A 72,089-nucleotide genomic window follows, 5' to 3' on the forward strand; every position below is an offset into this window, starting at 1 on the left:
AACAAAAGTACATAATGAAGGAGAAAGAAAAACTTTCCATGATAAAAACGGCTGTAAAAATTATAGCCAACAGACCAAATACAAGAAGAAAAAAGGAAAAAAAAAACAAAGAAAATATAGGAAGCAGTATTAGAACTGAAGAGAGGAATGAGCTTAGCTGAGGGACTGTGCCAAGAAATACAAAGCCATGATTACTAAGACATAAAATACAGAGAACACAAACAACAAAAATCAAAGATCGACAACATACTGGCCAAAAGTAAAATAGACATTTCAATAGTACCTTTAAATGTCAATGGCCTCAACCCTCCAATCAATTGGGCTGACTGAAAGGATCAAGAAATAAAGTCCATCTATCTGTTGACTACAAGAAACACATCTCGGACACCCAAGCACCCCCCCTGGCCTCGAGGATGCTACTATGGTGAACAAATATATAATGGAGAAACAGGAAAATAGAATATTTGGAGGAAAAATGAGAGAGAAAGAGGCAGTCCACTGTGGGGCGAGATGACACCGAAAAGCATGACAGCGGTGAGAGAGAGGCCCTCGGTCACTGCATTGTTACCAAGGACCATTTGGACATTTGTAGTCTGTTTTGCTGCCTGAGACCATGTTGCTGGGGGCCAAACTGATCTGAGTAGCCTGTGCTGGAACGTGAGGCCATAGTGATGTCCAGGTCCAGACAGCCACCATGGGCCATATCTTGGTCAGTGGTCCTACTGTGCAGAGTCTGTGTTGATGTCTGAGGCCCATGTTATCACCAATAGCCATGAGCATGTCTGTAATCTGGGCTGCTACCTGAAGCCCTATTGATGTCAGAGGGCTGTGCTGAGCTGACCCTGCCCCTCACCAGCCACAGAACTTGGGAGAACTGGTACCATCCCCTACTGATCTGCTGTGCCAACAGTGATGTGGGTGTAGGAAAGCTCGTCCTGCTCCTCGTGGCATGGGTGCAGGAGAGCTGGCCCGGCACCTCACCAAGGCAGCATAGAAGAGCTGGCCCCTGTGGCATGGGCATGGGCATGGGCATGGGGGAGGGGCAAGGGTGGCAAGGGAGCTTAGACCTAGGCTTACCAACTCAGTCACCACCCAGGCCCAGATTCAGAACCTTGAGCTGGCCCAGCCCATCTATGAGCTTCTAGAATATGTGTGAAGGGGCTGGTCCTGTAGAAATATAGATAGTCATAGACTCTTCATGACTCTGGACAACATCAGGATATATGAGAGGAGTCTCAGTGAGGGTGCAGTATTAATGGGGTAGCAGAAGCCAGATGCCTCAAGCCAGACTAATGGCTCATGACAACGAACATTTGCAAGTAAAGTTATTTGGGCAAAAGCATACTGAGTGACACACCGCAACTTCCAATACTGTTATCATGAATGTGATGGAGAGGCAGAAAAGATGGAGGAGCAGAGGTACAAGTGTAGTGGCAGCTCTGACTGGCATGAGAGAAGGCTGCGACTGAGAGACGAGCAGGTCATGTTGTTGCCCAGAAGGGTCAGTGAGATGTTTTGGTTTTTTGGTTTTGGGGTTTGGGTTTTGGGGGATTATTTCTTTTTAATTTTTATTTTCTTTTGAGGGGAGATTACAAGAGTTGAGAGATAATTTAGAAGGACTAGGAAATGAGTGGGATTGGGGTGCATGGTGTAAAATTCCCAAAACTCAATAAAAAAATAAGTTTTTTTAAAAAAATAAAAGGAAGACACATATCTTAGCTTTGTTTGTTTTTTTTTTTTTTCAGACAGGGTTTGACTGTGTAGCCCTGGCTGTCCTGGAACTCACTCTGTAGACCAAGCTGGCCTCTGCATCTGGAGTGCCAGCATTAAAGGTATGCAGCACCGCCACCCAGCTGAAATGTATCTTAGCTTTAAAGATAGGCAGGTCCTCAGAGTAAAAGGATAGACAAAAATCCTCCAATCAAATGAGACCAGAAACCTAGTATATGTTACTATCCTAATATCTAACAAAACAGTCTTCAAACTAAAACCAATCAGAAGAGATGAAGAGAGACCCTTCATGCTAATCAAGGAACAGTTAACCAAGAAGATATGACTATACTAAACATATACACAAAAAAACTCTGGGTCACACAATTTTGTTTAAAAAAAATCTACTCCTGGATTTAAAGACACATACTAACATCAATCCAATAATAGTGGGTAATTTCAAAACACCATTTTCTACAAAAGACAGGCCATCCGGACAAGAAATATACAGAGAAACATCGGAAGTAGTTGACATCATACATCAAATGAACTTAACAGAAATGAACTACAGAGAATTCCACCTAATCAGCAAAGAACACACTCTCTACTCAGCAGCCCATGGAACTTCTCTAAAACAGACCACAGCCTGGGATGCGAAACAATCTCTACAATTTCAAAAAGATTGAACTCCCTCTTTGTATTCTGCCTGATCACAATGCAATAAAACAAAATAAACAGCAAACAGACCTCTAGCAAATACGCAAGCTCGTGGAGATTAAAGAGCTCATTACTGAACAGTGAGTGGGTCAAAGAGGAAATTAAGAAGGAATTTTTTTTATTCCTGGGAATAAACGAAAATGGTAACACAACACAACAAAAATTCTGGGACACACTGAAAGTCTGCTTTCTTTTCTTTTCTCTTTTCATTCCTTTTTACTTCCTTTTCTTTTCTGTGTATCTTTGACATCGTGTATCTTGATCCCATTTCTTTTTCCTGCTCCTTCACATTCACCGTCCTCCACTCCTGCACCCCCAAAAAATAAAACAAAATTTAAGAAAAATAAAAGGAAGAAGGGGGATGAAAAATCTCATCATAGAAGCTGCAGTGTGACACAGTGAGTCACGCAGCAACCCCGTTGTCCATATAGCTTTACTTGCAGTGTTCATTGCAAAGTTGTTGATCTAGTTCGAGGTCTCTGGTTTCTGCTACACTATCAATGTTCGACTAGGATTCTTCTTGGATATCCTTTTGTTGCCCTGTGTTGTAGAGATTCTGCAGATCCTGCAGCTTTGGGTCTGTGGATCAGGTCTCTTCATGTGCTCCGGCAGATAATAGACAGGGTGGATGTTGGGACCAGACAAATCATAACCCTGGTTCCGGGCACAAGCAGCTGCTGTAGGGTTGGTCTGCCAGCTGGTTCTCCCACTGTCCTCACCACCAGGGTAAGCTCCCCAGCACTGCTCTGGCTAATTTGCCTCTTGCAGTGGATTTTACAGCCTCAGACCTGTCCCCATCACCCACCTGTCCTGCAACTGCATGGGTGGAGAGTTGTAGCCTCCCCACCAGCCCCTCTCCTTCCCCTGCCACCTATCAATGCCTGAGGCAGATGTGAGAACCAACCAAGAGGTCACAAGAGTAGCAGAGCTGTCCCTGTCTCTCACCAGCTGCAGCACTCAGAAGAGTGGCCCTTGTACCTCACATGGGCAACACAATAGATCTGGCCCTAGTGGTAGAGGTATGTGAGAGCCAACCCTGAAAGCCTGCTATTTTATAACACCCTAGACCACCCAGCCCAGAAGGAGACCCACTCACCATGAACCGGACCCTCCCACATCAATTATGAATCAAGAAAACGCACCACAGTGTGACCAATCTCTGGGTCCATTATGTCTCCAACCTTCTTTTGCCTCCAAAGCCTGATATTAAGTTTAAATTCTTCCTCTTTCAGCAGAGCTTCCAAAACACACAGAAACAATTAATCAATCACAATTAATTAATTAATCACAAACAATTAATCAGTCTCTAGGAAATACATGTAAAACTAGTCTTTCGATTTTCACTGATTTTCCTTCCCATGGACACCCTCATGGTAGTGGTGTTTTATAACCTGAAACTCTCTGATTCATACCATTGCTGCGTCCTTCAGCATTCAGTCCCTTTCCATTCCAGTGCTACAAGATGCCACCAAAAATCTTCCAAAAATCTGTGTTTACAAAGCGCAGTTCTGATTGGGCCACTCCGTGCTACTTACAAGACTATTAGATGGAGATAAACTGTCACAACAGAAGATGGTTTTGAAACTCACTATTTCTTACTTAATAAAAGCCAAGTACCTTGTCACGGCATCCAGATAATTCTATGGTCATAGAGCTGTTCGTTGAAAGACACTTAGACACATCTTGCCCTAGCCTCCTCAAATGCAATCCCAAAGTGTCTCTTCCTGTCTCGTCTTCCTCACTACCTCCAGCACATCCTTTGCTTGAGCAGACTGAGCCAATCATATCTCTGTCACTTCTGCCTCGGTGGCTATTCTCAAATGCTTTCCTCTGTCCGGATGTTCTTCCCTCAAAGTCTATCAAAATGTGTTCATTTTTCTAAGTTCCAGGTCAGATGTCTTCTTCTTCACAAATACTTCCCTGATCCTTGCAAATTAAAACTCATCTCTCCTGAAATTTTCATAACTCTGCTGTAGTCCTTTCTCCAGGCGTGGGAACATACTGCCCCATGCTATAAACAGTTGGGCATCACCTGCTGTTGTCCCTACTGCAGACTCCTGAAGGAGGGGAAACTTGGCTAATTTATTTGCAAGCCTTCTGTGTTATTTTGTTCTGTACCTTAAGAAAAAAACAAGAGACTATTTCCAAGCTATTATTTTCTCCGTGTTCTAAAAGACGTCACTGATAGAAGTGAAATTCAAAAATTTCAAATGAAACCTCACTTTTTGACTGCCAGCCATGAGCATTGCTTTAGAAAAGAATAGATTTCATCTTAGATCTCTATCAAGTAAGAAGCCAGGTCAGATTATAGCAAATTTTATTCCATAAATATTTGTAAAGTATCAACCACATGCTGGGGACATTCTGCCAGGTTCTTTGGAAGCACACAAACATCTACTCATTAAGACGGACATAGTCTAGTGAGATGAAACTAAATTTTACAGAGCTGTAGCAGCGCAAGTACCATATGAGGGGAAATCTGCTGTGGGGATTTAAATAAGCATCAAACCAAGGGGAAATCTCTAAGGAAAGGCAGAAGCATATGGGCCGCAAAGCCACTCAGGCTGGTTGGGATCCTCCTGACTCCACACACATGGCACAGGCTTGAGCAAAACCCCGAACTGCTCCAGAACTCGGATTCCTCACCCACAAAAGGAGACCAGCCATGTGTACATTCGGCTAGTTTTCCTAAAACATAAGCGCTCAGAAAATAATAGAATGCCTTCCCTCTTCTGTCTTTTCCTGGTCTGCAAAGACACCAAAAAAATTAGCCACAGTTCCGGACTCACTTTAGTTCTAAGTAGAATGAGTTGGATCTTTTACCACACTTGATAATGAGAACCCTGGAAGACCAAATTCCTGGGGTGCTCACATAGCCACGAATGAATGCCTCTGAGAGGACTGCTAAAGTTCCCTGCAGGTGGTGGCTTTGGTTGGGGGGAGGTTAAAATCGAGTGCAATTGTCCTAGCATGTCAGAGTGGCGTCTGTTCTCCACATGATGGTAAATAATTAAAGCCCCACCTCACAGTTATAAATAGGGTTCAGCCTCCAGTGATCTCAAATTTACCATCTTTCTCAAGTGGATATTTTACTGTTAGAATGCAGTCTCTTCTTTCTGTTTACGCCGGCACTGAGCAGTAAGGGTTTTTGTTTTTCTCGACAAGTTCAATAAAAGTACTAAAGCTGGTGTTTTATAAGGCTTTGATGCGGCATCATCAAGAATATCCATTTTGTAATAAGAAATATATCTTCCTGCTTCCTGGTTCCAAGATCCTCGGGACCCACAAATATCTCTCAGCAAAGGAGTCAAGCATCTCTCAGGCTGTAACACGCACTCCAACTACAAACTTAGCTGCCTTTACCAGTCTGTCACTTCTATCAGCAGTACAGGATGTATCTTTTTTTAATTATCTTACCACATTTTACTGTTTTCTATGCTTTAAAATCATTTACAGTTAGGCATGGTGGCAAAAATCTGTAATTGCAGCCATTCAGGAGGCTGAGAAACAGACAGGGTGTTGAGACCAAACTGGCCTACATTGCAAGGCCCTTCTTCAAAAAAACAACCAGCCAAAACCCCAAAAATCAAGGCACTTAGATCTGTTATTATGGGGGTGCATCAGTGGCGTGCTACTAGTCTTGTTTTGTTTTGTTTTTGAGACAAGATCTCACTATGTATCTTAATCTCCTCTAAGCTACCTAACTGTCCTCCATTGAAGGTACCAACTCAAACTGATTCAACAAAAATGTATGACTCTTTGGTATGCCAGAAACTCCTCTAGGTTCTAGGTATTTAGTACAAAATCCTGAAGGAAATGAACTGTATTTTAAGTACTTACATTGGAGCGCTTGAGAAATGGGAGTAGGGAAGTTATGATGCAGGCATGGGTTTTCTAAGGGAAAATGAGACTTCATAACAAGGAGAGCAATAGCTTCAAGGAGGCAGTCAAGGCAGAAGTCCTAAAAAGGAGCAGGCACATCTCAGCCCGTGCTGTTTAGACCGGAAGCCAGGGCTCTCAAGATCATGGCCACCCTTCATTACCTGGGCCGCTCTCTCCTGTGCCCTGCTCTGAACAGAACAACCCAGTCCCGGCCCTGAAGGCTCACAATTCAGCCTAGGGAGACAGCTTGTTCCGACACACTCCTAAATAAGCTTCAAATGCACAAGAGGGAAACCAGATGGAATCTAAGGAAACAGCATCTGAAGTGCAGTAAATCTATGATGACTAACTGACCTAACTTATGACCTAAAAAAATCATTTTTCTTACAAAGACAACTAATAAACTCATAGCCAGCTCTGTGCCAAATACACAGCTTGATGAATCAGGTCCTTAAACTGATGCACGGTCCACACTGGATGCGGTCTTAAATAACTTTGCAAAGGAGCTCTGGTCTCTGAGAGGATTCAACATACGCGAGTTCGTCCGAGTTTGCACAGCATCATAAAGATACTTCATTAATTCAGCCAATAAATACATGTAGAGCACAGTGAAGAAGGTAAAGACGGGACAAGTAAAAGAGTTGGAAGGCATTTACTATCAAAAACAAAATTTACAGTTAGAACCTAATATTTATTGTTTGCTTCTGATTGCATGTATTTATCCTAATTACATAACAAGATGCAATCATTCTGAAAACAAAGAGAGACTGGATATTTTATTTTAAGCAAGCTCTCTTGGAGCACAAGATTTAAAAAAAAATCAGTGTGTGAGCCAAATGCCAGAAGCCGAGAATTCAATCTAAGCTACCAATATAAAAAAAGGCCAAACATAAAAGCTTCTGTCTGTGGGTAAAAAGAAGTGGTAATCACTGACTACCTGCAAAGGCTGAAGTGTGTGAAAAAAGTCTGACTGGCTAATGAACCCCAGGATCTGTCTGCTTATTATTTTTTTAAGTTTGAAATTTATTGTTTACTTGAATCTGGTAAACAAAACAAATAAATATGTTTTAATGCAGGATATAAATGTCTTCTCAAGTATTTATCACTTTGTCATGGTGAAAGCCATCAAGTTCCTTTCTTCTGGCTTTTTGGAATGTGCAATACATTACCCACACCCCATCACACTGTGATGCATCAGAACTCTGTCCCCATTTAAATATGACTTCTGTGTATTTATCAACCTGATGTTGTAACTTCCTGGATTTCGATGACTATAAAGTTTTCAAACACAATATTTTACTAATGAGTGTCAAAGGAGACTCTAATCCCTTGACATATAACTAAATATTTGATTTCTCCATTACACATGCCAAAAAACACCACCATTTGATGTGGGATTTCCTCTCTGTATGCTGTGAACATGTTTTATTACCATTGGTTAGTAAAGAAGCTGCTTTGGACCTGTGGTAAGGCAGAATAGAGCTAGTCAGGAAAACTAAAATGAATGCTGAAGAAAGAAGGTGGAGTCAGAGAGATGCCATGTAGCCACCGAAGGAGGCACTAGCATCTTACCATAAACCATGAGCCTCATGGTAAAATATAGAATAATAGAAATGGGTTAAGATGTAAGAGCTAGCTAGGAATACGCTAGCCAAGCAGTGTTGCAATTAATATAGTTTCTGTGTGATTGTTTCAGGTTTAGGTGACCAAGAAACAAACAAGCAGTCTCTGTCAACAAACATTTTTATTGCTTTTTAATTTTTTTTGCAATTTCATAGAGGTGTGTAATCTATTCATCCCATTACCCTTTCTTAGCCCACTCCAGCTCCTACTGCACACCCCCTGTCTTCCTCCCACCCGGCTGACCTCCTACTTGCATTCTCATTTGTTTGTACACCCTGTTTAGTTGACCCTTCCGTATCCCTACTTTCCCACTTTCTCCTTGTACCTGTTTAGACCTTTCCAGTTCTACTATCCCACATACTCTACTTTCATAGCCCATGAAAAAAATGCTAATGTTTTTAATTAATTTATTTATTTTTTATTGATTTTTATTGAGCTCTATATTTTTCTCTGCTCCCCTCCCTGCCTCTCTCCTCCCCTTCAACCCCCTCCCATGGTCCCCATGCTCCCAATTTACTCAGAAGATCTTGTCTTTTTCTACTACCTATGTAGATTAGATCTATGTATGTCTCTCTTAGGGTCTTCATTGTTGTCTAGGTTCTCTGGGATTGTGATTTGTGGGCTGGTTTTCTTTGCTTTATGTTTAAAAAAACATTTATGAGTGAGTAAATGTGATAATTATCTTTCTGGGTCTGGATTACCTCACTCAAAATAATGTTTTCTAAATCCATCCATTTGCCTGCAAACTTCAAGATGTTATTATTTTTTCTGCTGTGTAGTACTCCATTGTGTGAACGTACCATATTTTCTGTATCTATTCATCGGTCGAGATGCATTTAGGTTATTTCCAGGTTTGGGCTATGACAAACAATGCTGCTATGAACATAGTTGAGCACATGTCCTTGTGGCATGATTGACCATCCTTTGGATATATACCCAAAAGTGCTATTACTGGGTTTTGAGGAAGGTTGTTTCCTAATTTTCTGAGAAATCACCACACTGGCATCCAAAGGGGTTGTACCAACTTGCATTCCCACCAGCAATTCAGAAGTGTTCCGTTTTCCCCACAACCTCTCCAGCATAAGTTGTCATCAGTGTTTTTGATCTTGGCCATTCTTACAGGTATATGGAATCTCAGAGTTGTTTTGATTTGCATTTCTCTGGTGACTAAGGATGTTGAACATTTCCTTAAGTTTCTTTCAGCCATTTTAGATTCCTCTGCTGAGAGTTCTCTGTTTAGATCTGTACTCCATTTTTATTGGATTATTTGTTCTTTTGATGACCAATTTCTTGAGTTCTTTGTATATTTTGGAGATCAGACCTCTGATGTGGGGTTAGTGTAGATCTTTTCCCATTCTGTAGGCTGCCGTTTTGTCTTGTTGACTGTGTCCTTTGCTTTACAAAAGCTTTTTAAGTTTCAGGAGGTCCCATTTATTAATTGTTTTTCTCAGTATCTGTGCTACTGGGGTTATTTTAGGAAATGATCTCCTGTGCCAATGCATTCAAGTGTACTTCCCACTTTCTCTTCTATGAGGTTCAGTGTGGCTGGCTTTATGTTGAGGTCTTTGATCCATTTGGACTTGAGTTTTGTGCATGGTGATAGATGTGGATCTATTCTCATTCTTCTACATACTAATATTCAGTTATGGCAGTACCATTTGCTAAATATGCTTTCTTTTTTCTATTTGATATGTTTTGCTTCTTTGTCAAAGATCAGGTGTTCATAGGTGTGTGGATTATATCTGGGTCTTCTATTCAGTTCCATTGGTCCTTCTGTCTGTTTTTATGACAATACCAGGCTGTTTTCAGTACTGTAGCTCTGTAGTAGAGTTTGAAGTCAGGGATTGTGATGCCTCTGGAAGTTCTTTTATTGTACAGGATTGTTTTGGCTATTCTGGGTTTTTTGCTTTTCCATATGAAGTTGACTACTGTTCTTTCAACATCTGTGGAGAATTTAGCTGGGATTTTGATGGGCATTGCATTGAATCTATAGATTGCTTTTGGTAAGATTGCCATTTTTTACTATGTTAATTCTATCTACCCAAGAGTATGGGAGATCTTTCCACTTTCTGGTGTCTTCTTCAAGAAAAAATCCTAAAATTTTTAATCCCCAACAGATGTCTTTTGTTTATACAGTGCGAACCCCTTAGCTGTAAATGCAGGCATGACCAAAACTAATGATCCTCAATCCTCAATGTGCTGACAGTAATCTGCTTCATTATCACCTTCAGGAGACGACAGATTTCTTTAAGCTTAGAGAATAGACATGGTGAGCACTCAGCCTGGCTGATTCATGGGTACCCTTCAATATACATCCAATTTTCTGTTTCACTTAAGGCAAGATGCATGGTGTGACTCTTGCTGTGTCTCACAAACACTTCCTCAACTGCTTGAGCAAAGTGATGTCAACCAACTAACCCCACTGAAGGCTGAGAGGCCAGCCTGCATGTCCACAACCTCACTACCATCTGTAACTAATCTTGGTCATCAACTTGACTACTTCTATAAGTAACTAAAACACAAGCTTCTGGGCACACCCGTGGAAAATTTTCTTGGCAGAATCATTTAAAGTTGGACGACTTACCCTAAATCTGCCTTAGCTGAAATCAGAAGACCAATGCTAACTCTGAGCCACACCTTCTGGGAGCAGCCCACATAAAAGAACACAGAAGAAGGAAGCTGTTGGTTTTTTGTCTGCTCATTCTTACTCTCACTGCCAAGTTCATCTACCTGCTGCTTAGGCATTCCTTTACTGGTATTAGAACCTGCTTCTTTGGGACTCCAACAAAAACCAACAACCAACAGAGACATCCAACCTCCTGAACACAACAACTGCTGGATTCTTGGTCTTTTTGCCAAGGGATAGCCATTGTTGGACTAGCCAGACCACAGTCTGTAAACTACTCTAATAAATCTCTTTTCAACACATATATTCTATTGGTTATGTTTTCTAGAGAACCCTGACTAATGTACCATGTGTCCAGCCTCCCAGGCCCAGTGCCTGTACAACTGTCTCCATGTCAGAGAGACCTTCTGCATGGAGATATCCTTTCTGGTCTTTCCTTTAAGCACCTGGCAAACTCTGATTATCCTGAGTTGCTAGACCAGAGGCCATCCTGCTGCTGTCTTAAAATGTGGGGATAGTGGCAAATTCTAAAGATGACTTCTGCCTTCCTTCTCCTCCCCTCACATTCCAGAATATTCTCCTGGTACCACCTCCTAGCAACATATTCTTGAAAAGAAAAAAAAAGTCTTTTCCCGTCACTATTCATACCAGCCTTGATCTTCTGGCTGATCAACTGAAGTCTTGTATTTCTCTTTTTTTTGAACATTTATTTATGTATTATGTATACAATATTCTGTCTGTGTGTATGCCTGCAGGCCAGAAGAGGGCACCAGACTCCGTTATAGATGGTGTGAGCCACCATGTGGTTGCTGGGAATTGAACTCAGGACCTTTGGAAGAGCAGGCAATGCTCTTAACCTCTGAGCCATCTCTCCAGCCCCTTGTATTTTTCTTGTAATTTAGTTTAAGTTGATTTTCAAGCTTGCTATGATGGTGAAAAGGTACAAAGTAAACCAGAATTCTCTTCAAACACAGCCCTTAGTGCTCTTTGTGTAGTTAATAATACCAATCGCCTCATTCCCACCGATAAAAGGACACTTTGTCACAGTGAGAAACATTTAATTTTATAATGTCCAGTGAGATAGATGGAATCTTCCCTGAAGGGTTACAGGACAAGAGACCCACTGCTTGAGGACTCATTATAAAGATGCGTAACGATAAGGGGTCATTCCCACTGTTTATTACATAGCTATATTGAATTGTGTGAGCAAGAACTGAATCAAAGAGGTAACTCTAGGTTTGAATCCTCAATCCCTAACTTTAATGTTGTCCTGTTATTGCTTAATCATATCAGTTGAGGCTCCTTTTACCAGATATCTCTAGCTTGTATCAAGTTGACCAACAAAATAAATAAATAAAACAGGACAGGGACCAACAAGAGAGAGGAGAAGTAACAGACTGTGAAAGTGGAGGTGAGAATGAGCAAACTACATGATACAATGAAACACATGCACAAAAACATTGTCATAAAACATCATCATAACTGTATGTTGCTCTGGTTGTCCTGGAATTCACTGTGTAGACCAGACTGCCCTCAAACTTAACTATATTTTTTAAAGAAACATTTTCCTTTCGACCCAACTAATTTCTTATATCAGATTTTTCTTAACACTGATAGTAAAAGTAGATAATTTTGCAGTGATATGCCATACAAATACAACAATTTTAACACTAGAAACACACTTGCAATGAAAAATAAAATTCTAAAACACACAGAGCCGAGGAGAATACTAGTTACAAGTGTGAGTAAGCTGGGAGGCAGTGATAACAACCAACAGTAAATCAACTGCATTTTTCTAGGAAGCAGTGGTCCAGACAGAGAGCCAAAGGATGGAGAAAGTGATACACCACAGGACCAATAAGCAGCCAGCCTACCTTGGCCTGAGAGCTAGGTCCAGATTCTAAATCTGAAACCTTTGACTTCCATATCATAAGTTCACCTGTTTGAGCTGAAGCAGTAGGCCAGCTACACTGATGTGTGCTCAGTTCATTTCTATCTTGCTGTTTCACAGGGCGTGCCCCTCAGCACACCCTCACCACAAAGCAATGGAGAACAAAATAACCTTCATCTTACTCTCTAGTCTCTGGTTATCTACATATAAGGTCGGAAAGTGAGTGGAATGGGCTGGAAGGATGGCTCAGAGGTTAAGAGCACTTACAGTTCTTGCAGAGGACCAGGGTTTAGTTCCTGGCCCTTACATCACTTGGCTCACAACCATCTGTAACACCAGTTCCAGGGAACCCAATGCCTTATGGCCCCCAAGGGCATCTGTATATACTTGGTGCATAGTCTCACATAGGCACACATACATATAAGTAAATAAAAAAGTGAATTTGAAAATCTTTTCTAGAAAGGAAAGAAAGAAAGGTGAATGGGCTGCCATAACTGATGTTTCAACTTTACTAGCTAGGTTAATTAGAAGGCAGAGTTAGCCAGGGAGTTCCTTCATTGGAAAATTAACAAACTTTTGAAATTCAAATCGGATATTAATTTTAAAAATATTTTAAGATACCAGAAAATACATTGCTAATTACTAAGTAAAATTTTTACTATCACGTCTGAATGTGGAGACCATAACCTGTCCTTTAAAACTGCACAATCAATAGAATGAATACCTTGCAGTGAATAAATCATTGGGAAACAAATACTAGTATAATTATGATTGTGTATATATGATCAGATAACAATAAATATATGCTTGTGTTGTGGTTTTATCCTTGTTACTTTTATTTATTTATTTATTATGCATACAGTATTCTGTCTGCTTGTATGCCTGCAGGCCAGAAGAGGGTGCCAGACCTCATTACAGATGGTTGTGACCCACCATGTGGTTGCCGGGAATTGAACTCAGGACCTTTGGAAGAGCAGGCAATGCTCTTAACCACTGAGCCATCTCTCCAGCCCCTTACTTTTCTTATTGTAACAAAAATACCTGAAAAGGCTAAGTTAAAGAAGGCTTGCTTTTGGCTCACAGTTTGAAGCAATGTAGTTCAGCATGGCAGGGATGGTGTGACAACAGGAGCATGATGTGACTGATCACATTTGTGTCCAGTCAAGGACCAGAGAGAGATCAATAATGGTACTCGGATGTCTTTCTCGTTTTTCTCTTTTGTATTTAGTCTAGGACCTCAGTCCAAAGGGATCTTGCTGCTTACATTCATAGTAGGTCTTCTCACCTCCATTAAACCTCTGTTGGGAATGCCTTCACAGACACATCCTGAGGTGTGCCTCCTAGGTGACTCCAAACTCAGTCAAGCTTACCGTGGAGATGTACTATCACAGACCTACCTTGCTCCTGTGCGGGTCCTTACTTTAAATGCGCCAACTCTACTCTTCACATACACTCTAAAATACAGGTAGCATTATTCTTTCTTCATAAGAAAATTCATTCAAGAGACATTAGATTTTTCCCCCAGGGAAACACAGATTAAAAATAATAAAGCCTGGTTACACCTATATTAAAGGCTTGATAGCTGAAAAGAAATAACCTGGGATCAGCCATAGAAATGGCATGTCTCTGAGCACCAAACTTTTCACCAGTGACTAATAATAGCCTGTTTCTAAGCTTCTCTTTAGGATACTTGCTGAGTTATGTAGCACGTGGCCAAACACAGAGAACCTATATTTCAAATCATCAATGCTGAAGATCATTTATGTCAGCAATTCCAAATACGGTCTTCAGAGTGCATTTGAACATGGTGCTCGTGTTTAGTGCTGACACACATGGAACTCAGAGGAGTGCACTGAGTGTCATCTGCTTTCTCTCCCTAGCCCATGTGTCATTAATAAAGACCAAAGTGACAAGTTCTAAAAGAGAAACTATTCTATCACTTGTTTGAATATTCTCAAGATATACACATTGTCAAATTTAGAGTTAATGTCATTGAATTTCTTGACATATTGTAAATATATTATACCAGGTTTTATCAACTTTACAAATTGGATTTGCCATGTAGTAATTATCATTACTTTTCTATTATTCTACAAATCTCAACCTCCTAATAAATGCTTAAGACACAGCTACATTTCAGTTCTAGAAAATAATCAAAGACACATATTATATAAAAACATGGAATATATAGACTGAGAAGGTCTTTTTAAGTGAAATGGGCAATATTCCATCTGGTTATTCTCACTGAATCACCAAATTGTATCAATGAAAAGCACATTATCCAAACTTCTTATTTTGCAGATTTAAAAAAAAATGAGGCTCAATATATCCACAATACAATAATAAAATTATACTCTGAATGAAGGACAGCATGATTTGACTTTATAAAAAGGAAGTTCTTATTGCTCTGATTGCTCTGTTAACTGGTTATTGCTACATTGCTACCACTTAGAATGAAGGTTTCTTTTCTCATGACAAAGAAACCCCATTGGGACCAAGAAATCACCCAAATTTTTCTCATACAGAAACATATATGTGTGGTATGCTTCAGCTGTGTGCTGTGCAGTGTAAAGCTTATGATAGAAATGCAGAAGCTAATTATAGAATCAATAAAATCTGGCAAGTGATTTACAGAGACATGAGAAGCTGGGATTTGGGCATCCTAGAGAATATCTCAAAAAAAGAAATACTGCAATCAAAAATTCAAATCTATGGAGGAGAGAAAATGAGATGGGAAAATTAGTATTCTGAAAACTTATGACAAATACATTCCCCAGATATTTTCCACATGAAATTTGATGGACATGTTCACATGGTAAAAATAAATAAATAAATAAATAAATAAATAAATAAATAAATATAAATAAATACATACATACATACATACATACATCTCCAAAATCATCACCACAAACAAGATTTGGCTCTACATATATCAGCGTTTAAGAAGAAAATAAATGACTAGTCACGTCAAAGAACATCAAGACTTTGAGGTTATTGATTTTTTTAACAGAATCCATTAAAAATCAGGTGATTGTCATTATAAAATTACTTAATGCAAAATCGATCTGAAAACAAACATAGTGCCTTCTTCACAAGTATATATGTACGGTTTGTAGTTACATCTTCTAGTAAATATAAGATCCAAAACCAAATATTAATATAAATGTACTCGTTCAACCTGGTAGAGTTCCCAAATAAGATTAAAAATAGCATTAACTAGGAGCTATCCGCCCCCAAGAAACGAGGTTAAGGGCAATGGAAAGGCAACAGTGCCACCTGCTGTCTGTTCCTGGAGTTTATTTACACCTTATCTTGTCCTTTAATTCTTTCATCTTATTTTCATTGAACTGTCCATGGTATGAGAAATGCTTTGCTGATCAGATGCACTGTACTCCATTGCTTTAAGAGAGTAACCTGAATCAAATTATTTTTAATATATGATATGGGTCACAGACCTTTATATACAGCTTTAAATGATCCAGTGAAAGACTTCACCAAAATTGAGACTACACCTGAATAGAGATGGAGAAGTGGATGGGGGAGGGGCAGAAGGGAGGCATAGGGGGAGGAGGGGAGGGAGGGAAAACTGCAGTTGGTATGCAAAATAAATATTTTTTTAAAAAAATGCTACTTTTGTGCTATTTTCCATCATATTAACTGTCTTACTGCTTCACTTTTTTTTTTTTTTTGATACCAGTATAGCTTGTCTTTGTTTGTTTGTTTGCGAAACTGATGATTGAATCTAGGGCTCTTTGCATGTTCAATAAAAACTCTACTACTTAGTTACATGCCCAGGCCCAACCAGTAATATTTTATGCACCTGCATGTGCACACACGCACATGTACACATGCACACAAAATGACTTTTTAGCTTAAGAAACTGTGCAAAGTACAATGAAGCTGTCTGTCTCCGTGGAAAAAAGAACAGAAATGTACAACACCGGACCCAAAATTCCACGTTCCGGAACCACCAGTAGCAAGCTTACGAAAAAGGAGAACAGGCCGTAGCTACCATATCACTTCCCAGTGTGTTCCATAATTCCACCTCATGACGTCTGAAACACGACCAACCAGAAATCACAACCTTGGCTAATGAAGTACCCACATCAATCTGACTTTTGTCAGAATTCACAATGCTAACTTCCGTCCTAGAAGAATAGGGCACTGGGCCATTAATACTCAATAGCTCCTCAGAAAGAAAGGATCTGATCGGGTAAATATTCTTTGTGTTGACTGACTAATGAGATTTTAGTCAAAGAAGAAAAAATAAAAACAAAGGTCTTGACACTAGGACCCTACCCCAAAGAGGGCAGGCAGAGTTGGAGAGTAATGGGGAGGGTTGAATAATGAGGGTAGAGAGACACTAAGTATCAGTGAAAGGCCAGAGAAAAGAAAGGCAACACAGCAAAGAGAGATGGAAATCACCACAGACAGAAACTTCTTTGCAAACTTGCTCGGTTCCTAAAGTGCCCGGCCCATACCGTGACTGTTATTACAAAGATAGTGAGCACCCCAGGGACATGTGTGCAACGATGAAATCTGTCGAACCAAGGTGGCTAACTCTTACCCAGTGAAGCAAGTCTAGAAAAATTACAGGAAAGGATCAGTTCCTGGGTACATCTGTCACCTTTGGGAAGAGCATGTTTCGTTGGGCTGAAGACGGTAGGCATGTGCTCAGTCTCTGAGGAGTGACAAATGACCCCTTCAGATATTGATAGCCCTAGCCACAGAACTGAACCTACGGAAGCTGGTCTAAAAGCTCTATAGGAGAGAAAACAACATATATATATAAATATAAAGGTTACGGGTTTGATAAAAGGAAATCCATTTTTTCAATGACAGTATAAAAAATCCTCGATTGGCAAGAAGCAATTTTCATTCTAGGGGAAAGTGAAATTCAAGAGCTCATATGGGAGAAAGAGATCATTTGCCCTGTTTATTCTTGCCTGGGCAGACACATTCTAAATTGATCATCAGTGAAGAATGGGATAACATTCAGGAGCAAATGTGCCTATGCTCTTGAACCTGCCATTTGAAGAAATTTATAAAGAAACTTTATTTAAAAACAAACCTCTCCAGCTTCCCAGTGAGGTTAAAATGGTCCAGCAATCCTAGGCTGTGATGAAAGCAACGAACCAATGAGGATATGTTTCAAGGAAATTGTTATTTGATTGCTTAACCTAAAGGCAGCATTGTCAAGCAGATGAAAACTGGCCCTGGAGAGAGCACGGGGTACGCAGTGATGAGTAAGCCATAAGTTCATAGCCAGAGTCTTCAGCCTAGTACATATAGGGCATGAACATGTGCAAAGGAATAAAAAGTCTTTCCTGTGATCTTGTTGTCATTTGTAGGTGGCTTAAGATTCAAGGAAATGTTTGTTCTTTTTATTATTTCATCATGTTTCTATTCAATGCTACTTTTCTAAACCAGTATAATTCCCAACTACATTCTAAATACCGATCCTTATATTTACAGATGACGGTATCTCTCATCCCTTATCAAAGATGTTTTCTTTGCAGCAGAGACCCTGGTCAAAATTCAGAGCACTGTGCGGTATCCATCCTCAACTGCTGCTTCTACGACATAACCCTGACACATCACAGAAGAGGGGGCAGAAATAATGTAAGAGGCAAAGGACTAGGACGTCTGCAACCCGACAGTGTCTTCTATATATGACAGAGACCTGCACTCACGAAATCTCAACAATATGGCTACCTACACATGCCCTGAACAATGTTAACATCAGCTGACATGCCAATGTAGATGGGGAAATCTCACAAGGTCCACCGCTGCAAGCCTATTAACTACTACTAAGAGAGAGACAGTCACTCTTCTTCAGAGACAAGTGCCCTGATAACTTATCTAATCCCAAGTAGTCAGTCATAAAGTCAAATACATACAAGCAACACTAAATGGACTCTATGGTTTGTATTTCTATGTATGTACTAGGAGAAGTGATCATAAATATGAGAGGGAGTTGGGAGGACCCAAGAGTTGGAGACAGGGGTAGACATATGTAACTATAGTACTCATGTATGAAATCATCAATAAAAAATAAATGTCTATGAAAGAGCTAAGGACTTTTTGGATTCCTTTCATTGATTCATTCTGTCTCTAGTTTTTCAATGCCCATGTAAAGACTGTTTCAAAGGAAATGGATGTCCAGAGTGGGTACCTAAACAACACAGCATGGTAGGGAAATCTAGTTTATTATGGCTGAGTATGGCACGCCAATATTGAGAGCAAGCAGGAGTCAAGAGCTTATCTATAAGGGTCAGTGTGACATGATTCAAGAAAAACCAACACTAACTTTATATTATTCTCTTTTGAGAATATGAAACTGCAATTTTATTTATTCTTAAGAGAAGGACTGGAAGATAAAAGGTAATTTTCAAAGCAAATTATGACAAATGATTTCAGAAAATATAACGGTAAACACATGAGTAAAGATCATATACTGTTAAATAGTAAGAGTTTATTGTTTGAAGTTCTCTCTTTGCATACTTAATGTTTCTGAGTGTCTGCAGTTCGCAGCTTTAAGAATAACTGTGAAGCACTCCATTCAGGGACACCATTGTCTTCACTCAGCATTCTTTCCCTGCACACAGCTGTAAGATTTCCATTCATTTCAGCCCTTGCTCAGGAGTGTGGCAGGCTTAGTCCTTCCTTGCAAGAGCACATGTGCCCAGGCTTAATGGGTCTGGACAGGCATCTGGTAACGGCTCTGAAGGCCACCTGGACTACAGAAAAAGCATTTTGGATTCCACAGGAAAACCTTGTGTGTTCCTTTCTCCTGGTTGCATCTGTTGACAGGCAGGTACCTCCAGAAATAATTTAAGTGGCCATTGTAAGGCAAGTCCACCCCCACAGCCCTGACAGAAAAATGACGCAAAGGAAGATACTAGCATTCTAGACCTAACGCTTGCAAGTTGACTAGTTAGTGCAAGGCTGTGCTGTCAGTCACCGGCTTTCTGTACACACCCCCAAGGCATGCTAATCGTTTCTTTTTTACTTAAAATACTGAGTAAAGATGAACACATCTAATCTGCAAGTTCATGTTTTGGAAAAGAGATTATTTGTGATTTATGATCCATCTACCACTTCAAATTCTTTAGTCAAAACTTTTGCCTACAAATTATAGAACTGAGTTGTGCATATTTGAGCAGAAAATGATTTTCAGAAGGCTGTTATCTAGGCTCTATGATCCCTGGTGGCCAAAGAATAAGCTTGGAGCTAAATAGGCAGGAGCAATGAGCTGAAATCACACATAGAAGAAAGTCTGGCAACTGTGAGTATTTGACAAACCTACTTGGAATACAGTTGATGGAGTCTTTTGTTTATTTACCGGATCTAATGAAATTTCAATCACTGGCTTCGACACTACTTTATTTCACTTTTCGGGATGTTTGGGAGCCTATTCTCTTTGGATGGATACCTTGATCAGCCTAGATATAGTAGAGAGGCCTTGGACCTTCCCCAAAGTAATGTGCCTTACCCTGTCTGAGGAGTGAATGGGGGTGGGGTGGGAGGGCATGTGGAGGAAATGGGAGGAAGGAAGGGAGTGGGAACTTGGATTGGTATGTATAATGAAAAACAATAGTTTTCTTCTTTCTTAAAAAAATAATAAATTCTTTAAAGAGAGAGTAAAAGTAAAAAAAGTATTAGATTCCTTTATATCATTATATCTCTACTTAATCTATTTCATGAAAATTACAAATTACATAGAAAATTGAATGAATACAAAAAGCTTTCTCTCCTCTCCCCACTGTTGCTTCCAGAGTCCTCTGTTTTATGTAGCTGATACATAAAAATTGTACATATTTATGGGATATAGGTACAAGTGAATCTGAATTCCAGAAATCCCCCAGAGTCCTTTTAAGTGACATGACTTTCTCGACCTGCTTATAGAAGACCTAGTCCTCCCTGCATGAACTCACCACCTTAGGAGAGAGGGCTCTGTAGCCCAATTGTGTATATCTCCGCAGTCACGATGGTGCCTACGAGTGTAATTCATCACTTTCTGCATGAAGACTTGCTCAGAAGAGGTTTAAATGAATGACGAGTGAATTAAACTATGCCTTCATTGCAACCTACTGCCATGTTTTAAAGATTCTCTCCCTCGGTGTGAGCTAGGTGGCAGAGCCTCTCACGCACAAAGCAAAAGAAAATGGCAGATAGTTACTTCCTTGATGGCTCTCCAACTGGAGCCTGGGCTCTGCCGTTGGCTCTATCCAGCATTTGCATCCATTTTTAGAGCTTGAATTTTAAGCCAGTGAGTAGTGTAAAGGAGAGGGGAACATGAGGGATTTATTCCAGCAACAGGAGTTGGAGACCAACAATATTCCTAGAGCAGCAAACCCAGCAATGCTAACAATCCTGCTGCAGGATCCACTGCAGCTGCGGTCAGCTGTATAAAGTGCATCACCAAGCTCAGGGGCATCAGCCACGGTGCCTCCAGGACATGATGTGGGCACTGTGGTTAACTCGTAGCCTCAGTAAGTCTGTGTAAATAAGTACCCTTAAATAAATTCATGCAGACTTGCTTTAACTAAAAACATTGACTGATACATAAACTGTTACCAGGTACAGCCTTAAACAGCAGTCCTCTTAAAAGATTCCATTGGAATAAAAAATAAAAACAATGAAAATCAAAGCTTTGTCCAAAGATGGGTATCTAGAAGCTCATCTCATGAATTTCCATCTTGACGGAATCCTCAGTCTCACGAGGATGTGGAAGCATTATGAAAGACATGAGGAACACGGGAACTGTGGGCATGGACTGCTTTGCTGCTTAAAGTAAGAGAGTGACAAGCTGAAACCACAAATTCCTGGCTGGAGGCATGAAGTGAAATCCTGTGTTTCTCTGACTGCTAAGAGAATCTCTTATCACTTCCAGCCGCAGGGCTAAGATAACTGAAAATCAAACTCAAACTTTGATCCTGCCGGTTTCTAAATTATAACGTCAGTTGAATTCACAGCCCACTGAGATCACTTAGGTGAAAGCAGAAGCATTGATCAGGGTAGGAAAAAAAGCGAGGTACAGAATGGGGGATGATAGATGATGGATTGAATTCGAATGTCATAAGTACTCTAAACCTACCAAATCCCCGGACAGTCCCTTGCTGGCCAACCAGTCAGTCTTCCTCCTTTGTCTGATGACATGCAGAAGGAATAAATTATCCATGGTAATGGAAATGGCTGTCACAAAAATCAAGCTTTTAGGTAGCAGAACCAGCAGAGCTGATGGCAGCTCTGGAGGGCCATTGCTAGCGATGTCAACAGCGTGAGTCATAGTTCTTAGTACCAGTGACAGCAGTGTCCCCATTGAGCCAGGTCTGTCATATGATTTAGACTGTCATTTCTTCTAGCACAATCCCAAGACTGGTTCTCTAGTCCAATGTCATTTAAATAAATAATTTTCTTCTCAAATTAGTTAAATTTGGTTGTCATAGATAGCTTTGAACTATGTATTTAGAAACGTTTACAATTGGCCCTACTGCCACCACCCAAATGTCGCCAAGGTTTAAAACATTTCAACTCTGTTTTTTTTTATTTATTTTATTTTTTTACTTATTAAAAATTTCTGCCTCCTCCCCGCCTCCCATTTACCCCCTCCCTCCTCCACTCTCCCTCCCTCTTCTGTCCAGAGAGCAGTAAGGGTTCCCTGCCCTGTGGGAAGTCCAAGTTCCTCCCCCCTCCATCCAGGTCTAGGAAGGTGAGTATCCAAACAGGCCAGGCCCCCCCCCCAAAGCCAGTATGTGTAGTAGGGTCCAAATCCAGTGTCATTGTCCTTGGCTTCTCAGCAGCCCTCATTGTCCGCCATGTTCAGGGAGACCGGTTTTATCTCATGCTTTTCAGTCCCAGTCCAGCTGGGATTGGTAAGCTCTGAATAGATCAGCCCCACCATCTCAGTGGGTGGGAGCACTCCTCGCAGTCCAGACTTCCTTGCTCATGTTTTCCTTCCTTCTGCTCTTCATTTGGACCTTGGGCACTCAGTTCGGTGCTCCTCAACTCTGTTTGTTTGCTTTGGTACAATGATTTCATAGCCAGTCTAAATCTCCCAACCGTGAGACTCCTGATCAGCATTGCAGGTTCCCTGCCTGTAAAGTTTAATAAGAGATTCATGTCTGTCTGCTACTTACAGAGAAAAACATTTCCTTCTACCTTCATCCATCCTTGTCTCTTTTATATGTGATATTAGTATTCAGTTTTCCATAGAATTATCAAAGAGCAGGCAAGCACAAACCACTCCCCACCTAGATGCAGTCATCGAATGTATCAAATTATAACCCACAAATTCCAGCATGGCCAATTGCCTGGTCTATCTAACGCCAGGAAAAAGTAAATGCATGATAAACAGTCACAGTCACTTAGAAAACTGATGGCCAAGCTTTTCAAAGCCCCAGGAAGGGCACTTTTGGAGTGAGGACAAAAACCATAGATCAAGCACAGCCTGATCAGGTGATTCAAGTCCCTAGCTATGTGACTCTGGTCCCAAAGGTTGCTGGACGAAGCCTCTTTGATGATGATAATGCTAAGCTCTGGCTTAGGAGTATAATTGGGACTAATTTAGCTGACTTTTTTTGTTGGTCATGTTTGGTTCTATCCTAGCTCTCTGGGCTATCCAGACTCTTGTTCCTGACCCTGCAGGTAGTATTAGGTGTGTGCTCCCGCTTGTGGCATAGGTCTCAAGCTGGACCAGTCATTGGTTGGCCACTCCTACAAATTCTTCTCCACCTTTACCCCAGCACATCTTACAGACAGGAGTATGCTTGGATCTTGGTTTACTGATACAAATTTAAGGTCAATTTCTGCTCTTGATTAAAGTATTGTGTTTGCGAAGCTTAGTTAAAAATGTAAAATAAAATTAAGAAATACAGGTAAATGCGAGTCATCTATAATAGTCATGCTTATAGTCATGTTAGATTTTCTAGATGTACAGAGATATATTTCAGATGGATAGGGATTCTTCAGATCTTTCAAAGACCTTCAGAATACGGCATTTAAAATGTTTTAAAGACTTAGAACTTTTCATGACAGTGAAACATGTCTGCTCCTGGCAGCACTTGTTACTTCAAGAGGAAGATAGGCATCAAAGAGGCTTCTTATGGAGTTTGCTAACTATTTGGGCAAAAAACTGCTTTTGCCTGGACTGCTTAACTGGACATGTAGGAGCCACAGAGACATGTCTGCTGAACTTGCCTAAAGGTGAGACGATCCTTTGGGGTTCTTGCTACATGAAAGAGTCTACCAGACATTCTGCAGGACACAGAAGAAAGTGACTGACAAACTGCCAATATACGTGAAACTGTCTTTGAAATTCCCTGCTTTATGGAAAAGTCTGCTGGATACTATGGGCCTGTAGGACAAAGATGTCCCAACAATGCAGAAGAACTTTTGGGTGACTGTCCAGGCAGTGAGATGTCTCTGTCAACTCTAAAATTTTAGAAGTTGCTTACAATGAACTTTCTGTTTACTTAGGTAATATTATATCCTTCTGGAGTCTGATAAAGTTAAAAAATTATAATTATAGTTACAGTTTTCCTTAGTTATAATAAAATACAAAATAGATATAAATATTATAGCTGTAATTCTTGCTTAATAACTGTTTTGTTATATGTAATTTTACTATGTTAAAGTTAAAACCTTCCTTTTCATTTAAACAGAAAAGGGAAGATGATGTGGGAGGTCCTTCTGTCTATGTGTTGCTTTTATTGGTTAATGAATAAAGAAACCTTCTTGGCCTGTTGATAGGGTAGAACTTAGGTAGGCAGGCAAAACTGTACTGAATGCTGGGAGAAGGAAGACTGAGAGGGGGACACCATGGAGCCACCACTGGAGTTAGACATGCTGAAACTCTGCTGGTAGGCCACAACCTTGTGGTGAAATACAGATTAATAGAAATGGGTTAAATTAATATGAGTTATCCAATAAAAAGCTAGAGCAAATGGGCCAAGCAGTGATTTAATTAATACAGTTTCTGTGTGATTATTTCAGGTCTTAGCTAGCCAGGCAGCCAGGAAGAACAAGCAGCCCTCCCTCCAACAGACTAGAGAGATAGTTCAGTGCTTAGGAGCACTTTTGTTTTTATAGACCTGAGTTCAGCTCCTAGAACCCTCATGGTGGCTCACAAGTATAAGACTGGCTCCAAATAATCTGATGTCTCTTGCCTTTGAGGGCGCACGCACTCATGTGTGCCTACTCCCACAGAGAGACACATACATGAACATAATTTAAAATATTATAAAATTTTGAATATAAAAATACAATAAGGAAAAATTCTAGGCAACCATAATAAAGACAATAAATGTAAAAGTCATGAATAAAAACTAACCTTCTGAAAACAATACACAAAAAATTAATATAAAACATAAAGAGAGAGCTCAGTGGGTGAGTCCTTCCTTCACAAGCTTTAGGACACCAGCAGAAAATTAGATGTGACTCCCAGTACTGGGGTTGGGTGCAGAGACAAGCTAGGGTTTGCTGGCTGTCACCCTAGTAGGGATGGAGGACACTGAACTCCAGGTCTATTATTCTCAAGGAATAATACGAAGATTGATAGAAGAGAACACCTGATATCCTCCTCTGACCTCTAGACACACACTTACACACACACACACACACATACCTGCAAATACACATATACACACCGAAGAAAAAAACTAATATAAAACAACCTCTTCAAGTTTATTACAGTAATGCAATGGTAATTTAATATAGAAAAAAATCTATCAATATAGAAAAAAATCTTAACAGGGAAGAAGTGGAACCAATTTTAATTGGTGCACAAAACTTATTTAATTGTATTCAGAAAGGTTTTGTGATTCTTTAAAAAAATAAACCTAATGAACTAATTTTAGAAGCAAATTTCCTAAATATATTTAAAGCAAATATTTTACTAAAGTGAAAAGCATTAGACACTTCCAAAAATGCTAGAAATGAGAATGAAGTGTCCATCAATACCAATTAGAGTCAACATTTTTTATGATTGTTTCATTAAGTTGCTTTTTGTCAGGTATTTTGCTGTACCAGTGAGAAAAGTGAGCAATGTATTGATCTACAGAGCTTGGTCAAAAGAATAAATGAATGAAAAGAAGTGAAGCTATGAGCATGATCAGAGGACATTGAAGATGGACTCTCTCTTATTTAACAGCTTATTAAGCCAGAGACCTTAATTACTAGTCAGAAAAATAGGATTGGAGTCCTACCTCCAACCCTGGAATATGTGGCATCCTGAACTACCCAGTCACAAGCTAATAACTACCTAAAACTAACCAGGGGAAACTTAAGAGTTATAAGATTATTACATGATGGGAGGCCTTCTTGGAAAAAATAAACACATACAATTCCCCCTTCCTGTAAGAGCTGCTTATTCTAGAAATTTCAGAAATAATAGAAAGCCTGCCTGACATGTGGATCAGAAATATAGATTGGGGTGATGGTCCCTTGTGCATTGTCAACTCTCACCCCTTGACTGTTCTCTACTTTATGATAAGCTACACTAAAAAGGAAAAGAAATAAAACTATAACTGTTGAAACAGAACAAGAATGCTAAACACTAACAAGTATGAAAACCTACATAGTATAAAAGTACTGCCTTTTCAAATTAATAATAAGGTTCATGCAATATGACCACACGTGAACCTGCCCACGCTTACACAGAGCACTTGATTTGTAATCACCAAAACTTGGAAACAAATAAGATTATCCTCAATAGATTAACAAACAAACTAGTACATCTAGACAACGTAATATTATTCAGAACAGAAAAATGAGCTATGAAGCCGTGAAGAAAGACAGAAAAAATTTTAATACAACTTACAAAGTAAAAGCAGCCATTGAAGGGTTATACGTGGTATCACTCTCACATTGTGGAGAAGGCAATGCTAATGAGACAGAAGTTGTGGGAAGAGGAGTGAATAGCTAGAGAATGAAGAAAGCAGTATAACTACTCTGTGTGGGGAATACACGTCATTAGGCTGTTGTCTAAACCTATAGCATATGCAGCAATAAGACTGTATTGCATCTGCCGAGGACATGTCAGTGTAAGTTTAATAATTGTAATACTGGTACCCTCCGGTAGGGATTGGGGGAGGCTGTGCATGTAAGGGGGAAGGGAGGTATGAAAATCTCTGTGCTTAGTGCTCAATTTTTGCCATACACTCAAAACAAATCTAACAAAATAAGTCCATTTTGTAAACATTCAACAAAGCTGCTAGATATAAGAACAATATAAAGAAATAGCTTATCTTCTAGAAGGCCAGAAGTATTCAGAAATAATTTCTAAGACAACGTTTATGATAGGCCTGAAACTAAATGTTATCATGGAATAAGTACATCCTAGTTTGTTTTGGTTCAGGTTTTGGTTTTTCCTATTTCTCTGATAAATAAACCAAAAGCAATGTGAAAAAACAAACAGTTCTGTTCTCATGACAAGTCACAGTCAGTCCTTCATTGAGGGAAGCAGGTAAGGAATTCAAGACAGGAACCTGGAGGCAAGAACTGAAGCAGAGACGACAGAAGAATGCTAATTACTGGCTTGCTCCTCAGAGCTTGCTCAACTTGCTTGCTTGTATTAGTTAAGACTACTTTCTCAGGGGTGGAACCACCCACAGTGGGCTGAGCCTTCCCACACTAATCATTAATGCAGAAAACATCCCAATAAACTTGCCTACAGGACAGTTTGATAAAAATTGAAGAAAACGTCTGTTTTCTCAGTTAAAAAGTTCCCTCTTTCCAGATGACTCTGGGTTATGTCAAGATTACAAAAAAAAAAAAAAAAAAAAAAAAAAAACTCACCAGCACAACTGACCCCTTGTCAACTTTACACACCAACACATTACTACTGAACCATAATAGCCTTGCCTTTCTTGTTTGACCCCAGGATGTGAGGTTAACATTAATAGCATAATAAAAAACATAGTGTAGCTTTAAAAGTCCCATAATCACGAAACTCAATACTACAAAAGTCCAAGTTCTCTAAATTTCAGTGTCTCTTTAAAAGTCAGCTCTAAAAAGGTCTTGCAAGATCAAAAGCAAGATATATACTTCTTATTCTAAGAGGGGAGGACCAGAGCATAATCACAATCAAATCAAAGAAAATGAAACTGAATAGTGTAAATAATTCAGTGTCCAATATTTGGTACTCTGTCGTGATCTTCTGGGAACCAAACGCCTTCAGAAGCTCGCTTCTTAGGCTTTGCTATCCATAATACACAGAGCTCATGGGCTCAAGTCAGCTCCATGCCTCACCTGCCACTGGTGGTCTTTCCACAGTCCCGGCATCTCAAGTGTCCTAGAGTTTCCACTAAAACTTAAACTGAACCTTCCCCAGTGGCCACTTGGCCTCAAGGCAGGGACTCCAAGTCTGCCACACGGTGCCAAGCCTCCGCATCTCTCCATGACTCCTTCATGCCCTCAAAACTAGTAACACATGGAAGACTCTTAATGTTACAAAGTTTGGCTTCTAGCTTGAGACGCAACCTTGGCCCTCTCTGAGCCACACAGGTTCGGTGTGGTTCTGCTAAGGAAACATTTATTTCCCTGAAGATTTCACCTCACTGATGCTGGTCTCATATTAGTCACAGCTGATTCTTCAGCTTCAGCTTCACCCAATCAGCACGGATCGTCCTGGTAAGGCAAAGATCTCATTTCAGTGGTAGAGCTCGCTTCTTAGTCACAGCTGATTCTGCAGTCCTAGATGACGAGAAGCCATGATTCTTAGTTCAAAGTATCATGGGAACAGCCCCAATAGTCTTTGAAGGGCTCTCAAATTTCCATCTGAAATGTTACAATCCAGGCCTGCATCCTCAGCCCTGCTCTCAGCATTACCTTCTAAAGTCCCGCTAACATCTTATTAAGCTCAGGATGCTCAGGGGCTTCTCTAGTCTGAAGTCCCTAAACCAAATACAGTCCTTCCACAACAGCATAGACCTGTCTGTCACAGCAGACCCTGCTACCAATTCCTGTCCTATTTTCTCTCTCTTACTGTTATAAAGCCACCATGACCAAAAGTAACTTGGGGGATGGGGTACTTCAGCTTATAGGTCCCAGTTCTTCACTGAGGGAAGCCAAGGAATGAGTTCAAAGCAGGAGCCTGAAAGCAGAGACTATGGAAGAATGTTGCTTACTGGCTCACTCCCCAAGTCTTACTTAATTCACTTTTATCATACAATCCAGATCACTTGTTCAGGGGTGGCACATGAAGAGTGAGCTGGGCTCTCCTACATCAATTATTAATCAAGAAAACACCCCCACAGACATGCATATAGGCTAATCTGATTGAGTCATTTTCTCATCTGAGGTTCCCTCTTCTCAGATGAGCAAAAAAACTAACCATCACAAAGTATAATAAATATGGAGGGGGAGATTCTGAAGCTTTGCTAAGGAAAATAAAAGATACTACTAATGAAATTATTGATGTGTTCTTTTCTTTTTATTTCAGGATTTAAAAGCGATAGGACTCTCAAAAGTATAGATTTGATTCAATGCTAAACAAATCTGCAAAAAGACTTTGACAAGCTCAAGCAAAACTCACTTTGAAGTGTGGGAGCCTTCTCAGCTTGGTCGATCACCTTCCTGGACCTGGGGGGAGTTGGGAGGACCTTGGTCTTAGCATAGAGTGGGGAACCCTGATGGCTCCTTGGCCTTGAGAGGGAGGGAGGGGAGGTATGGGTGGAGGGGAGGGGAGGGAAGGGGGATAAGGAGGGGAGGGAGGGGGGAGGAGGAGGGAAGGAGATGGAAATAAAAAAAATAAATAAATAAAATTTAAAAAAAAAGAATTCTCAAGATGATTTTTTAAAGGAGGTGGGAAGAGAAGGAGATGGTGAATGAGTCTATCAGCTGCCCTTATTTTCCCTCCCTTCTATCAAAAAGATAAGACCACAGGAGGTATGACAGTGAGTCCCTGAAACTTAGAGGGAGAAACAGGAAAACAAACATTACAGCCCTTACTAAGAAACTAAGAACCCTGATGGCTCTTTGGCTTGGAGAGGGAGGGAGTGGGGGTATGGGTAGAAGGGAGGGGAGAGAAGGGGGAGGAGGAAGGGAGGAGATGGAAATTTTTTATAAAAAAAAATAAAGAATTAAAAAAATAAATAAATAAATTTAAAAAAGAAACTTACAATAAATGATTCCTACGATAGAGAAAATAGAGTAAGATTAGAATGAATTCTTCAACAAAGTCTTGGCACAATTGGCTATGAAAATCAGGTATCCAATGTAAAGAATACAGAAACATATCACCAGACTTCTGAGATTAGAAAAGACATGTGAACGCACAAGACTGACCAATCTAAACACACTAAAATAAAAGACACTGCAAGATTACAAGAGTAAAGTTAAAAGATGAACTGTGAGCCTAGAAACAATATGTCTAACACCATCCAACAAAGGAGTAATAAAGTATGTTTATTACATATATATAATTTTCATGTCATTAAAAAAACAATTCAATGAAATCATACCATAGAATATACAGGCAATTCATAGAAGATGAAATTCAAATACATAATAGATAATAAAGTAACACTCTATATCAGATAATATGATACAGTTTAAGCTCTGTCACATTGGAAAATGGAATGTTTCACTAGACAATTTCATTATTGTGTGACTGATACAAAGTACAGTGGCTACAACATCACTAGGCAATATAATTTTATAGGACCACCAAGATATACACAGACTGTCAATGAAGGAAAAATTACTTGGTGGCATATTATTGAATTTGAAAAACTATTAATATCAAATATGACAAGGACTTGGGGTAAACCAGAAATCTCAAGTGTTGCTGATAGAGTAGAGAAGAGGCCACCACAAACTGCAATGATGATTATGTACCTTACACCTTAAAATTCAATGCCAGAGAAACCCTCACAGAAGACACGATATAATATAACATAAATAAGAAATTATCTACCAGTTGTTAAGAAAATTGATAGATGAACTGAATAGGGACATTCTTTTTCCCTAGTGCTATAGTAAAAATACCCTGAAAAAAGCAACTTAAGGGAAGAGGGTCTATTTTGAGTCACAGTCCAAGGGTATAGGATATCACAGCAGAGAATTCAAGGCAACGGTAGCTGGAAATGACTCATCACATTGTGTCTGCAAAGTACTCAGCTTACTTTCTTCATTTTATTCATTTCAGGATCCCAGTCCAGAGGACAGCCTCACTCACAGTGGCATGGCTTTCTGTCTCAATTAACTTAACCTAGATAACCCCCCGCGGGCACCCCAGAAGCTCATCTACTGGGAGTCTACAGCTCATCAAACTGACAACTGAGATTAACCCTCACAGCTGCTTAGTACTCTAGACCATAGGATTGTTTAATTGATTAGAACTGTATACAACAGCACATAAAATACTATAAAATGCACAGTTGAAAAAAATAAAGCAAGTTGCAGAAAGAGATATTCAATAAGGTGTCAGCCACTGAAGTTTAAAAACAACCACAAATCAGTATTGAAAATAATGCTCACCGCTTCAAACCTATATGGAACATATTTATCACTAGAATTACACACATAGCAGCTCAAGATAGAGATAAACTCTACAGAGAGAGGATGAGAATTTTTTTATAACACTTTAACTGCTTGACAGATGTATAGTTATTTTATATATTTCTTGGTGCATTTGAAAGTTTCCAAAAATAAATTTTTAATGTAAAAATACATAAGTATGCCATTTGTCTGAGTATGGTCTGCTATTAGGTTTGTATATGAATAGAAAGATTTTTGGAATATGACTTTTCTTCTCTCATAGACAAATTTCAGACAGATGTACATGGGTAAAGATGGATAGATGGATGAATGGATGGACGGATGGATGGATGGATGGATGGACACACAGACAGAAACAAGGGCTAACATAAATCAAAAAAAGGAAAATATCCTGCTTCTTGATGCTGTATCTGCCACGCTCCACTCAAGAAGATAAAAATCTCTACCATGTATTTCCAAAGAGAAAATTTAATGCATGGGTTAGTAACCAGGTTGCCAAGAGCAATGGCAATCCAAACACTAGCAAGTGCAGGAAGTTATTGTCTCCACCAGAGCACTGAGGAGGAGATATCATTAACAAAATCCAGCAGTTGAATAAACTTGGCAGGGAGTTCAAGCACAGTGCCAGCTGCTTGATGGGAATTGGAGCAAAATCACAAGGCTTCGGGGGATCGTACTACAAGCAAGACTGGAACCACGTCGTCTCCAGTTCTCACTCCCTCCTGCCAAATGCAAGCAGACACCAGGTAGCAAAAGTGCCTAGAAAATACACTTTGTACAAGTTGATTCCCTGAAATACAGAGTGAAGCAAGAAAGGCGAGAGGAAAACACTTGAGAACAAAAAAAAAAAAAAAAAAAAGATTGACTCATTTGTTATTAGGAAAAATACAGTGCTCCTCTCGCTATTTGTATAGACGAGGGTCATAGAGACCAGTCTAAAATGTCACATATGTGGGCGTAGGGATATGGCTCAGTGGTTAAGAGCACTAGCTTCTTTTCCGAAGGACCTGGGTTCAAGTCCTAACACCTACATAGTGGCTCCCAACCATCTGTAGCTCTAGACCCAGGATATCACCCTCTTCTGGCTTTCAATGTTACCAGACACAAATGTCATGCACAGACAGACATTTGTGCAGGCAAAACACCCATGCACATTAAATAAACAAAATTTTAATTGATATATGTATTTTTCTGCAAAATAGTCCTTGTATGTGGATATTGATTTATTTAGGCAGAAGTGGTTATACGTATACCAGAGTGAAAAGTCATTTGTAATATGAATATAACCTTTTGCTCACATAGGCACATTTCAGACAAGTCTAGATAGATGATATAAATTGATTAAATAGGTTGATGGGTAGATGGGTGTATTAGATTAATTTTCATTAAATAAGGGATACATCCAAATATGCTTTTACTTTTTAACAAGTGTATAAGAAGCACCTCTAGCATGTACATAATAAGTTTACAATGGTAAACAAACTAAATCTGACTTTTGTTTTACTGAGGTTTACAAGCCTATGAGAGAAATTGATAAACACATATATCAATGCAGGCATAATTCTTGCATCCGCTAAGAAGAGGACATTTTGTGTTGATGCCTCTGAAACATCTAACTTTTGTAGACAGTAGGATACTTGGTCTGGAGATCTAAAGCAAAAATGGGGATCCAGTTATGAGCAGTTGCAGACTCATATCTATAAAGACAACAGCATATGAGATTGTTTGTTCAAGAACTTGGAAGCCAGGCTGTGGCAGTACGCACCTTTAATCCCACAACTCAGGAGGTAGAGAACTCTTTGAGTTCAAGGCCAGCCTAGTCTACATAGTGAGTTCTAGGACAGGCTCCAAAACTACACAGAGAAACCCTGTCTCTAAAAACAGAAAGAAAGGAAGGAAGGAAGGAAGGAAGGAAGGAAGGAAGGAAGGAAGGAAGGAAGGAAGGAAGGAAGGAAGGAAGGAAGGGGGAAAGAAAAAGAAAGGAAGGAAGGAAGGAAGGAAGGAAGGAAGGAAGGAAGGAAGAAAAGGAAAAAGAAAGAGGAGATGGAATGAGGAAGACCAAAATTTTAAGATTTGGCTAATGAAGAAGAAAAGAAACTTACACAACAAAGTCAAATGAGATAGCAAAAGAAGACCAGAAAATCTGAACTGTGTGCTCATCAAAGGAGACCTTTTTTTGGTTTTTCAAAACAGGATTTCTCTATGTAACAGTCCTGGCTGTCCTGGAACTCACTCTGTAGACCAGGCTGGCCTCAAACTCACAGAGATCCTCCTGCCTCTGCCTCCTGAGTGCTGGGATTAAAGGCTTGTACTGCCACTGCCCAGCCAGAGGAGACCTTTTAAGAGATGTAAGAGATGGATGTGGGTGAGCAGCACAGAGTTGCTGCTAAGTAAGATGAGGATCTTCATGGTAGCTCCTTGTTGATGCAGCATCAACTGGACATTTACCACCTAGAAAAAGGTTTCTGGGCCACACAACTAAAAGAACACCTGATTCATCTTCTCTTACTGCCACACTTTATTTTCATCATTAACACTTGCCAAGATCTGCTGTTCATGCTCACTTGGTCTCCATGACAATGGGAAATGGTGTGGGAAGTCCTTCCATATATGTGTTGCTTTTATTGGATAATGAATAAAGAAGCTGCTCTTGGCCAATGGCTTAACAGAATATAGCCAGGCTGAAAGAAATATATATATATAGAGAGAGAGAGTAGGCAGAGTTGAAGACGCCATGGAGCCACCAGAGGGGAAAGATGTGAGCTGCCAACCAGAACCTTGCCAGTAAACCACAGCCACTTGGTGATACACAGATTAATTGAAATGGGTTAACCAAAGATATATGAGCTAGCTAGCAATATGCTTAAGTGATTGGCCAAGATTTAAATAATACAGTTTCAGGAGTCTGTGTGGCTGGGAAAAGAACAAGTAGCCTCCAAAAACAGAGACTTGCATCAGTCTTGTTCAATGCAGCATCTTAGTACCTAGAAGAGTGTTCAGAGCACAGGAGTTCTATTCAGGAATTAATGAGAGTTGGGATTCCCCTGTTTCATTTTTTTATTAAAGAGTGACTGGTTGACCTTAGCAATTGCAATATTGTTCTGATATAGGAGACTAATGCAGGAGAATGGGAGGCGAGAACATGGACAGAAAGTAGCTAGCTAGTACTTTAAAGATGGACAGCTACGGATAAGGAATTGCTTTGAAGGAGGAAAGCTATAGAAGCTCTTGAAGGTGAGCAGATCAGGATATGTGAGCTGCGTTGTGAAGGAAGAACTCACAGTTCGGACACTTCTCTAATGCTGTCCTGACCCGTGTGTTCACTCTTGGGCTTAGGAAGCCAATAGAAACTATTCAAACAGCTAGCCGGCTCTCCTTGGAGAAAACACATGCTGTGAGAAATAGTTTCAACAACGAACATATTTGTGTAACAGCACAATTTATGAATGCAGTGAGATGAAAAAACAAGCTGAATGTCTTGTCATTAGTCCTCGATAGGAGAGCAGTTTTCCAGACAAACTCAATCATTTACGACACTCAAAAATAAGTTAATGATCAAGGAAGAGTCTGTTCAGAAGAGACTACAGTGGCTGCCTCTGATGAAGGGGGAAAAAAATAGAAGTAATAACTATTTCATGGTGTAAAATGCCACCTGTAGGTTGCAAGGGTAATTGCAGCTCTAGAGGGAAGTATTTGAATGAGATAATTTTCAGTTCTTCCATCAACTCCATATTGTAAAAATATTCATTTGCAGTATAATATAGTCATCTAAAGTGGACCCTGTAATTGATTACCCCAGAGGAAATAGGAAAGGAGATGGGCTAGAAATTGGTTATAAAAATTTTTTAAAAACTGAAATTAGAACTTCTATTTATAAAGTAATATAAATAAGATGACCCACCTAGAATGTGGTCCTGACTCTATTCCCACCTAAAAGAAATGTCTATGATTTTTTAATTTATCTTTATTACATTTTTTATGTGTGCATGTATGTGGTGAAGGTGTGCACACCTGTCATAGCACACGTGTGAAAGGAAGAGGACAACGTGGGGAAAATTTTCTCCTTCCATCATGTCGGTCCATGGGATCAGACTTAGTTCATCAAGCCTAAGATGCCAATCCATCTTGCTGGCCCAATATTTAATCTTTTTAAAATGAAAATCCAAGTAGCCAGCCATGGGGATCAGCCAGCCTGGAAGAGCCTGCCTCGTGGGGCAGCCTGACCCACTGGGCTACCATCTGGACCCAGATCCAGTGTTTGCAGTTGGCCAACCTCAACACCCACTCCATCTACAAGCTGCTGAAGCAAGAGGAGACGCCAGGGCTGCAGAACCAGATCCAGGAACACACCATCAGCCACGAGGATGAAACCCTGAAGCGTGACTGCTATCAAAGACGTTTCCAGCAATGGTCTGGTATTTATGGCACTTCAGAGACCAGAGATCTTGAGCCAGAACAATGACTCCTGGCAAAGCGTATTTGCATGTAGAGCTATGTGGGCAAAATAATATACTGAGTGGCACACTGCCGTTTCCACTGCCACAAACAAATCTGCGCTAGAGGAGTGGGAAGGACGGAAGAACAGAGTAGTGAGCACAGGGTTGATATTCAGCACTGAGCTATCCCCCCTCAGCCGAGGCCACGTTGTTGTGTGTGAATCTGTGGCATATGCTGCCATGGGGGGGCTGTTACATATCTAGGTGGCTGTGACCCTGTGACCCATGGTACCAACAAAGGCCATGTGGATGTCTGGGCATGTTTGGGTCATGGTTCCGCTACTGCTAGGGCCCATGTTACCACACAAGGCCATGCAGATGACCATGATCTGTGCTACCACCTGAAGCCATGTTGGATTCTGTGGTCCATACTGACACTAGACTCCATGCTGAGGTCTGTGACTCTTGCTAACACTGGAGGCAGGTGAATGTCTGTATCTGTACTGTCACCAGATACCGTGTGGAAGTCCGTGAACTGTGCTCCTGCTGACTATAAAAACTAAGGAAGCTTCTGCCGTGGTATTGATGACTTCAGACTTACAATGAGAAAGACAAAAAGCTTCTCTAACAAACCCTACCCCCACCCCCTGAAAAAAAAAGTAAAACCTAGACAGGAATCCATCAAAGAGAACTCTTTTTGTTGTTGTTTGTTTGTTTGTTTGTTTTTACGTGCCAATCTCATTCCTCCTCCCTACTCTGTTCCCCCTCCCTCCACCTTCCTCCCACTCCACTCCCCTTCGACTCCTCAGAGAAGGTAAAGCCTTCCCTGGGAAGTCAACTAAGTCTGCCTCCTTGAGGCAGGAACAAGTGCCTCCCATTCCCCCACTTCTAAGCTGAGCAAGGTATCTCTCCATAGAGAATAGGCTCTCAGCACTGAGACATTCCCACCAGCAATGAAGGAATGTTCTCTCTACCCCATAACCTCTCCAGCATAAGTTGTCATCAGTGTTTTTGATCTTGGCCAATTTTACAGGTGTAAGATGGAATCTCAGAGTTGTTTTGATTTGCATTTCTTTGGTGGGTAAGGATATTGAGCATTTCCTTAAGCGTCTCTCAGCCATTTTAGATTCCTCTGTTGACAGCTCTCTGTTTGGGTCTGTACTCCATTTTTTATTGGATTTTTTTGTTCTTTTGATGACCAATTTCTTGAACATTTCTGCATTGCTGATGGGAGTGCAAGCTGGAATAGCCCCTTTGGTTATCAGTATGGAGATTTCTCAGAAAATTAGGAAACAACCTTCCTCAAGACCAGCAATACCACTTTTGGGTATATATCCAAATGATGCTCAATCGTGCCACAAGGACATGTGCTCAACTATGTTCATAGCAGCATTATTTGTCATAGCCAGAACCTGGAAATAACCTAACTGCCCCTCAACCAAAGAATAAATAAGGAAAATGTGGTACATTTACACAATGGAGTACTACACAACCATCTCTAATGAGGTCTGGTGCCCTCTTCTGGCCTTCAGACATGCACACAGACAGAATATTGTATACATAATAAATAAATAAGTATTTAAAAAAAAGAAAGAAAAAAAATACACAGCAGAAAAAAATAATGTCATCTTGAAATTTGTAGGCAAATGGATGGAACTAGAAAACATCATATTGAGTGAGGTAACCCAGACTCAGAAAGATAATTATCACATTTACTCACTCATAAGTGGCTTTTAAACATAAAGCAAAGAAAACCAGCCTACAAATCACAATCCCAGAGAACCTAGACAACAATGAGGACCCTAAGAGAGACATACATGGATCTAAATCTACATGGGTAGTAGAAAAAGACAAAATCTCCTGAGTAAATTGGAATCATGGGGACCATGGGAGAGGGTTGAAGGGGAGGAGAAGAAGGGAGAGGAGCAGAGAAAAAATCAATAAGAAAAGATTATTTTTTGTTTCATAGAGATGATAGATTAGATAGATAGATAGATGATAGATAGATAGATAGATAGATAGATAGATGATAGATAGATAGATAGATAGATAGAAGATAGAGATGATAGATAGATGATAGATAGATAGATAGATATTTAGATTTGTAGATACATAGATAAAACTTATTCTAAGGAAATATAAACTAAAATATTGACTTACTCTATGATGGTAAGGAATATATGTATATATCCTAAAATGTTATTCCTTTAACTTAAAATTATTTCCAAATAAATAATATGAAAATACTAATTATAGGGTAGATTTTCCAGAAGATTCAGACTTCATTGTTCAAATTTCTAAAATAAATTATTACAAGAGAACAAAGAAAATAATCAAAAAATAATAATGCGGCCTGAGGCAGCCAGAACAAACGCCCTGAAGTGGCAGCTTGAGCGAGGGGGTGGGCGCCCAACACGACTCCTCAGGCAGCCTCAACGAGTACTCAGACGGCATTGGAGTTGCTCTAGGTCGTAACCAGCCTTTGAAAAGGGAGAAACCAAAATGGAAAAGCGATTTTCCCATGACAGATGGACAACTGCGCAGCAAGAGGGATGAATTTAGGGCACTGCACCAGCTTTTGAAGGGCGGAAAGAGGTCTGGGATGCCTTGATCACGAACTGGCACAGCAATCATCGATGGTGCAAACATAACACTACCACACGGTGCACTGACGGAGTGCTTAGATGAGCTGGGGAACCCATACCAGCTGCCCTTGGCACCACCAATCAACATGACCGAGGAAAAGAGTGGCATAGAGGCTCTGGATATCCCTGAGCCACCTCCCAGTTCTGGACGTGAGTCTCAGCTCCGTCTGCGCCTCTCCACAAGCAAAGAACACAGGCGCAGCACAGACATGGTATTCCACGTGAAGAGGCGCTTATATGAGACAGAAGGGGTGGGGCCAGGCAGCCATCAGTGGTTCTTCTCTGGCAGGCCTCTGAAACCGGAGGAGCCGAAGATCCCAAAGGACTATGTGGTACAGGTTATCGTGAGCCAGCCTGTGCAAAACCCAACACCAGTGGAGAACTGAGCTGGGCTTGCCTGCGTCCCTTGGCTCCTCCTTTTTATTATCGTTTCCTACTCGATGACGTGAAATTTATTTTCACTGCTCTGAATTCCCTATGAATGGATTTAGTTCTGAGGAATTACCAATGAAAAACTCCATCTGTGATGGAGACCAACAAAAATAATAAAACACACAGAGCCAGCCTCTGGAACTCCTCTAATTACAATTTCTAATTTGAGAGGCAGTTAAGAAATAGCCATTTATTTTAAAAACATTTATCAACAATGTAATGACTGTATTTAAGAGATTTGGAATGTACACAGACACCAGACCCATCAAGAACAGCACCAAGCACCTTTTGGATACAGAACTTTTAAAATGTATATGTTAAATTATATTTCCAGAACCATCAATAATCAATAACAGTTATGAAACTTAAACTTTTTGATTTGTTTTGGTGGAACCTAAAAGAGCAGAGGGGATTGTTTCTCTTCTGGGTTTGTATTCCTATTCCACCAGGAAGCAGTGGAGACTGGGAGTTTGTCGGTGTTGCCTCCCCTCCCCCAAGTCATGCTCCTAATTCACATTCACTCAGTTCTGCTGCCATCCAACACGCTGACAGCAGACACCCTCTGGAACACTAGACGCTAGACTAATTTCGTAAGTAGTCAGAGTTCTCATTCTCAGTAGAGAAGTTGTCTCGAGGCATAGTGGTTTAAAATGTCTCTGGTCCCCAGGCTTGAGACTGCTAGCTACTATGTGATGCCTTCACTGATGCGGCCGCTCTGCGTGGCCGTTTCTGGAGCTGACTGACCCCATCTATATTTCTGGGCCATGTAACATGGAAATGGAGTGTAGCTGCTTCCATTCCAGAATGAAAAGCAATCCTGTCTTCCCCGCCTTGCAGGGCGTGAAAGTTAAATCTTCTCTGCCGATTCCTGGGGAAACTGCGCCTCTCCTCAGCCTTGGAGAAAACTCCAACTCAAGATTTTCAAGTGTGTAGACTTGTTGGTGTCATTTAACCGATACTGGTGAGAACAAATGGTGGCACCTGGCGCTAGACCTGGGTGCTTTTCACTTCACTCTGATTCTCGTCCTCGTGGGCAGCAGTGTTCTTCCTGCACCTTCCCACAAAGTGCTGAATCAACCGCCATCTGCACATGAGGCTGAGGGACTGGAGCACAGTGAGCCAGCCTTACCTCCTGGAGAAGGCTGGAGAAAGCTACCAAGGGTTGTATTCAGTCTGGAGCCTCTTCAAAACCGATTCTGCCAGGCATGGTGGTGCATGCATTTAATCCCACACTTGGGAACAGAAGTAGGCAGATCTCAGAATTTGAGAATTTGAGACCAATCTGGAATACAAAGCTAGTTCTAGACCAGCCAGAGCTGCATAATGAGACCCTGCTCAAAAAAAAAAAAAAAGGGTTGATTCCACTGTATCTTTGGAGTCTGAACTGTGTGCAGTAGATGAAAGAGGGAGCTATGCTGTCTCAGTAGGGAAATGCCTAACCTTCAACATCTATTTGGATATAAAACACCATGATTTTCTTGACAAAATGAAACTGCTAAGGAGTTTAAGATGTAATGTTGAAAGTGGTGTTAAATTTTCTATAGCCTATAAACTATATATATATATGTATATGTATATGTATATGTATATATGTATATATATATATATATATATATGAACTTATGTTTCTGAGAACTTTTAACCATTTCCCTAATTCTGTTCATGAGTTTAAAGTTTGTGACTGCACCTAATTTAGACTTGATGGGGATTGAGTCTAAATTCAGGAGAAGCACACAGCTTTAACAACAAGGAAGGTGCTTCCTTTGTGGAGGCTCCAGGACATCGGAGTGCATCGGCCTACCATCAGAGGGTTGATTCATTTGCCACACTGAATAACAGTATCTCAAAGTCCATCAACTGGAAAAGAGTGTTTTAAAAAATTATTTTTCTAAAGGACATTTGATGGTGTCATCAATAATCTATGTTTGGTAAAAGGTCTTGTTTGTTTCTTAGGGGTTGACCTCTCTAAGAGTTTTTTTTTTTTATTTTAAAAGAACATATACTTTGAATAATGATCCTCTAGGCGTGTTTAACCTAGGTGAGAAAAGAAAACATGGTGCTGGTAATTGTCAATAGATTGATGTAAGATCAATACTTGATGTGTATAATTTTAGTACATAGGAGTTTTGTGCTTTTATTTAAAAAGTTCAACTTTAAAAATAATAATAATAATAATAATAATAATTAATGCCTTACATTCCCAAAGCCAGCAGTAGGACTGAAGAATGATGGACGATGAATAAAAAGAACCTGTTCCTGGAAACAAACTCATATCATCTCCAAGAATAAAGCCAAACTATAAGAGTCTTCCAAAGAAAAAGTGGGGTTATGCACATTTTTTAAATTAAATTGGTATCAACTCAGTCAGACAAAACAAATTAACAGACAAATTAACAGAAAACTAAGGGAACTAACAGATTCTTCTCAATACCTCATGGAAATTTCTCAAAAATTGACCACATGCTCAGTAGCAAAACAAACCTCAACAAATACAAAAAAATGGGATAACCCCATGTATCTTATCAGATTACTATGGTTTAAAACTAGAAGTCAACAGCAATACCAATTTCAGAAAGCCCACAAACACATGAGAATTAAACAATGCTCACCTGAATCATCAATGGGTCAAGGAAGAAATAAAGGGAGAAATTAAAGACTTTCTAAAATTCAATGAAAATGACCACACAACATACCCAAATATATGGGACACAATGAAGGCAGTGTTAAGAGGAAAGTTCATAGCACTAAATGCTTACAAAAAGAAACGAAAAACCCTACACTAGTGAATTAACAGAACATTTGAAAACTCTAGAACAAAAAGAAGCAAAGTCACCCAAGAGAACTAGATGGCAGGAAATAATCAAATTGAGAGCTGAAATCAACAAAATAGAAACAAAGAAAACAATACAAAGAATCAATGAGACAAAGAGTTAGTTCTTTGAGAAAATCAAGAAAATAGAAAAACCTTTATCCAAACTAACCAAAAGGCAGAGACAGAATATCCAAATTAACAAAATCAGAAATGAAAAGGGGGACATAACAACAGACACGGAGGAAATCCAGAGAATCATCAGGTTATATTCTGAAAATCTGTATTCCACAAAATTGGAAAACTTAAAGGAAATGGACAACTTTCTGGATAAATATCACTTACCAAAATTAAATCAAGACCAGATAAGAAAATGAAACAGACCTATAACTGCTGAAGAAATAGAAACAGTCATCAAAAGTCTCCCAACCAAAAAAAGCCCAGGACCAGATGGTTTCAGCTCAGAATTCTACAAGATTTTTAAAGAAGAACTAATACCAATACTCCTCAAATTATTCCATACAATAGAAACAGAAGGAACATTGCCAATCTCTTTTTGTGAGGCTACAATTACCTTGATACCCAAACCACAGAAAGACATTACTAAGAAAAAGAACTACAGACCAATCTCACTCATGAACATTGATGCAAAAATACTAAATAAAATACTGACAAATCAAATCCAAGAACACATCAGAACTATCATCATATAGTCAGATTACATCTCACAATTCATGACAGTCTTCAAATATTTAAATCTATAAGATATGCAAAGAACAATCTACACATACAATAGGAGACTACAACATTCTTCTTTCAGCTCATGAGAAATCAAGTGCACAGTATAAATTGCAGATAGAGATTTTGAAGAGAACAGCCAAGTTCTGACCTAATTAACAATCAGAAAAAGAATAAGAGTATAAAGTGATTACTCAGCCATGTTGACCAGCATCCTAATCATGAACTCACAGTTCATGTAATTCTTTTCCAAATTTGTTTTTGATAGTGAAGTCTCTTCCAAGACAATCATCCGTAATGCTATTAGCCAAATACTAGGAAACAGATCCACTCTAAAGCCTTAATAATGGCACCTCTTGAAGATTAATAAACACATAGGAGAAGGAAAGACTTGAGTCTGAAGGGATAACATAAACAGTGGCAGATGGGAAAGCCATTCTTTGACGTAGAAAAACTGGGAAGCAAGTGCCTTCACTGTGGGAAGCAGACCACATGCCCTACTTTATTACCAGTTTAGAAGGTGGAACGTACATTTCTATGACCTTTTAAAGTCATTGGCTTGCTGAAAACTTCGACATTTGTACTCGCAGCATCTGTTACACGCCATTCATTCTTTCTGTTACTGTTTTGTGCACAAATAACTGCGTTATCTTGCTCAGCAAATTTGATTTAGCCTGAACGTGAGTGACTTAAAGCTGCAGTGCCCGAAATTGTAAAACACTTTCTGAGGGAAATGTCTTAGTTGACTCATAAAACATTTTGAAGAAAGCTAAATTTTAAAAAAAAGTCAAAAATAGAGCCAGACATGTTGAGCTCACGGTTCTTTTTGTTCTGCCACAGTAATTAATCTTCCAAGATCATCCTTTGACTAATGCTAGGGGTGTATTGGTCCTGTCCAAACACTGCTAAGGGAAATGCAGAGGTGGCCGGGACTCGGGAAGACCTGTTAGGCTGACACCATTGTGCTTCCACTGGCTTTTACCTGTACATTCGAAAGATTTTCCATTTTTAAAGTCATTTTGCCTTAAGATATTATTTCAAAACAATCATTATTTGGAGAATCATTTTTCTCCCAAAACTTCAGCTCAGAGCATTGAGAATTAATGACACAGGGCGTAATTGAAACAGTCTTTGAAAAGACTTCTAGAGTTATAAAGACTTCAGCAAACTCTCCCCAGCAAAACTAATTGCTTAACATTAGTTGTTGGGATTTTTCTTTTTGAAATAAACCAAAAAGAAAGTTTACATACATTTATACTCTGGTAATTATCATAAAATCACAGGAAAAAAATAAATATTTTTAATTAGAAAATACTACTACATTTTAGGAAGAACGTTAAAAGTTGTGACATTTAACCTCAAAGGAGGGAATTCCCTCTCTTTTCAGTCCCTAGGCATCCTCTCAGCTTATCTCTCTAAGCTTCTGGTCTCCAACTGTCATTTCATCCTGCTAGTATCTTTCATCCATCTCTATCCAGACTATGGAAACAGTATTAGGCCAGATATTGTTGAATACTGCGATTCCTTTCCCCCATTCAGCTAATGGCTTAGGGTGAGGGCTGCACAGAAGGCGTGGAAGGCTAAGAGGCCAAGAACTGTCATTCCCCTTCCATAGTCACAAAGAAAAGCTAAGATCAGGGGCTGCCACAAGATGTGCTCATTCAACAGCCATAGTGATACACTCCGTATAATCCCAGCATTCAAAAAGTTCAAGCAGGGGGTCATGAATCTGAGAGCAACCTGACCTACATAGTTCCAGGCCAACCAGGGACACAAAATGCCAAAATATGAGGGGGGAGGAGGGGAAAGAAGGGAGAGAAAGCAAGAAAGAAATAAGGAAAAAAGGGAGAAATATATGGGGAAGTTTTACTATGTAGGCACATAAGAAAAATAATATTGTAGGCACAACCTAAAATTCACCAAGCAAGATGAAAAAAACACTTCATAGGCAAGAAGAAGCACTTTGAAATCTTTTCCCATCTCCATTGGCCACTTTGGGAATATAACTGTTGAAGAACAGAAAGGCCTAAATAGCCAGGTAACCCTCCCAGGTGCTTTTCTGATCAGGAGTAGCTAATGGTGGCGTCTGGAGGCTTAGCCTTCACTTCAGTACTTGATGACAGCTTGGTCTCCCCTGGTAGAATCCACAGGCCAGAAACACCAGGGCAATGGGGTGGACTCCTGAGAAAAGGAAGACAACTGTGAGGAGGTTATGTGTGAAGCACAGCGCTTCTGGGAACTTAGCAAACAGAAACACTAGTGGGGGAGACAGACTTACTAGCAGGGAGGCTCCAGTGGCAATGTACTTCACCTGTGTCTGGCGCAGGCCGACTGGACAAGAGGTACTTCACTCTCCACGGTGCTCTCTGCAGAAAGGGGGCCTTGTAAATTGGTCATGCGAGGAGCTGTTACCAGTGGTCAGGGACTGGAGTGGGCCTTTTCAGGATTTCAGCCACTTATTCAAGGAACTGAGATAAGTGCTCTCACACAGATCGTGAGCTAGCAGGGAACTTTATTCAAAAGCAGAAGGTTCTTACAGAGCCGCAGTGGACCAGAAGAACGAACGTGCACTTAAGGACCCAAATGATTGTCTTAGATTTCCTTTTACAGATACCAAAGGAGGAGAAGTTTAGTTAATAGAGGTACAGTTAGAGCGGTTCTCTACTTCGAGTGACAGACTTGTGCTGTATAAATTATTTCCCTTATAGCAAGAACACATGCAGCTAACACAGGTGGAGGTCCCAGGTTGCCGCCGAGTTGTCAAGTGCTTCATTAGCAGCCCAGACCAAGTGGAGTTCCGTGTTGCTAAGCTATTCCTATTCCTTATAAACTACACACAGTGATGTCATGGGCTTGCTAGCTCACTTTTCCCTTGTGCCAGCAGCATTCCAAAGAACAGCTGACTTAGCATATTTGCAGGAGGCAGGGTCCCTCTACAGATGATGCCAGCTTGCTTGGTCTCCACTCTGCTATGATGAATAACCCTATCTGTACATCCAGTCTTGGCCTGTTCTCTTTGTTTTTTTGCTTGGCAGGGGCCTTGGAAAATGGAAAGGGGAATTGCAGAGGCGTGGTATCTTATGATATTTTATGATCTCAGAGATCATACATATCTGTGTCCCTTTTAAGGCAAATCTTCCCTGGGCCATAAAGGGCCGACGTTCTCCTTGTTTTAAACAGCGTGTGCTCCTCAGCACTTTGTTTCCCTGCCTGGCATCCTTCCTAACAACTCCCCTGTTCCTTTGTGGGGTTGTAACCCAGGTATGCTGCACAAGCCTTCTATGGAAATTACAGAAATTCTTATACTGTCTCTCTAAGAGACCAGTGTCTTCGTCTACCTGCCCCAGTGCTTAACTCTCCTGTGCTCTGACAATCATGCCGTGTTTCTCAGATCAGTTCCACAAACACCCCATCAGTTCCCACAAGTCCCTTGGAAATCTCTCTCATATGCATCACCTAGCACTACTTCCTTCTATGGGAAATTTTTAAACCATGCTGCATTTGTAACACTGGAAATGCTAGTTGTGATTTTTCAACTTTTAAGCCAAAAAACGAACCCAAAACACAATTTTGATCACCAAAAAATTATTTGTAATGGCAGGACCCTAGCATCCACAGAAGGTGGTGTTGTGGGACATTATACATTCAAAGAGTTCTGTAAAAGGCAGCATCCCCAATAGAAAAATGAAACATGACATTTTCAGAGAAATGCCTAGAACTGAAAATCCTTATGTTCATCAGAATAAGGCAAACAGAGAGAGACAAACGCCGCATGCTTTCTCACATGAGCAGGAACTAGGAGCCTAGGTTTAAATGTGATGGAGGGAGGATGTCATTGAGGGGAGTTAGCAGTAGAACACACATGGCATAAAAAGAGAAGACAGATTAAACATGGTAGGGAAGAGGACCAGCAAGAAGTTAGCAGAAGGATGTGCAGAAAGGGAGGGAAGAGGCATAAAAAAAATAAGTGTGTATGAAATGCCATAATGAGGAGCCAGAGAAATGGTTCATCAGGTAGGAACACTTGCTTTTGCTGGGGACCAGAGCTTGGTTCCTAGCACTCAAACAGTGGCTCAAGCCCTCCATAACTCCAGTCCCAGGGATATCCAATTCCCTCTTCTGGACGCCTTGGGCACCAGGCATTGCATATGATGCACATCCACACATGCAAGCAAAACACTTATCCACATAAAATTAAATTAAATTAAATTTCATAGCCCATCAAGAAATCCGTTACTTTGTATGCTAACATACAAATTAAAAACAAATAAATGAATATATCCCAGCCCAACCTATTAAAAAATGTTGAAAAGCATACTATGTATGTTATATTCTCCATAATGTATGGAACGAAATCTTCTAGTGAGAAGCAAAAGCCACAAGCACAGGATCAGGAAACCCAGTGACATCGGGAGTCCCAGTTGGATGAATCTGTAGCTCTGTGCCCTCCCAATTAAACTAAGCTTTATTGAGTCTCCTGCCATCTCCTAAAGCAATCCTATCTCTTAATCGCCTAAACAGGGTTCCTACACATGATTTCCCCTGGCCTTTCCTGGGAAGGCCAGCTGAGTTTTGTCACATAGCAAATGCACATGCTCTAGTTCAAGGGTCGTCACATCGCATAAAAATGTTTTCCTGGTAAAGATGCACTCAGGGCAGGTGTGCTGCACATCCCTCACATCCCATGCAGTTTCCTCACTGAGGTATTTCATGCCCTTGTCGGGCTGCAGCTTGGTTTCTCTGCAGTCTCTCTCACAGCAGCACATGTGGCACCTGAAAGCAAAGCAGAGTCGAGGGACCAATGTCCTGACTTCTCACTAACAGGAATGATGGGGATACTGACTTTCATTCAAAGGGACAGTACTTGAGAGTATGAATGATTAAGCAAAGAAATTAGCCACTTGCCATAAGGACTTATGCTCAACTATGTTCACAGCTGCATTGTTTGTCATAGCCAGAACCTGGAAACAACCTAACTGCCCCTCGACGAAAGAATAAATAAGGAAAATGTAGTACATTTACCCAATGGAGTACTACAGCAGAAAAAAAATAATGACATCTTTAAATTTGTAGGCAAATGGATGGAGCTAGAAAACATCATTTTGAGTGAGGTAACCCAGACACAGAGAAACAATTAGCACATGTACTCACTCATACGTGGTTTTTAAACATAAAGCAAAGAAACCCAGTCTACAAATCACAATCCCAGAGAACCTAGCAACAATGAGGAACCTAAGAGAGACATACATAGCTCTAATCTACATGGGAAGTAGAAAAAGACAAGAGCTCCTGAGTAAATTGGGAGCATGGGAACCTTGGGAGAGGGTTGAAGGGGAGGGGAAAGGCAGGGAGGAGAGCAGAGAAAAATGTAGAGCTCAATAAAATCAATAAAATTTTTAAAAAAGAAAGAAATTAGGCATTTGAAGAGCTAAAACTAATATGATGTCTGAGTGATATAAGAACGAATACATGAATTAGAGGCAAGTGAATTACGGTTTTTCTAGTTGGGAAGTAGAAGTGTGATTGGTTTTCTTTTTTTTTATTTTCCATTCAAAAATTTACACTTCCTCCCCTCTTCCCATTCCCCTTCTGCTCCCGCACTCACCCTCCTCCCTCTCCCTCCCTTCTTAAGAGAGGGCAGGGAACCCTGCCCTGTGGGAAGTCCAAGCCTCCCCCCCCCCTACATCCAGGCCTATGAAGCTTTGCATCCAAATAGACTAGGGTCCCAAAAAGCCAGTACATGCAGTAGAAACAAATTCCAGTGCCTTTATCAATGGCTTCTCAGTCAGTCCCCATTTTCAGCCACATTCAGAGAGTCTAATTTGATGGCATGCTCATTCAGTGATGATTATCTCGAATATCACCATAGAGTCTTCATCTGGTGACAGATGGAGATAGAGACAAAGTCCCTCATCAGAGCAACGGACTGAGCCCCCAAGGTCCAGTTGAAGAGCAGAAGGAAGGAGAAGATGAGCAAGGAAGTCTGGACCATGAGGGGTTGGTCCACCCACTGAGAGAGTACCTGTTCTAATGGGAGCTGACTAAATCCAGCGATTGGTTTTCAATTGCTGTAACAATGTTTTATCTGTATCTCTGTGGATCCTCTCTGTGTCTCATTGTGCTGAACTTAAACTGCCAGCCAGAGCTGCCATCTCATCTCCCAGTCTCCCAGCCTCTCAGGACTGGTAGAACTTCCTTGTCATCGTGTGGCTGAAGCTGCCACTCATTTGCTGTCAGCCCCCAATTGCTCTCTTCTCCAGAAGACACCCTGCATCCTTGCCATGTGACCCCTCCTTTTCTGAAGACACAGCAGCCTGATTCTTGAAGGCAGTACAGTTTTTCGAGAAAAGTCCAGTCAGTCCCTCTTTTGAAGGGCTTGCCTATAAAAGACAAACATCTGAGAGGATCTATCTTTTATCAACTAAGAGTCAACCCCCGATCAGTGACCTAGGCATTAGAATACTGCCCACATTATACACAGGTCCCTCTGTCCTCAAGAGAAAGGGCTGACACAGAGACCACAGGAGTTATTAACCATCAGAGGTGAATATTAAGACAGAGGAACAAGCACACTACTAGCATATATTTCATCTTCTCACAACCAAAACGACAGTTACGCATCGCTTGCTTTTGAGGAATGCTCCTAGGCAGGGAGACACACTGACACCTATCAAGTTTTCATAAACTCTTATCAAGTTTACTTGATATTATTATGATAATAAGTGAAGTCCTAAGTGAATGTGTACTGTTTGACATGGGCACTGTCATATCAAGGACCCCAAAGCCTCAGGCCCATGAAAGTGGCAGAGCCTAGATGAGGCTCAGAAGGATGGCATGTCTTCCTCTGGTCCATGTGGGGATATTGACAGTGTGTGCAGAAAATGTCCACTGTAGCTTTCTCTTCCTGGATGTTTACCGCCTGAAGACCAATCCCATACAGAGACTGCTCCTAGGGAGATTAGCTAAGCCTATCTCCTATTCAGCTCTACTCCATAAATCCCAATCCCATGTTCAGATGTATGCAGTAACCTACCTCCCTGTTCAGCTCTACATAATAAACACACTGTGCTTCCAGGGTACTGTGGCTTCTCCATCAGCACCCTCAAGCCACCAATCCCAGACTATGGATCTATGGACCAATGTACCTATGTCTGTTGTTTCTTTAGAGTCTGTTATTTCTTCATTCCATTGATTCCATTGTTGGCCTTAGGCAGGGTTCTGGTACCCAAGCTATGCAAGGATTCAGCACACACACACACACACACACACACACACAAAAGCTGCTCTAATAACTATGTGTGTCAATCAATTAACCATACAGTTTATTTCTATTTTATGTGTCATCTGAACACCCCCAATTCTTCATTCTTTGTTCCCTTAACTTTCTAACAGGTCTCTCCTGGATTTCCTCCTATATTATTTATTAGTCGTTTTTTTTCCTATTTATTTGTTTTTGCTATTCTTTATATCACACAAGAAATTGTGCTATTATTAAAATCTTAATTACAGGAGGTATGATGAAAAAATCACACCTTTGTAGATTTGCGTTGCTGGTTTCTGCTTTGTTCAGATTATCTTCACGAATAATTCTCCTTTCCCCCTGTTCACTCCTCCTGGTTTCCTCCATGTCTGTGGCTTCACCTACCTTCTCCAACACACGCTGATGAATCTCACATACACATTCATAGCTCTGAAGTTCCTACTAAGTACCACACCAAGGTTCAACCCTTCCTGGATCTCTCCAACTTCTGACTTCTCAGCACATTTAACTTAACAAATTAAAATTCTAATTGATTATTTGCAACAGTCAAGCCTTCTCTTTTCCCAAGTTTCCTTCAGTTGATGGCACTACTATCCCCTTAGCAATAAAAGTTGGAGAGGGTACAGTAGGGTGGATGCAAGAGGGACCTCTCAAGACTCACAATAAGTTGATCAGACATTGGGGTTGAGCCGTGGTAAACAGAGGGGAAGCTGTTCTTGCTAAACCCACTAAGAAAGTCTTGATAAAACTGGATTTTTACAAAGACGTCTAGAGATAGGCCTGGAAACGATTCAGGCACCTGATAAACATCTGCTCACACCAAGACTCTCAGTTGGACTCAAGGAATCCCTAATCAGGTGAGGACTGCTCTTTGGCATAGCATGGTCAGGAAGGAACTTTCTGTGAAAAAAAAATAGTTGAGTCCTGAGCAGTCCTGGGTATGTCTGAAACAAAAGCATTTCACCTAGAAAAGGCAAGAGCAGAGGACCTAGGAGGAAAAGGGCAGCCAGCGTGGTAAAGCGCTTGAGGAAAGAGGACTTTGGCATCCATCAGGTAACCAGAAACAGAGCAGATAGACGTCACGAAGCTTTCCCAGAATTCTGTGTTTTACTCTGAATGAGAAAGGGGCCACTGTTTTAAGCAAGAGATGAGAATATATAATTGTGTCTTAAAATCTTTCTCGGGCTGCACTGCTGAGAGCGGTGGCGGTCATGGGAGGAAGCTGAGTGAGTATTTACTGGCAAGCTTCACGGTGATCCACATGAGAAGTTACAGTGGCTCAAGCTAGACCAAGGCTCCAGGTAGACCCAGGGTAAGGGAGCTGGTAACTAAAGCAAAGGCTTTATCTGAAGGCTTTCCACTGATAACCTTTGGGATGCAATCCAAGGAATAGATTCTTTACATAACGAAAATAAATTTATGTGCGCTCCAAATGTCTTACATGACACTGAGTTGCTATTTCTTCAGGGTCAGATCTTCAAAGCAACAGCATTACAATGCTTAAAGTATACATTTTTGTAGCTTTTTTTAAGAGTCAGGCAGTATTTAGGTGATAAAAAGAGAAACTGCAATAGGAAAAATGAGATTTTAATATAGACATGAGCTCAATTCCAAATATATATATATCATGCAGGAGTTGGGGGTCTGTAGATAAAAAATTGCTGAGAGAAAGCATGGAGAGGGATAATCCTTGTAAAAGCAACTTGACAGGATTCCTGCAGAAAGCAGATAAAGCAGGGAAAATGTCCCCTGGGGAAGAGTGGTAAATGGGGAATTTGACCAAAAAAAGAGAAAGATCAGAGATTAAGGGTGGGAGAATCTTATAAAACTAACTTTAAAAGATTTTTGCTGAAATTGTGATATGCAAACACAAACACAGAAGCCCAAGGATCGGGTCTTATTCGAGAAAAAGGCTTGGATGTAAAAGCACACACTATATTGCCTGCACTGGGTAGCAGAGGCAGGGGCTTGCCAAAAGCCCAGCCTGGGCTGCCTGGTGAATTCTAGATAAGCCAGGATTATAGACTGAGTCCCTGACTGGGAGTCAGGAAGGAGGGGAAGGTATTGGACAGCATAGAGCTAAGTGTGGGGGCGGGGCGGGGGGGGCTCATAGCTGTAACCCTACCACTCAGGAGGCTGATGCAGAAGGATTTCTATAGATTCAAAACCAGCCTGGGCTACCCTATGGAACTGAATCAAAATATCAAAAACAAGCAAGAAAAAAATCAGAGATACATAATTAAAATGTAGTCAATGGAAGAGTCTTCGCAAAAAAAAAAAAATTCTGCTACCTAGTGTTTTAAGATCATGTTCTTCAATATACAAAAATGCTTAGAAATAACTGCTTGATAAAAATTTGATGATCGTTAATATTGAATATCATCGATGTTTATTATGTAAACAATTGAAAAGTTTGCAATTTACAGTAATCCTTCTCAATTCATGTTCCTTTGTCTAAAATCTATCTGAGAAGAGGACGTATAGAGTAAAATATCTCATATGTTCTTTTTTCTTTCGTTGAAAATAAATGTATTTCTCATACACTATATCCTAATTAAGATTTCTCCTCGTTCTGCTCTTCGCAGTCCCTCTTCTCCTCCCTTCCAATCCAGATCCCCTCTATTTCTGTATCTCAGAAAACAAACAGGCTCGTAAGGGATAATAATAAAATAAAATAGACTAGAACGACATAACCCAAAACTAACACATCAAATTTGAACAAATCAAACAAACAGAAGGAAAAGAGTCCAAGAGAAGGCACAAGAATCAGGGGCTCACTTGTTCACACACTCAGGAATCCCATATAAACACTACACTGGAATCCATAATATATATGCAAAGGACCTGATGCAGACCTGTACAGGCCTGTAAATGCTGCCCCAGTCTCTGTGAAGTAATTTTAGCTTTGACTATGTTAATTTAGAGGGTGTTGTTTTCTTGATGTTCTCCATCCCTCTGGCTCTTACACTCTTTCAACCTCCTTTTCCTTGGGATTCCTTGAGCCCTGAGGGAATTGATGGAGGCATCCCGTTCAGGGCTGAGTGTTCTAAGATCTTTAAGCACTTTATGTTCTGAGGTCTTTAAGCACTTGCTGCATAGTGCCTAGCTGTGGATCTCTGTGTTGTTCCCATGTGCTGCAGGAGGAAACATCTCTGATGATGGCTGAGCAAAGCAATGATCTACAAATATAGCAGAATGTCATTAAAAGTCATTATATTGCTATGCTGTTGTTGTTTTCAGAATGGTAGTATTTGGTTTTACCTTAGGTCCTTGTGCTATATGGTCTCAGGTTCTCTATTACCCAAGCGGTGTCAGGTATAAGTTCCATGGACCTTAAATCAAATCATATATTAGTTGATTACTCCCAAAAGCTTTGTGCCACCATTGCCCTAGCATATCTGGCAAACAGGACACCATTGTGAGTCAAAGGATTTATGAGACAACTGGTGTTTACATTTCTCTTTTGATAGCATGCAGATTACCTTCATGTACATTTATTGTTTTTATATTTATTGCCAAGGGGACTTTCTTTTCTGTTCCTGTCTATTTGGTATTCTGCATGCTTCTTGTACCTTGATAGGAATCTCCTCCTTCAGGTTAAGGAATTTTCTATGAATTTCTTGAAAATAATTTCTGTGCTTTGACCTGGTTTCTTCTCCTCCCTCTATTCCTATTTTTCTAAGATTTGATATTTTCATAGTGTCCCAGATTTTCTGGATGTTTTGTGCAAGGAACTTTTTTAGGTTTAATATCTTCTTTTAACTGGGGTGCCCATTTCTTCTATTGTGTCTTCCATGCCTGAGAGTCTCTCTTCCACCTCTTGTATCCTGTTGGTGAGGCTTGTATTTGAGATTCCTGTTCTACTTCCTAAAGTTTTCATTTCCAGATTCCTTATGGTTCTTTATTGAATCTACTTCCACTTTCAGATCTTGAACTGTTTTATTCATTTCTTTCCACTGTTTGTGTTTTGTTCTTTGAGGATTCTATTATATTTATAAAGGCTATTTTAAGGTCTTTTTCCTATGCTTCAGCTATGTTGGAATACTCAGAGCCTGCTGTGGTAGGTTTGCTAGCTTCTAGTGGAGACATACTGTCCTGACTGTTATTGATTGACTTTTTGTGCTGATACCTAGGCATCTGACATTGGGAAGATTATAATTTTAGGTGCTAATATCTGGTCTCGTCCTTGTTCAGTGGGTTCCTTGATTTCTGTTGCTTTCAACAGTTCTTGGGAGGTTAGTGTGTTATCCGGTAAGGAATTCTTCTGGGATCCTGATAGGTATGGCCACTATGAGTTCAAGGCAAAATGTGTTTCTGGGTATTGGAAGTTGGTATTTAGGAATGAGAATAGCCTGGGGGCCCTGTGGGGGTCCACAGGAGGGAGGAAAGCAGGCTATTCCACTGGAATAAGTTTAGTTCCCTGGAAAATGGAGCAGAGAGTGAGAAAAGGCCAATGCAGAAGCTCTGCTCCAAAGATGAGAATAGGGACTCGAACTTGGAGGAATGGAGGGAGAGGTGACAATCTGCAATTATAGCCTACATGCTTCCCTGTCTGGAGTGGTCTGAGGGCTCCCAGGAAGTGCCTATTAGAGTCCGTGTATGGGATAAAGCAATAGGCTGGATGAAGGAAATTTGAAGAAGATGATATGTGTGATCCACCAGAGACAGGAGAGGAAAATGAAGCCTTAGCAAACAGTCTGCATGGAGCAAGAGATGAGTCTGGGGCATTCAAATTGGAGGAAAGGAGGAATAAGGAAAAGTCTGCAGTAAGCCTGCATGTTTCCCTGGTCAGAGTGAAATATCTCATACTTTTAAGCACATAATATAGTTTAATTAATGTTTTTATACATTGCTAATAGTTTAATATCTATTTATTTATTCTGTGTGTGTGTACATGTGCACACATGTATTCACCTGAGTGTGTGTATGTATACCACATGAATGCAGGAGTCTGGAGAAATCATAAGAAGGTAATGGATCTCCTAGAACTGGAATTACTACTGGATGGAGCTGTGATGTGGGTACCTGAACCCAGGTCCTCTGCAAGAGCAGTAATCACTCTTAATTACTGAGCTATCTCTTCATTTGATTATAAGCCTGGTTTATAATCAAAACAAACTTATATGTGAAACTTTGCGTTTCTACAAATATTATAAATTGTCACTGAGTTAAACCATTATTAAAAATCCTTCATGGTGAAATGGTAATATACAAAGTGTAAATCTTTGCAACTGCCCAGAGGAAGGAGCTAGTGAAGAGAAAGCCACACGTCACACAAATCACCACATGACAGAGAAGGGATCTTGAGAGAAAGAGGGAAGCCTGCAGTGTTGTTGAAAGCATGCTTAGAACAGAAATAGGACGAAGGCAAGGTTAGCCTTTTTGAGTAATTTAGAAAAGCAGATGGATTTCTAGAGGTGCACAGCTGTAGCCCTGTAAGGGACTGTGACTGGGAGCAGGGAGTCTGGGGAGGAAAATGACACTATCTCTTAAAGCGATAGTTATCTATATCTTTTTAAGATGACTTAATGTGATCTCACCTTCCTTGGGGGTGATTTCTGGCCTGGCTTGCTCTCTGTTGCTGCAATAAACACCATTACTAAAAGCAACTTGTAAAGGAAAGGGTTTTTCCAGTCCAGGAAAAGCTAAGGCAGGAAGCTGGAGACAGGAACTGAAGCAGAGAACATGGAGAAATCCAGCTTACTGTCTTACTCAGCTTTCTCAGCAAGTTTTCTTATACAGTTCAGACCCACCTGCCCAGAGACGGCATGGTTCACATTGTGTTGAGGTGTCCTACATCAATTAGCAATTAAGAATATGCTCCATGGACCAGCTTATGGGGGCAATTTCTCAACTGAAGTTCCTACTTGCCGGATGAGTCTAACATATATAAAATTGACAAAACCCAACTACTACAATCCCTTAGTGTGCTCTTTGATTTTGTGCCAACTTAACACAAGTTCAGGATGGCTGGGGGAAAAGGACATTAGATTGCCCTATAGACAAGTCTGTGAGTCATTTTCTTGATTAATAATTGATGTGGGAGGGTCTAGCCCATAGTGGGTGGCACCACCCATAAGTGGCAGTCATAAAATATATTAAAGGACAAACTGAACAAGCCATGAACAAACCAGTAAGCAGCATCACTCCATAGTTTCTGCTTCAGCTCCTGCCTTCAGGATCTTGCCTTGAGTTACTGCTTTGACTTTGCTCAGTGATGTATTTCTACCTGAATAAAATAAACCCTTTCCTCTCCAAGTTGCTTTTGGTCATGGTCTCTATCACAGGACAGAGATTGCATTTTCTTGACCTGAAAGAAATGTTTCCTCAATGGGCCTTTAATACTTTTGTAACATTATTCATCTTTTAAAAAGAATCAATAAGTAAAGTAAATGCAACTATCAACTTTTTTTTTGGTTTTTCGAGACAGAGTTTCTCTGTGGCTTTGGAGCCTGTCCTGGAACTAGCTCTTGTAGACCAGGCTGGCCTCGAACTCACAGAGATCCGTCTGCCTCTGCCTCCTGTGTGCTGGGATTAAAGGCGTGCGCCACCACCGCCCAGCAACTATCAACTTTTAAAAATAGCCTAAATAGGAAATAATAGAAATATTATAATACAAAAATAAATGTGTAAATTTCAAAAAAGATTTGTTATGATCTTGAAAGCCTATTCATTATCAATTGCATAAAATGATTCATAGCTATTTATTATAATGTATACTTCAGTTTGTAATGAAGAATGACACAATTATTTAAAGCTTTTAATTGGGAAATAAATTAACTAAAATGAATGGCAAGTGAGATAAATTATAAATGTGCATCAGAAGGAAAATGTACTTTAATAAAGATGTTTTTAAAAAGCTTGCCAACACTTGTTGCTCAGCTAGAGTGTTAGAAGTTGGTGACAGTGACAAAGGATCTAAATAATACTGTTTGACATCCATGTCAGTATATTTAGAAAGTGATTCTTCAACTGGTCTGTAGGGAGTGAACGTATTCTATAGAGGCCTTTGTGGCCCTCCCTTTGACTATCAGACTATTGAAATCATAGCCCTCAAAAAAATTGAAATTTTCTTAGGAATCTCATGTTAGAAGGAGGAAAAGGCTGAAGCCCAGTGGCAGCCAAAAGAAGAATTTGTCTCCCAGGAGGAGATTTTACACAGCTGACAACCTAGAACCAAGACAACAGTGTTTCAGTGGGGGACAGACTACACCTGAACCAGGTCTGCATAGTGATGCATACTGTTGTCCACTACCTAACCCTAAATATTATGTCAGGACCCAAATGGACTTGATGGGATGTGGAGATATCATGACCTCTTATTTGTTTCTTTGTTCCTTTTCCAAATGTGACCATATAGGATGGTTCTAACTCTCCTTTCTCTGAGTTTCACTACCATGTGTCTCTTTAGTTGGCCTGCTGAGCACAGATGAGTGACTGACCCTCATCACCTCACCTGTCAGGCTATCAGGACAGGCCCTGACTCCAACAACTTTGAGTATCAGACACCTCCAGCAAGTTGGCTAGAGGATGAGGGTAAACTCAATCATCCCAAACAATGGCTGAGGTCACTTTATTCAGGGGCTTTTCTTATCTCCTCATTTGAGCTGGCTTTAGTTATTTCCTAATCTATAATTGGTAAAGCAGAGAAATGAATATTTAGATTTCATCTGGATTCTCAAGAAAGCTGATGTTTGTTAAGTTTCTCCCCAATCAGCGCACCTCAGGTTTTCCTTTCCTTTTGTATTAGGAACACCCTTGACCAGATATTACTGGACTTAAGGTCACAAACTGTACCCCAAAAATCTAGGCCACATATCCTCGACAAGCCAATTTAAAAAGTCAAATTAACAGTTTAAAGCAGAAAAAGGAGATGTGTTCAATACGTCCACACTGAGAAGAGGGACAAAGATAAGTGACAGCTCTCCCTCAACGGCCATCTTCAGGGTCCCCAACGGCCATCTTCATGGTCCTGAAGCCAAGCTTATGTTTAAGTAGTTGGCCAGAGTTATGAACAGCCGAGCAATCCTAGTTGAGGTACGGTTCCACTCACCACTAGCCCACTGTTGACTCTTCAGTAAGGTGGTCTACAGCTGCAAATCTCTTTCAGAGAGAGGTTTCCCTCTAGCTAGCCCACACTTTAACCTTTCCCTTCTCATAGCATGAGGTTTGCAGTATACCTCCAGTTTCCAACAGTCTTATAACCAAAGTACAACACAGTGCCTCTTTTGAATATTTTCATCCCATGTAGCCCTGGTGGGTTGCCTACGTTCAAATTGATGGTCTTAGACCCATGAGTTTATCAGCAGCAATAATTAGGCTCAATGGGTTTTAAAAACTACATGAAGTTGGAAGGAAGACATGGTGGTAGGGTGGCAAGGAGGAGTTGGAGGGAAGGGAATGGAGATGGGTATATTCAAAACACATATATGTATGTGTATATATGTATGAAACTCTCAAAAAGCAATTTTTAAACAATGTCTTCATCTCCGCCAGGCTAGTTACATTTCCCTACTTTCTCTCTCAGTGCCTCAGTCTTGAGGTAGAATATGTCTATGTCTGAAACAAGGTTCATAAATAATTCAATAGAACTGAAGCTTGAATGCATTTAATTAATGGCAGGTAGCCATGCATGTGCACCATTTATTTCTCTGTAACCTCTTGACTCTTTGTTATTTTTTGAATGGCTAGCACAAGCAATTCCATCTTCTTGGTTAGAGATAAAGTCTTGTCATGATGGTTAGGGTGACCAAAAACTTATGATTCTTCTGCTTTTAGTACACAATTGTAGGGGTTACAGGCAAGCACTATCATGACCAACATGACTTGATTTCGGTTCTAATGACTTCTCCCACTTGTCTCGGAACATATTCTCTGAAAACATCACTGACTAACCATTCGATGAGTTCCTCTCTACTGACCTATTCTTAGTTGTTAACTTGACTACATCTGGTATTAACAAAAACCCAAGGAGCTGGGTACATCTGTGAGGGATTTTTCTTAATTAAATCATTTGAAATGGGAAGACACACCTTTAATCCAGATCTTTTGAGGTGGGAAGATCTTCAATCTGGGTCACAACTTCTGCTGACAGCCTGCATAAAGGACATGGAAAAGAAACACTGCTCTTTGCCTGCTCGTTGTCTTTGCTCTTGCTAGCGAGTTCATTCCTTCACTGATATGAGAGCCTATTTCTTCAGGTCTCTGGGGTATACCAGCTGAGACATCCAGCCTCATGGACTGAACAACTAGTGTATTCTTGGACCTTTTGTTAGTAGACCACCATCATTGGCTAGCTGAGCCACAACCTGTAAGCCACGCTAATAAACCCTCTCTCCATATAAATAGATTCATTCTGTAAGATGCGCTCCTCTGGAGAGCCCTGACTAATACATGTCCCATGTCACTGGAATAATATATGTACTGGTTTGTCTGATTTGAGTTGAGAGAGTGCATGACAGAGGTCAAGGAGTTAGTGCCAGTGAACCTTTTATGGCCAATTCAAGCAATTAAGAGACGTAGAAGGAGTGGTTCTCAGTCCAGACATTATACCTGTGCTCCATTCTGCTTCCCTGATAAGAGGCATCCTAGTCACTCAAAAATATCATCGTTTCCTTCATCAGGAGCTATATGGTTAACAGACAACAGTTTGTCATAAAGCTTTGCAAAACACAACTATCAAGAGCAAATGCAGGCCGGGCGGTGGTGGCGCACGCCTTTAATCCCAGCACTCGGGAGGCAGAGGCAGGCGGATCTCTGAGTTCGAGGCCAGCCTGGTCTACAAGAGCTAGTTCCAGGACAGGCTCTAGAAACTACAGGGAAACCCTGTCTCGAAAAACCAAAAAAAAAAAAAAAAAAAAAAAGAGCAAATGCATTTGTGGAGTGTTAACAGACAATAGTTACATAGCATTACAAAAGCACAACCAATAAAGTAAACGTATTTCAAAAGTTAAGTATTTGTTTACAGACTTAACAGCATTCAATATCTTTCAATTATCAGGAGGCACCACGTGGGGTGCCCAGAGTTAGAGCCGATCTAATTGCTTTGCTGAAGAAGACAGTCATAATATAATTAGGAAAACACAAACATAATACTTGAAGACATTTAACATCATTAACAGTTCTATTTTAGAGGGCACTGTCTCTGTGAAGTGTTTTCTTGAGCTTTTCTAAAGGCTTATTAAATATACATATATGAAAAAGCCAGCAATGACGAGCATCATCACATAGATGAATCGTGACTTCTACTGTTGACGTAAGATGCAGAATCCTTGACTCAGTAGGATAATAGGGTTCAAGCACTCTAACAAAAATTTTTTAATTACATCTCTTATAAGAAGTATGGAACAGGGTATTAGTGATAAACCAGTTCTCTCCAGAGCTTGGGAAAGGGAGTATTTCTTTTGGGCTATGAGGGAAGAGCTCGCACCAGCAAGTAGATTCAATACCATCAGCATGGGCAAAGGAGACCCCCAACAAGCTCCGGGGCATGATGTCTTCATCTGCCTTCTTCCTGCAGACCTGCTGGGAGGAACACGAGAAGAAGCACCCTGGCTCCTCGGCCAACTTTGCCGAGTTCTGAAAGAAATCTCCGAGAGATGGAAGACCATGTCTGGAAAAAAAAGTCAAAGTTTGAAGATTTGGCCAAGAGTGACAAAGCTCATTATGACAGAGAGATAAAAAAAAAAAAAAAAAAAAAAAACTGTGTTCCTCCCAAAATAAGAAAAAAGATCCTAATGCTCCAGAAAGACCACTGTCTTCCTTCTTCCTGTTTGCTCAGAATATTGCTAACCAAGATCAAAAGTGAATACCCAGGCCTGTCTATTGGAGATACTGCAAAAACAATTTGGTGAGCCATCTGAACAGTCTGCCAAAGACAAACAACGGTATGAACAGAAAGCAGCTAAACTAAAGGAAAAGAATGGAAAAGATGTTGCTGCACACCATGCCAAGGGCAAAAGTGAAACAGGAAAGAAGGGTCCTGGCAGGCCAAGAGGCTCAACGAAGAATGAACCAGAAGATGAGAAAAAGGAGGAGAAGGAGGAACAATAAATGCTGTCCTAAAATGTGTGGAGTGTACGTGCTTAGGCAACTATTTTGCTAAGAATGTGAAATTCAAGTGCAGCTCAACATTAGCTTCAGCACGAAAACGATACGGATTTCGGTATAGCTGATGAGGTTTTTTGTAGAGAAAATACTTTTTTCAAAAGGAGTTTGTAGCTTTTTCGGGGGCTTCTAAGTACAGTCCAGTTTAAAGCTTTTGATGTTGAATGTTCCTAAATATTTAATGGTTTCTTTAATTTCTTACGGTAGATCAGCAAACTTCATAGGAATCTGTATTACCAGTAAATTTTGTCGGTTTTTTTAGGATGTTGGATTTTCTTTTATTTAAAAAATGTAATAAAATAATGTATATTTTTCAAAATATGGAACAGTGTTACTATAAGTAGATGGTCAACTGTACCTCATAAACACAATGACAAAATGTTTACTTTCTCAAGGCAAACAAATATATGACAGGTTTTCAAATAGCAATATTAACCAGGTGGAATATTTTTTCCTATGGCACCCTTTTAAATCTGAAAGACACTAAGAGGTGAGCATTATACCACATATGTATTGAAACATCTTTTTGTTTTAAGATTTATTTAATTACTATGAATATAGTGTTCTGCCTGCAGACCAAAAGAGGGCATCAGATCAAATTACAGATGGTTGTCAGCCACCATGTGGTTGCTGGGAATTGAACTCAGAACCTCTGGAAGAGCAGTCAGTGTTTTGAACCTCTAAGCCACCTCTCCAGCCCCAAAGCTGCATTTCTTTTTTCTTTTTTTTTTTTAACCTCCATTTGGGTTTTTGTTTTGTTTTATAGAGAAAGGGAAAGTGCTCCCAACATCCACCATTTTCAGCGGGTCCCCTTGGTTTCAGGAGTCTGTGGCTAAGGGATCTTATGAAACTAACAAAGTCCAAGGCAATGTAAACACACTCCATCATTTGAGTCAGTCGTTTCTTTAAAAGAGCAAAGTTAGGTACAGCTGTGTGGATGGGAGGAATTTCCTGTTATTTCTCAGCGTCCACCGTCTCCAGGTGCTGTCCTCATTCTCATCCAGGATGCTGTCCTAGGACACCTTGCATTTCTCCATATTCACTGGGGTAAATGCAGGGCCATGCTGTGTCCTACGGTGTCCATCGCTCAGGCCAGCTCCGAGTGCAGCTACTGTTATTGCCTCGCCTTCAACCACACCCAGCTGCTGAGAAAAAGCGGTGCTGAGCAGAAGCAGCACTTGCTGGTTTCTCTGCATGTGTGAACCTCACACTCCTTTAACTTGGTCAATTTCTGTACAATAGGTGAAGCACAGAGCTTTTCACCGATGTAAACGGCCTTGTATTGTTCCCATAACAAACTATTATTTAAAAAAAAAACTAACCATCTATGTTTATCTATTATACATTGTAAGAACCAAGAACATGAATGGTCAATTTCCTCAGCATCTATTCATTCTGAACTGGTGATGGCATAGTTGATGGGTAGCTAGAAAAGAAAAAGCAAATAGTAAATGTGTTTTGGGACAGCCATTACTCACAGTTTGAATTCTTGAAAACTTGGATGGTATCTAATTTTTAACGAGTATATTTTAAAGTTTTCCAAAGAGCAAATGGTTAAAAGTACTGAGGGTTTTTTTCCTATAGCAATATCAGATGATAAGTGATAAACTTGATATAGTTTGACAAAATCAGTGCTTACAGAATTGGTTAACTGGAGTATGCCTTTATTCCCACTACTTGGGAAACAGAGGCAGGTAATCCTTTTCAGCTCAAGGCCTGCCTAGTCTACATAGAGAGTTCCAAGCCAGTCATGACTTCAGAATAAGACTTTGTCTAGAAAAAATGAGGGGAGGGGGGTATGAGGCTGGAGAGATAGCTCAGAAGTGAAGGGGATCCTGTTTCATTTCTAGCACCCACATGACTGCCTACAGCCTTCTGTAACTCCAGGTCCATCGAATACTCCATGGGCACCAGGCACTCATGTAGGACACATACATTCATCCAGGTAAAGCATCCATGCGCGCGCGCGCACACACACACACACACACACACACACACACACACAAAGTGGGAACTAGAGGGATGACTCAGGGTTTGGGAGTACTTGCTGCTCTTGCGGAGAATCTGAGTTCAGTACCCAGCCCCATGTGATGGCTCACAAACCTCTTTAACTCAAGTTCTAGGGGATCTGATGCCCACAGGCATCAAGTTTATAATTAAATGCACAAAAGAGTCATCACAGTCTATTGCAATACTAAATTTTTCAACAGACAAGTTTCAATACATTTCAATAAAGAAATATAATTAATTATTTTAACAAAAGAATAAAATCTAAGTGCTATCTCTGGTCCTGAGTAGACACATGACATTCAAATTTGTCCCAAGGATTATAATACCTCATGTTATTTTCCCTTTTCTTGATGTAGCCCCTTGTCAAGCTTGTATACATTTCTCAAGTTCTAGTCAAAATTTCTCCTTTTCTATTCCGTCTCTGTATGCAAAGCAAAGTCCTAAGAAGATATGCCTTACATTCTTAGCATTCTCTCAGAAGAGCCCTATTTCTCCAGGCAGTCTCATATAGACGACTATCATCACCTTCCAGCCTCAAATTCCGTCAAAAAGGTCCTTGAGTTTCTCCCTGAGTCTATTTCCAAACTCCCCTATTAACAAGAACTCACAAAAGAGAAGCCCAATTCCTAGCAACATGTTCAGGTACTGTCCTAACGCAAAGTTCAAGTTCAAATAGTAGGCTAGAGTTATGGCTATCTAAGCATCCTAGTCACGGTGTGTTCAGAGCAACACTGACCCATCATTGTCTCTTCTGTATGATATTCTAATAAGTTGCAAGTCTCTTTTAGGGGGAAGTTCCCCCCCCCAGGCTGCCCTAAGCTTTAGGCTTTCTCTTCTCGTAAAATGAGATTCCAAGGGAATTGCAATCTCTTGAGATCCATGGTTTCCATAGGCTGATTGCTTAAGTGGGAAACAGTGTTTCTTTAGAATACCTTTGTCCCTCTGGGGATATTTACAGTTGGAGTACCACTTGAACTATTTAATAGCTGCTGTTTGGTGACTGGCCTCGTCTTTCAGAGTTCTTCTATGTTCTTTTCAGTGTCTTGGAACTACTTGTGATATTGTACCCTTTATGCCATAAACTTGGAAGCTTGTTTTGAAGAAATTGGAGCCTGATGAACTGTCTGCCCTGGATAGAAAATTGTGTTGCTCCTTCAAGGCTCTGTTGAGTCATTGTGATTCTGTTGAACCTTTAGAGACATAGAATCAAGGGTGTTGAGGAGATCTCCATTATAATCCTTGGGACAAATTTGAATGTCATGTGACTACTCAGGACCAGAGATAGCTCTTAGATTTTATCCTTTTGTAACTGTGTAACCTAAATAAATAATTGTGTATCACATTTGTAGTGTCTGTGTTGGCTAGTCTTATGTCAACTAGACACAGGCTAAAGTCATCTGAAATGAGGTAACCAGAACTGAGAAAATGCCTCCATAATATCTAGCTGTAGGACATTTTCTTAATTAGTGATTGAGAGGGAGGGCCCAGCCCATTGTAGGTGGTTCCATCCCTGGGCTGGTGATTCTTGGTTCTATAAGAACCAAGGCTGAGCAAGCCATGAAGAGTAAGTCAGGAAAGCAACCCCCATGGCCTCTGCATCAGCTCCTGCCTCCCAATTCCTGCCCTGAATGAGTTCCTGCCCTCACTGCTTTTGATGATGAGCTGTTATGGATGAATAAAATAAACCCTTTCCTCCCCAGTTGATTTTGGTCATGGTGTTTCATCATATCAATAGTAACCCTAACTAAGACAGTGTCCTTAAGGGTGAATTCTAGCTGATTAGATTTTTTTTATAAACTTTTATGTGTTCTTTTACATCTAAGCAGCACAAGGAAAGCTTGATCCTCCCCTAGAGTCTCTAAAAATAACTGAGGAAAACACTCTAGCCACTCCTTTTTTTCTGTATTTCTTTTGTAAATCTCTATGCTGACTTCCAGGAACACAAGACTGTCTCTGTGTGAGCTAAAGAAGGAGAATCAGAAGAAAGGTAGATTTAACCTTGCAGAGCAAATAAAGGGAGAGTTTCAGAAATCCACAGAAGAACTGAAAAGATACAGAAAAGGGACATGAAAAGAATGACCTGGTCCAGAGAAGCCAAAAGTAGCTGCACGGACACAGCTCCAAAGGAGCGCCTCAACCGAGGTGGGTGCGGCAGACAAGCTATTTCCAATAGTGAAGACCGCGGGGAAAGGTGTGGCGCCAACAGACCTCAGAGCAGAGAGACAGGAAACTGGGAATAAGGTGTGGCCGAGAACACTGCAGGGTGAACTTCAGTGGCATGGAATTCGGGGTAGGGAGCATGGAGACTCTAACCATGAGAGGTACACTGCGGGGAGCCGATCTGAGAACAAGACCGCACATCTGAGAGAGACAGGGAGAGGGAGAGAGGGTAATTCTGAGAGCGAGATGATGAGTCCAAGAGAGCACTAGCCAATTTAAAGCAGAACTGCACAGTCACGCCCAGAGTAGCAGAAGCGGACTGGTCCAGGAACAGCTGACAGCTGCAGGATGCCATATCAGGAAGACCCTCGCTGAGCTGGCAGCTCTGCCGCCTGAGACTTACCGTGAACTGCAGTCTCAGGAAACCCAAAGCAAGCAACAGAGTACTCCGTGATGGATCAGGAGCAGCAGGATTCTGCCACGTGAGGCAGACTCCAGCAAATCGACAAACAGGCTTGCTTGCATTCATAGTCTATACTCCCATCCTCTCTCCGCATTTCTGTGTTAAGGTTATTTGCCTGCACATTTTCCACTCTTTTCTTCTTCCATTTTCCTCTTTCAAAGAACTTAGGTTGGCAAGAAGGGGAAATCTGTTTCTCAACACCCCAAAAAGTCACTTGACCGTATCTCTACCTCTCCCTTTCTAGTCAGCCTTCAGGCAAGGCTGCCGCCCTCCCCTGTTGGTCCCCACTGCCCGCTCTTCTGTGCACATTTCTGTCCTCCACTGTTCCTCTGGCAACCCAATACTCAGAATTTGTCTTATCCTGAGTTTTCTTTTCTTATTGCTGTCATTTTTCCTTCCACTCACCCAGGGTGACTGCTCTCTCAGTACAGACGCTAATGGAACACCCATGATTCATTTCTTCCTATAATGCTTGATGCTTAAGGAATGACTGATGTTACCATACTTTCACAGAGGATTTCCTCTTTGAGAGTAACTATTTTTGCAGACAATATTCTAGTAATAGAGGAGTATTGGAAATTGTGTTTGTGCCCAGACTAGGTGTGGAAAATACCAGAACCCTAAAACAACTTAGTCCCTCTTAGACACCACAAACACTCCCTTTGATAGAAAAGGGGTAATTTGGCCAGGCAGGGGTGGTACATGCCTTTAATCCCAGCATACAGAAGGCAGAGACAGATGGATCTCTGTGAGTTCGAGGCCAGCCTGGTCTACAAAGCTAATTCCAGGACAGTTAGGACGGTTACACAAAGAAACTTTGTCTCAAAAAACCAAGGGGAAAAGAGGAGTAATTTAAATAAAAAGGTAAACAACAAACAAGTTAAACCAACAACCTAACTCCATATCTGAAAATTCCAACACAAAACCCAGGAACATGAAAGACCAGAGGAATATGACTTCTCCAGACTGACAACCTGCATTCAAATAGATTGCATGCAATGCCAGGCAAAACCAAAAAAAAATCTAAGGAATGATTCTGTTTTTGTGTTCAAAAAATCAAACAAGACACAAATTTCTGAATGTATTCTATGAGAACACAGAAAAATCAGCTGAATGAATAAGAAAGTGAGTAATATATGAAAAAGAAATTCAATAAAAATGTCTACTTGAAAACTTCAGCGATAGAATGGATCAAGAAGAGAGTATTTAAACCTGGGGACAAAGTGGGGGAACTGGAACGTTCCTACAAAGACAATTTAATAAGAAGTTATCGCAATACTTTTGAGATACATGAGACACTATGAAAAGAACAATCTACAAATCATGGGCATAAAGAAAGGATGTAAGCCAGGTATGGTGGTGCACACCTTAAATCCCAGCACTAGGGAGGTAGAGGCAGGCGTATTTCTGTGGGTTCAAGGCCATCTTGCTCTATAGAGCTAATTCTAGGACAGCCAGGGCTACACACGTAAACCTTGTCTCAAAATAAAAGAGAGAGACAGAGAGACAAACAGATAGACAGACAGAGAGAGGAAGAAAGGAAGAAGGAAGAAAGGATGAAACTCTAATACATAGAACATATTTTCAATTTAACAATAGCAGAAATTTACCAAAAATTATGAAAGAACATATCAATCCATATATAGGAGGCATTTTGAACATCACAGGGAGAAGACTAAAAAATTTCCCATTAAGTCACTAAGTATACAAAACAAAGTATTTGAAAACAACCACAGAGGAATAGTAAGTCACATATAAAGGTGGGACCATCAGAATGACACCAGATTTCTCTTCAGAAACTTTAAAAACGAGAAGAGTTTAGAATGTATTTCAAGTTCTAAAAGACAACAACTATCAACCCAGAATACCATACCCATCAAAACTGTCATAACTAAAAGACAAAGAAAACTTTCCATGATAAAACCTCTTACAGCTAATAAATACTTTTAGCAAAATGGGTAAAAATACCAATATATAAAAATCAGTAGTTTTTCTATATAACAATTAAAAAACATGCTGAGGAAAAAAACCAAGAAAAGTATCTCCTTGACAATCAATTGATGTGGGAGTCCCCTCTGTATGCTGTGAATACCATTGGTTAATAAAGAAACTGTCTTGGCCTGTGATAGGGTAAAAGAATAGAGGTAGGCAGGAAAAACTAAACTGAATGCTGGTAGAAGGAAGGCAGAGTTTAGAGAAGCAATGTAGTCCCACCAGAGACAGATGCTGGGAACTTTACCCAGTAAGCCACAGCCATGTGGCAATACACAGATTAATAGAAATGGGTAAAATTAAGATATAAATATTAGCCAATAAGAAGCTAGAGCTAATGGGCCAAACAGTGTTTTAAATAATATAGTTTCTCTGTGATTATTTTGGGGCTCAGCAGCCAGGAACAAACAAGCAAACTCTTACAACAATCAATGTACACATACATACACACACACACACACACACACACACACACACACACACAAACGATCTATGAGTATAGACACATGACATTAGGAGTCATCTCATTGCTATGTTCCTTTAGCAGAATAATAGTGGTCTTTCCCCTAGACCTGAGACCTATCCAGTCTCAGGTTCTTGACCACTTTCCTAGCACACTTTGCCAGTGTCCAGCGTGGGCTCCATCTCATGGAGTGGACCTTAAAACCAGCCAAATGTGGCTAGCTAATCCCTTCTATACTAAGGTCTTTTAAGTGACTACTTCATAAACAAGTATTTTAAAGTGACTTTAGCATTTAATATCTTATGTATCTGTGACTAGAAATGTGTGGAGTGATGTGTCTGAACTTTATGTGTGATGCTAAAGCTTGTAAAGATCTCTACAGACATGGGTTTAATACATGCAAAATACATGCCAGGTCATCAATCAGTACTCTATTTTATGTAATATGCACTATGTCTGGACAGCCAACATTTAAGATATCCAATGAAAATCTTTAAATTTTGGTTTTGATTTTGGTTTGGGTTTTTTTGAGTCAGGTTCTCATCATATAGTCCTGGCTGTCCTGGAACTCAGTATGTAGACCAGGCTAGCTTTCAACTCACACGATCCACCTGCTTCTGCCTCCCAGTGCTGGGATTAAATGTGTGCAGCACCATACCTAGATTATTCCCACTATTTTTAAGCAGTACAATTCAATGAAAATCATGGCATTTGGGCAATCCTACTAGTTGAAGCCCTGGTTTATAGCTACTTGCCTTGATAAATTGAGTAATTTGGTGTTGTGTGTTGCATTTGTACATTGAAAAATGAATTTGTTTGTGGTCACTGGCACAGTCCTCCAAATTTACAAAAACTCTAAAGTTCTGGGGTTATCAATAATAGAGACATATTGCTGGACTTTGGTATGAAATGTAGAAGCTAATAGATATGAAATGTAGAATTAATAGATAAGACCTTCTTTGTCATTCTTCTGTGTAATCATGCTAACTTGGACTTAAAAATTTTTAACTAAAAGATAAATGAAATCATGTTAGTTGTCAGTATCTCCTTTATATAATGAACGTATTATGTCCCTGTTCTAGTCTATAGCTTTCTAAGATGCGAAGTTAGGAGAAAACTTACCAAGCTGGTGCCTTCCAAACTACAATCATTAGAGCCACTTACCTTTCCCGTGTCTGCACTCATGTGTTCCTAACAGGATGAGTATTCTCCTTAAGCAAGGAAAATATGACAAGCCTGTAAACTCCAAGCAGTGCCTCCTAGCAAGTAAGAGGCATTGGGGCATTAGTCCCTTAATAAATGTATCTATAAAATTTGTAAACAAGTACTTCTTTTAAAACTATTTTTCTTTAAACATTTGTTCTTGCTATTTGTGTTTTTGAAACCCTTTTAAAGTGTTTTCTATTAACAGTCTACAAAAGTGCAACTTCTTATAAACTCTTCTTACAAAAGAACATGAGTGGTAGTTTTAAGTTACTAGGACATCACCCACAAGACAGACAGAATTAAGCTATAAAATGGTGTCCAAATAGGCCTGACCTAAGAGCCATTGTTCCTATACTCCTTAGTTGCCTAAAATTGGCAAAAGGGAGCTACTGGCACTAACTTTTTAACATCTGTCATTTACCCCTAACAACATGGGATCAAAGCAGACCCACTGGGACAGAGCGCTTCTCAGAGGTAAAGGACCAGCCACCACAGGGTCAATCAGGGATGTCTTCAGAGAACATTGTTCAGAGACAAAGGGAAATAGAATAGACTAGAAATGTCATATAGGGCATGTTGGCACTTGCCTGTAACCATAGCACATGGGAGTCAAAAGCAGCAGGTCATGAGTTTGAGGCCAGCCTGGGTTTCATCGTAAGACCCTGTCTCAAAGCTAACAAGAAAAAAAAAAAAGGAGTCACTTCTACCAGCCCTTCTACAAGCAACTAAAGCCAAGGGGATATGGAAAATGGTTCCTGTGCCTGACTACCTGACTGTTGCAGGGTATCTACCAGAGAAGACTGCTCAGACATGGGTTTAAGCCAATAGAAAGTCTTTATTAGACAATCGGCAACTACACTGAGTATTCGGGATCCCAGTGTAACATCGAGCCTTTCTCAGGGTAAGCTTTTAAGCACAAAAAAAACATATTCTGGGATGGCATACTTCAGTTAACAAGAACAGTTAGCCAGAAGCAGAGCTACAGAAGCCAAAAAAGCAAGGTTAGTACATTTAGAGACTTAATTTCCCATAACTACAGACTTTGATGGATTAGGTCTTTGTTTTCATTTTATCAGGTGGTGGTGTTTCTGTGCTGAGTTTTACAGTATGAATGGTACTTCTATCATGGAGTCAGTCATGCTGAGGTCTGCAGGCCTACTAAGGTCCGGGGCCCTGCTACACTGATGCTGACTAAATGCCTTCTGCCTGAGCGTGTGTTCATAATAACAGCTTGCGTTCTGTTTATATTTCTTTCAGACAAGGCATATTTCACCTCGAGATTGATGTGCAAAGCTACAGCATGAAGGAGGGAGCAGGAGGAGGGAAGGGAGTGGGAAATGGATTTGGCATGTAAAATGAGAAAAGACAGTTTTTTAAAAAAAAATATAGAAAAAATTACAGCTTGAAGAATAAATTGTTGCCAGGATGGATAAGGTCAGAGCCCGGGCAATGCTAACAAGCTAGGTCCTTGATAGGCCAATTAAAGAGATACGCAATATTAAAAAATAGAGAAAGGAGATTTACTCTTATGTGTCCACGCTGAGAAAAATAACAAACATAGACATTAACACAGACACACACACGAGAGAGAGAGAGAGAGAGAGAGAGAGAGAGAGAGAGGAGAGAGAGAGAGAGAGGAGAGAGAGAGAGAGAGAGAGGAGAGAGAGAGAGAGAGAGAGAGAGAGAGAGAGAGAGAGAGAGAGAGAGAGAATGAGGTTAGATTTAAATAGAAGGCAACAGTTATGCATACTAAGCAGCCACAGCCACGGGGTGGTCCTGACCATCACTGGCCCATCACAGTCTTGGCTCCAGTCTCTCCTGAAAGGAGGTATGACTAGTTGTCAAAACTGTATGAAATCTTTCCCTCCCCTGGTTAGCTGGCACCAGGCTTTAGCCTTTTTTATTTCCCCAGGATGTAAATCCTAAAGAGATTCTAATCTCTTGGGAATCATTGTTCATATAGTCTCCCAGACAACGGGCGAGGCTCAAGGAACTCTTGAGAGTATCTTCATTTCTGCCCACATACAATGTTGTAAACACTACCTTCTAAAACAGCCATTAATATTATCTCAAATGAACAATGCATATATTCCTTGGTCTCAAAATCCATTTGTCCTCTTATAATTATGGAAGTGATAGACAGGAGAGATTTCCAACACCTATAGCAAGTGTTTTATAACTGCCTACAAGTTAGGCAGTTCCCAGTTCCCAGTTCCAGGGAATCTAATGCCCTCTTCTGAACTCTGAGGGCACCTGCGCCTACAAGTTCACATACCCACACACAGACACACACATGTATGCACAATTTAAGGAAAGTAAGCCCAATTCCAACATTCTTACCCAGGGTCTAGCCTAATGAGCCATCCATGCCTTCTTCCCAACCTGCCAATCTAGCCCTGGATCCACATTCAGTGTCCTGACCTCCTCTGACCTTCCCAGACGGCACTGCAGATGAGGCTTTGGCCAGGAACCTCCCTACCTATCCCCCAACCCACAGGACCTTTACATACCACATCTAACCTTTCCACCATCTTAGCTTTAAAAGTCGTCGCTGTCTCAGAGTAAAAAGATGAACTAAAGTAACCTAATCAAATGGGACCAGGCAAGCAGGCATCACTCTCCCCATATCTGACAAAAGAGATTTCAAACTAAAACTAATAAGATATAAAAAGGGAGACTTCGTTCTGATGAAGGGAACAGGGAACCAAGAAAGCATTACTATCTTAAATATATATGCACCAAACTCTGAAGACCCAATTTTATTTTTAAAAAATAAAAAAAGATATGCTACTAGATTTAAAGAGACAGAATATACCACTCATCTAGAAAACTTCTCTTTCCATCAGATAGAGACCATTACAGAAAACTACAAGCAATTAAAACTCAGAGTTATGGAATCCAGTCCTAATGGCTACAAAACATTCCAATATCTAAGGCTCACAGAACATTGCAGAAGAGGAGGCAGAAAGATTGTAAGAGCCAGAGAACCAGAGCTGTGAGACTGTGTCTCCGAGAAATGTCAAAAGCTACACCCGTAAAGCCTCACCAGTGTGACCGCCCAAACCGGAGTTGAACAAGGACAACCCCAAAAGGCATACTGAAGTGGGGAGGGAAGCCCAAGAGGCCTCAAGCCTGCACAAAGAACTATAGGCAACTAATGAACACTGACACTGGAGAACAGTCTTTTCGGGGGCAGAGCACGCCAACTGGCTGTTCAATATCAATTGGTCAACGCTGAGGGCATGAATACAAATGACACTGTTCAAACTGAGCGGGTTATGTTGGGGATATATGTGAATATACATATATGTATGTAGCAACAATTAGAAGAAAGAGAAGCTATGAATTTGAAAGAAAGCAAGGAGAGGGTTCTATGTAAGGCTTTGAGGGAGGGAAGGGGGAAATGATGTAA

At 40.4% G+C, this 72,089-nt stretch overlaps 1 protein-coding gene and 1 pseudogene across 1 annotated transcript; both read left to right on the top strand.

Annotated features, from left to right (window-relative positions):
- Positions 1-20,750: 20,750 nt before the first annotated feature.
- On the top strand, positions 20,751-38,423 carry LOC119819920 (ubiquitin domain-containing protein 2-like). Its single transcript, XM_042055411.1, is given in 6 exon segments — positions 20,751-20,854; positions 35,127-35,371; positions 35,657-35,876; positions 37,775-37,950; positions 37,953-38,016; positions 38,018-38,423. Coding segments are annotated over 6 exon segments (1,215 nt in total).
- A 15,500-nt stretch (positions 38,424-53,923) lies between these two features.
- LOC121677259 lies at positions 53,924-60,329 on the top strand (annotated as a pseudogene).
- Positions 60,330-72,089: the final 11,760 nt, after the last annotated feature.

Source organism: Arvicola amphibius, chromosome 7 (genome assembly GCF_903992535.2).
Source record: "Arvicola amphibius chromosome 7, mArvAmp1.2, whole genome shotgun sequence".
Lineage (NCBI taxonomy): Eukaryota > Metazoa > Chordata > Mammalia > Rodentia > Cricetidae > Arvicola > Arvicola amphibius.